The sequence below is a fragment of the Tubulanus polymorphus genome, chromosome 12 (assembly GCF_964204645.1).
Source record: "Tubulanus polymorphus chromosome 12, tnTubPoly1.2, whole genome shotgun sequence".
Taxonomy (NCBI): domain Eukaryota; kingdom Metazoa; phylum Nemertea; class Palaeonemertea; order Tubulaniformes; family Tubulanidae; genus Tubulanus; species Tubulanus polymorphus.
In genome coordinates this window covers 9,559,628-9,631,716 of record NC_134036.1, presented here as the reverse complement: position 1 = coordinate 9,631,716, position 72,089 = coordinate 9,559,628, and the positions used below count along the sequence as shown (strand labels likewise).

The window sequence follows — 72,089 nt, the reverse complement described above, 5'->3', positions numbered from 1 at the left end:
CACTGGAGAATTAGAAAAAAATTTCTAATTATCTCAACCACTTTTGGAGCGTGTTAATTATTCAGCACTGAACGGGTTAAACGAGGTCCCACTATTTGTGCATTTGGACGTTTTTAAAGGGGAACTGCAGTGAAAAGTTTTTGATATCTATATGCATTTGAAACCTCTATAAATACACTTTCGCGAAAACAGAAAAACATTCTATCTAATAGTTTTGCAAAAAAAAAGTTTTTCGTAGAGTTCCTGGCCGCCGCCATTTTCTCTGCGTAGCAGACGCTTTCTCTCAGCTGTGACGTATTCCGGCCCAACTGCGATATGTGTTACTGCTGCTATTCATAGTGTTTTCATCATTTGAAGTCAAACAACAGTTCTAAAATGCAGCATAATGCTGCATCAGCAATTATTTGGATATGTCTCACACAGTGGGTAGATAAATAAAATCAGAGACGACACTGAAAGCCCAACAGGAGTGTTTAAATCGGGATTTTCAACTGAGTTCTTCTCAGTTGTATCTATGAGTGTATGTATTTGTGTACACACTCCCGCATGTGATGGGCCGGGATACGTCATCTATGTTTACAAGCCTCGCTTTGGAGGTTAAATATGGCGGCTCTCTCTGCCTTAAATTCTGCCGATAACAGTATTAAAATTGTTGTGTATGGGTTAATTAGGGAGAATTGGAAATTTTAACTAGCATTATGCTAAACAACAACAAGAGTAGAAATGAATAGCAAATTATAGTTTTGGCACTGCAGTTCCCCTTTAACTCAGATCGTTTTTCAACAATTTCTATCCTTTTAATGCTTAACTATAATTCAGATTCTCACAACACAGACAGGTTGTAATTCGTGAATGGTCGCTTAGAGAAAAGCACTACACACTGCACTTCACTCACCAAATCTACCTTTATGATTACTCTAATCCATGTAATAATGGAACAATCACATAACCTCCATCAGGTACTGGTAGGCATACTGCCTTGGATTTCAAATCTTTTTTTTCGATGAGACCTCTCCTAATCCCCTGCTCCAAATTAGCTATGAAGTAAATATTCACAATTCTTGAATCGCACGGCTGATCAAAGAAACTTTCCATCTGTCTAATCTTAATAACATTACACATACAAGTATCATGGCGAATCTCCTTGACAATAGCAAACTCAGAACTATTCAACAAAAATACACTATCTTTGTCATCATCAGATATCCTGGGCGATTGTCTTTTTTTCGTTCTGTATAAACATGCATTGTTCATTTCACTTTCCCGAAGCCTTTTTACAACTTGAACTAGTGGGGACTGGGATTTGCGTACAAGCCCTTTCAAAATCTGCAGAAAATTCTCGAAAGGGAATGCAGATATAGCATTCAGGGAGCAGCCAAAGTGTTCCACGTCTTCATGTAAATGAATTAATGTGTGAACGTTGTACGTACAGAAAGTGGTGCCATAAAACATTGGGCATTTTTTTACAAAATAATCCAGAAGCTGTTTAGCATATGGTAATAACTCATTCCTTTGAGCATCGTCAGGATTCAACATGATAAAAAGAGGAACTGTTAAACAGAGAAAATGTTTATAATGGCCAGGTCTTAGCACGCCACGTAATGAGATTGGACCAGAATATAGGACAAACTGACGCAACTCTGTGGCTTTCCATCGATCTAGCTCAGTTAGTCCACGTGGTTGTCTGGCAAAATCACTGGGAAATTTATTTTTGAATGATTCCAAAACTAGAGAAACTTGTTCCACTTGTAAATTGGATAGTTTGCATATTCTGGGACCAGACTTTAAAAATGACAATATCCGCTTAACTACACCCTGACATATAAGATGCATGTAATCAAGACAGAATGTAGAGATACAACTGATACCATAATCAATTAATGGTGACCGCGCAGTTTGGTGAACATTATAATTATAGTCACTAAATTTCTCATCGGTTCTTAATGTGTGTAAGCGCAAGCTAAGATATACAACACGTCCATTCCAATGACCACGTATTTTACATCTTTCGCATCCATAGTAACCGTTGTGGCCAATTATACATTTCAAGAAAGATCGTGCTGGTGCATCACAAACTATGGCTTTTATATTGAATCTGAAGTTTTTTCCCGAGTACAGGATACCAGATATTTTCAGGTTATTGAATTCTTCAAGAAAGTCATATAGGTATTCATGCACATCATTAGGTTTCGAATTCCCTAAGAACAATGCAATAATGAAAGGATTAAATTCTGCAAAATATCCAAGAATAGGCCAAAACTGGCTCTTGCTCGATTTGAACAGCGGTAGACCATCAACATTCACTTTTAATTCAATAATCTCATTTTCATTGACAAACTGTATATTATCAGCCAAACACTTGGTAACATTGGTTTCTATGCCTAAATACACATACTGTCCACCACACTTATGAAAAGATTCAACATTTCTAGGTCTTTTTAGTATTGTACGGCAATCTTTCGGCAATCAATTCGTTAAATAAACATCCATTGGTAGTGAGCCACTGAGCAGCTTTTCTGACAAGTTCAGGTCTAACATTTTCTGTTGCAACTGCATGAGCATATTGCAGTTTACGTTTTAAATTCACCTTAATTGTAGCATCATCATGCTGCATTCTTGGTAATAATGAAACAGTTTGGACAACATCAGAAGGAACATTGACTATGTTACCTCTCATTTTAAATTGCTTTCCAAAAGACGCTTGTAGAATACGCATGAATGGCAATCTTGGTGAAAGCAATCTCAATTCTAAAGGTGTTAAGTTTTTGAGGATGGCAGGGAGCTCACTAAATGAGACGCCATTCACTGATGAGCAAGGAGCAATTTCATGCTTCTTTAAATACTTGGCACAGGTTAGGCAAATCCATTCACGATTGTTGACACTAGGTATATTTTTGCAATTCTGTTTGATGTGATCCAAGTTGTGGTCACTATAGAGGCTTTGCATAGTAACTGTACTATGTCTATAAAAAAGCTGTTCACATGAACAACAAATATAAAGAGGTCCTTTAGAAATGATATCATGGAATTTAGTAATAAGGTATTCGTCAGTATGTTCTTTTTCTAGGTGTTTCTGTTGCAGTCTTTCTTTTTCTCTATATTCTTCATCAGTACGTTTATTTTTCCTTTGTTCTTTGTCATTCAGTCTTTCTTTATCTCTATATTCTTCATTGGTACGTTTTCCTTTTCTTTGTTGTTTGTCATTCAGTCTCTCTTTATCTCTATATTCTTCATTGGTACGTTTTCCTTTTCTTTGTCGTTTGTCATTCAGTCTCTCTTTATCTCTATATTCTTCATTGGTACGTTTTCTCTTTCTTTGTCGTTTGTCATTCAGTCTCTCTTTATCTCTATATTCTTCATTGCTACGTTTTCCTTTTCTTTGTTGTTTGTCATTCAGTCTCTCTTTATCTCTATATTCTTCATTGGTACGTTTTCTCTTTCTTTGTCGTTTGTCATTCAGTCTCTCTTTATCTGTATATTCTTCATTGCTACGTTTTCTCTTTCTTTGTTGGTTGTTACTCAGTCTTTCTTTATTCCTATATTCTTCATCAGAACGCTTATTTTTCTTTTGAGCACAGTCGCTAACTTTTTCAATATCTCTATATTGTTTGATTAGAACGTAGCTTTTGCTGTGATATCCTTTTGGCATGTCTTTGTTCCATTTGGTTGTTAAGGTATGAAGAGAAAGCATTCAAGAGTGATTGTTCATTACAGTCATTCAGAGAAGAGTCATCCTTAGATGAGGGTGTCTGATAATTTCTAAGAAAATTGACTGGAGTTATTTCAAAGAAACCCAAAAATAAACCAAGGGAGTCAACCAATCTTCTGAGATAGGTGATCACAGCCATGATATTAGGCAGGTAAAAAATAACAGCTTTACCAAAAGGATCCGGGGTACCTTGCTTGCTTCTTGCATGAGAATCAAATATGTAAAAACCATTAGCCGTTGAAACTAATGCTGAGGTGTAACTCGCAATATTACTCCAATTGGCTAACTCGTTGCTGGAAAAATTAGGACCTATTGTGAAGAAAGCAAATTCGTTTTCTTCAAAACATACGTGAACAGCATTTTCTAATGTCATGCAGGGAAATACATTTTCACTACCTGGAGACCCAAAAAATGGATCTTTGAGAACTCTTTCAAATACAATGTTTTGAAATTTGTATACCAATGGCAAGTCATTACACAGAAGATATTCATGAGATAATGGCACCTTCTGTAAATCATTATATAATTCTGAAGCTTCATATAGTATAGTATCTATACATACAGACGTTAAACTGCTAGGATTGACTATAGATGCCTTAACCAAAAAAACAAATGATACACAAACACATTGTTTGCCAGCTGCATACATAAAAACTTCAGAACTTTGCTTCATTGATCCAAAGACATGAATTGGGTGATCAGCTCGGTATGACTCTATTCTTTGTCTTCTTTTCTGTGCATAACTTTTCTTTTTCTTTTTGAATACCATTTTGAAAGAAAATGTGTCAGTACTTTAATGAGTATAATCAGTATTTTCAGTGTACTTAGTGTCAGTATTTTCAGTGGACTTAGTGTCAATATTTTCAGTGTATTTGGTGTCAGTATTTTCAGTGTATCTAGTGTCAGTAATTTCAGTGTCAGTATATAATATCGTATTCAGTTTCAGTATTTTCAGTATCAGTACTTTCAGTTCATTTCATTTTTTTCAGTTCATTCAGTATCAATATTTTCAGTGTCAGTTCTTCTTCAGTATATTGTATGAAATATATTCAGTTCTGTAAATACTTACCACGCAGTTTATCCGTATACACTACAACACTTGATCTATCTTACAATAAATGTTACTACAATGTTTAACCTGAAAAGAAAAGAGACAAGGAGTCATTCATTGAGCCTATAGTACCAATGAAACTAGAATGTGGTAACCCCATGTATGTCTTCCGAGGGAAGAAAAAATAAGGGGGCAAGAAATTGTAGACTTTATCTTGTAAACTAGATGACCAACAGTCCTGCGGTTCGAAATATAAAAGCTTGTTGAAAAATTAGGCACTGTATGGATTGAGATTGGATACGATTAGAAGGAATGATAATTTTGAGAAATGAAAGTACCAATATCATTTTAACCAGGTGCCTTTTCAATCCACACTATCAAGGTAAAACATCAGTACGTAAGTTCTCATTAAGAGTAAATGGATGTCAGCTTCTAATTGTATCTAGTTTATAACTCTTTGAAGCGGAAAAACTGACTTAACATATGATATGTTCAAGTGAAGCAGAAAACATCTTATTAAGGACCATGGGTCCAGTCAACTGCATTTTACTTCTGAGCACTAGAATTGATTTGTCCTGGGATGAAACCTTGCACTGTGTAAAAGGGTTTCCGTGAGGAAGTTTTTTTAACCGTTAAACGGACATTTTCCCCAAGCCAAAAGGGGTCCTAGTTTTCCTAGAACTTGAAAAATTCCTGAGGAATTGTGAAATGAAATTTATTATTCATTTTCTGAAGATGTTATAGCATTCTTATTTTAGTTAATTTGAATGTAACCATCTGTTTTAATAAGAAAATGTGTGGCTGACGATGTATTGTAGTAGTAAAAGTAATGTAGTAGGTAGCATAAGCCATATCTACCTTCCCTACAAACCATAGTGTAATCACCCAGAAAGTAAGTCAATGATACTCCTACCCACGATATTTTCCATAATGGTATAGTCCATACACATTAGCCAATGAAACTGTGTATAGGCAGTGTTTTCTCTGTGTGTGACGCTTCAATGAATGAATGAAGTTCACTCTGTGGTAGTTTTAATTACAGTATAGACCACATGATAACATTAAAATGCACTAAAAATGGCTCCAAAAATCCACAAAACTCCCCCTTTGGTCTTCATGCCTGTAGTGTTCATTTGGCATAGATACACGCTTGTATAATTTTGTCCCCAATAATGACGAATGGACATTTTTAACCATTACCGAAACCCTGAAGCGTGTTCAACTTTGATGATATGCATGGTAATGGGTTTTCCCAATGATTGACTCGCACATGGACGCACAATCAATACTATATACATGTACGTTCTTGATAATGACCTGACTGCAAATTCATTTTTCACAAGTGACTGACGTATGCAAGATTCAAGGCAAAACGGGGCTGTTGGCATCCCTGCAAGTTTGAAAACTAGAGGACCAAAGGTCATGAGGCTTAAAATATGTAAGCTCAATCAACAAAATCGTTGTTGGTATGTTAGATACGATTAGAGGGGTTGAGAAACAAGGGTATCATTTTAGCCATAATAATCCATACCCAGCTAGCACACAACGTTCATACAACATTCGGAAACGTTCGTGAAAGTTGTGTGATAGTTTATAATGTAACGTTCAGGCGATAACGTTTTCTGAAGGTTTTTCTAAACGTTATCATCCAAGAGCCTGCAGCAAATTATTAGTTAAGTCAGAACTCATCAATATAGTCCGTTTTTAGCAAATCCCGACGTGGATTCCTACATTTTAATACCATTTGAAAGCAAGATTCAAACTTTCGGGAGTAAAGAAAAATATGGGATTCGAAACCGATGGATATCGTGACATATCAAAGCAGGAAGTGTTCGCCATTGTTCATCAATCAGCTTTAAGCGGCGTGTTTAAGGGATTTAAAAATCGTTTATTTACTAAGGTACGTTATTCAATCCACAAATTTTGATACTTTCAATATATGGAAAAATACCGATAGAATGTTTTTGAAACAATCTTTTATGTAGAAACCCACGTTAGAGACCTTTTCGTCGGGTTTTAGCCTATATCGATGAAATGACCTAACTGTTGTTCTCCAATAACAAGCATAACAATCCCTGTGTGTATGGATGAAATGAACTTCAAGGCTTAACACAACCATGAAAATAAAAGTTTCTGTATCATTTCCTTTTTATTTTAGGAATCACAAAGGCTGCCAGCTACGCTGTAACGACGACGACTGGTGCACTGGAGAACTAACTTACGAGTGAATAATTTCGATATTATACATGTATATATACGTAGTTACAAAATAAAAGTTAGGTAAATAATTCCAATATTAGTTAGTTGAAAGGGATTTATTCGAGCTCGTGAAAGAGGACATCATGGTTATAATGTAACGTCATACGAACGTTATTGGAACGTTTTTATCAAGCTCAATGGTTGCAGAGAGGTTGTGAAGTAACGTTCAGTCAACGTTATCAAAAACGTTCTGTGAACCTTAAAATACATTTACAAAAAAACGTTCTACAAACGTTGCACGAACGTTCAACATTAACGTTAAAACGTTAGTGAAAAACTTTTAGAAAACGTTCTTTGAACGTTTTTTTGTTTGCGGGGTACTATCAAGGTTATCAAGTACTTACCATGACCACCGGATACAGTCTGCTCTCGGCACAATCGCCAATAACCCATGACATAGGCCAATGACCATGCAGTCCATGGGATACAAGCTTCACATCCATGTGTCAACATGGTTGTTTTGAAGCTATTCACAGACTGAACCTAAGGCCAACCGCTAGCTGTACCCTTAGGGCCTACAGCTAGTCTAACGATCGGCCAAGTGGAACAGAATGAATATTTACCAGCAGTCTCATTATAATTCTTGAATGATATCTTCAAAAGATTGGTTATGGGAATCTTTGACTTGACAAGTGTTTGATAGATCCAGAGAGAATCATACAACACAACAACGATGAGTGCATTACAGGCCGGCTGCTGACACAACCCGCCCCGCCACGTGTCACTTATTCACGGACGCGCGGATTGTATCATTTGTAATAGGCCTACCCATGAAAGAGTCCATGGCCTACCGTAGAATAGTACCGATCACGCTATGTGCGATGAAAGTAGTGTTTGAATAAAACAAATTTTTAATGAAATAAACTATATTTATCATAATTAATCAATAGATCAGGTGCCGCCTAAATAATTGTTTGTTTCGTGAAATTTGTACAAAACTTCGCGACTTCGTCATGTCTTGTGACCCTGCAAATACTAGAAGAATCATTGGTAAGCTTATAATACGGCGAGGTCAACATTGTAACAACAACTTCGGGGATTGAAAAAAAAACTCGAAAGAATTATTTCTTATACTGATGAGTTATACTGATCGGGAGTAGCGACCGTCATTGACACCGGTTATTTATCCATTCACTATCAAATGTGACGAGCCCAATAAATGATTGCGCATAGATTCGGCCTCTCAGCATTTAGCACAGCAGTTCCGAGAAGTGTTAAGACCGATCAGCGCGCGCGCTATCTAAAACCGGTGCTAGTACGATCAATATCTACAGGTATATACGTGTTCAGTATTACACAGCGAGTACCACACTCTAAAAACAGGGAACATATTTCGAACTTAATGAACATGCTTACACTAAAAGAACGTGTTCACATCTTGTAAATGTGTTCTGAGCGCTTCCATATACCGACCCATGAATGAGCCGTGTTCTCAAAATGTCCGATCAGTTACAGAACATCGCTTGAACATTTTTCAAAAGTCACGTGATTGTAGGACGCCATTGTGCAGTCGGGAGAACTTTTGCTTTCGTCAGCGAGAATATTTTGGTTAGGGCGGTAAGTTTTGTCTCTCTGTCATCTTCTCCCCTTGCCTTACGTTTAGGCCTATGCTGTGACTTATTTTTTCGCCGGCACGGCAGTAAATGATCATCGAATCGAGTGAGAATGACAGGGACTCGACGCTAAAAAATTCCCCCCCGGCGGCCTACTAGCGTTCAGTTATAGTATAATACTATTATAGGCTATAGGCTGGAGTCTAGAGGGCCCTAGACTTAAAGAGACAAAGATAATGTTTTATCTTAGGCCTATGGAATTAAGGTATCAGTTTACCGTCACCGCCCACGTAGATGGCCGGGTCCCGCATGGAAATTTTCATTATTTTTCATCTTTTATGTTCTAATATCCAGAAAATGAACACAATGCACCAAACACATAAAAGTCATTGATAAAAAGTTTTTTAAAGCAATATTTAATATGTAGATTGGCTTTAGAAGTTTGGATTGCGATGTTTATATCTTGAAATTTAGAGATTATTATTGGAATATGAATGCCTTGTCATCTATTTTATTTTGACAGCTGAGCTACCACTAGCGCCATCTATCAAACATAAATTGAAGCTGTCATTTTTAAAATTCTAGGTAATTAAAGATGTTATTAAGTATCAACTTTTGACTTATGGGGTGACGGTAAACTGATACCTTACTTCTATAGGCCTTACATTGATTTTTGGGAATATTTATTATAATATTTATTAATACTTATGAACACATAGTCATAGGCCTACCACCTCCTCAGTCTTTTTAATACAACCACAGTTAAACTGTGCAGTCTAAAAAACCCATCTATTTTCCTAGGCCTAGGCCTAAACCGAAACAATTTGAGTTTAACAAACTGATTTTAAACAAATGCGCCTACCTACATGAAATGGCAAGTTGGGTAATGTTGAAACATGAACTGTTGGTAATGGTAAATATCAAAATCGGATTCGAACCTAAAGGATATAATATCTAAGAAATGGCATACGCTGCTCTGAACCATCGTGGCCAGCTGAGAACCCTTGTGAAATGTAATTGAATCATATTTTGAACCAACCCTAACCCCATTTCTTCACGTTTACAGTATAATAGGTCTATAGCAGATTGAATAAAGTATTCAACATTGCCTAAATTGCCATGAAATGAGCTTTGCAGTTGTTTGTTTTAAGATTTGAAAGTGGTTTTTAGGATACTTGTATGCTCAAAATCCATTCGTTTAGACGGTGGACTCCAAATTTCTTGTATCAAGCATGCTCAAAGTGAGAATTCAGTGTCAAAATTTAATAATCATCATTGATATTTCAGGTCTTAGGGCTTTGCTCTTATGTTTAAAAACAATAAACTTCTACGTAGTTACCAATGGGTGCAGAAATTCACTTCAGACGCTCAAACGATTTTATAAAAGCCTTAGAGTTTTGTGCATATTTATCTCTTGATGTAACTGACTATTTGTGTCCTAATAGCCATAATGTGATACGTGTGTGGTCATATACAGATCTATGTGTTTTGATAAACTTTATTACACACTTGAGATGTGAATATCAGATTAGAAACAAAGCCTAAAGTGGTAAGTTTAACATTCCATAAAATGCTGTGGCATTGTAGCATCTGCAATTACTTTAACAGGGATCCTTATAAATTCCAAAAACATTTGTTGGCGAAACACAAAAATGCTCCAAAGTTTAGAATAAACTGTCAATTCTGTGGGGCCACATATGCTAATTTTTCATCCTATCGTACTCATGTAAGCAGGCACCATAGAGTAGAACAAGATAATGTGAATGAACTGGAATCTGTTAATGATGCTGGTATGCACAATGAAGATGAGGGGATGGAAATAGACAATTATAATGCTGACGTTGAGCAGGATGCTAATTTCAAAAAGCGTATTGGGCAGTTTTTGCTCAGTTTACGTGAAGGTGCTCAATTGAGCCATCAAGCTACCCTAAGGGTTATTGAAAATGTGGAAGAATTATTGCAGGATATGAATTTCATTATAAAAGAAAACCTTTTTAATCAACTTCCTAATTTGACTGATGAGGAAAAAGATATTGTCAGTGGATGTTTTGCTGATAGAGAAAACATTTTTGAAGGTTTAAGATCGATTCATAACCAGGATAAATACTTTTCTGAGGTTTTCGATATAGTAAAACCAATTGGAATTGTTTTAGGTTATCAATTAAGAAAAATTAAATTCAAAGGGAAGTTTCGGTATAAGAGAGTACCTGCAATAGGATATTATATACCATTACTCGAGACCCTTACAAATTTACTCAATCAGTCAGATGTAAAGCAATGTGTAGATTCTGGTCCGTATGATAGTGCAAATGAATATTTACATGATATGTGTGATGGAAAATTTGTGAAAAATCATCCTGTTTTTATTGCAAATCGAAAGACATTGTCTTTTCTTGCATACGATGATGACATAGAAATTGTTAATCCCATTGGGACTAAATAGCACAAAATCGTTCTTTTTTATCTAATGCTGTGCAATATTCCCCCAAAGATGCGTTCCAAATTACCAAATATAATGTTAATTGCAGCGGCAAAGAGGAAAGACATAAACAAATTTGACAAAACTTTTAAGAAACTTCTAGCCAATTTTGTGCGTGATATAAATGTATTATATAATGGGCACACATTACTTCTAAAAACTGGACCATACCGAACTAATGGGGCTTTAATTTGCTTTTCAGCAGACACTCCAGCCTCAAATGAGATAGGAGGTTTTAAAGAGGGTGTGGGTGGTGCCAAAAAGCCTTGTAGAATATGTGAAATCAAAAGTGAAAATCTAAATACTTGTTTCCATGCTGATGATTCAGAAAAAAGAGATGAAGAAGAACACCTAGCAAGGTGTGATTATCTTGAGGAACTTGATGGGCAGGAAAGGAAAGCAATGAGTATAGAGTATGGTATAAACTCTAGATCTACTCTTTTAGATGTTAAAGGGTTCAGAGTCACGGAATGCTTGGTAATGGATGTGATGCATCTATTAGAGGGTGTTTGCCCAATGGAAACGAAATTGCTTCTTTCAAGGCTTATAGATGATAACCTTATTTCCCTAAGTGCATTAAACAGTGCTATTGAAAACTTTGAATATAGCTTTTTAGATCAAAAAGACAAGCCTCAAGCAATTGACAAGAAGCTCCTTAACAATCAAACTAGTGGAAAGCTTGGTCAAAGTGCACAGGAAATGAAAATTCTTATGTTTATTTTACCTTTTATTAGTGACATACCTAGTCACAATGAGTACTGGAAAAATTGGCTGCGGTTACAGAAGATTACAATTCTTTGTTTATCTCCAGTAATATCGGAGGATACCATGACATTTTTGGAGATTCTTGTTACTCAGCATAATCAAAGATTTCGAGACTCATACCCAGCTATTAACATTACTCCTAAAATGCACTATTTGCTGCATTTGCCATCACAAATGGCTATGTTTGGTCCCTTACGAAACCATTGGTGTATGCGGTTCGAGGCTAAACATGCCTACTTCAAGCAACTTCGATGGAAAAACTTCAAAAATATCCCCAAATCAATGGCTGTCAAACATCAGCGGTGGCTCACTTACAGCTTTAGTAGCAATTTTCTCAAATCACACGATACTGTCTGCATGGGTTCTATGTTAGATATCAATGTACATAATCATGTAGATATTATGAGAACATACCTTATGGCAAAGGATCCAGATTTCACAATAAATAGGGCCATGGTGAGCCCAAGGGTTCTAGCAAATGGACATTGTTACATGCCAAATGAAATTCTCCTTTTTGGCTTTGAAGAAGAATTACCGTGTTTTGTCAGAATCGTCCATGTGTTAGTTTACAAAGATACCAAGTATCTTTGTGTTTGTAAGATGGATATTCAACATTACAGTCTATCTCGCAATGCATACGAAGTTCGTCCTGGCGAACATATACTTATGTTATGCGCAGATGAGCTGAAATTCCCTTGGCCACTACCCAAGGTTATCATTGATGAATCATGCTATGTGTTGCTGTATTCGCCGCTTGTTAATTTAGCATGAAAAGGTGTAGTATATGGTGGCTGATTAAAAAATTTTTTTAAGATGACACTTGGTCCCCACCAATTTTTTGGTGGTGAGCTAGTTTCATTTTTATTTTATTTTTCATGTGGCCCGAATCAGCCACCATAGTAGTAGGATCAAGCACTGGTTAATTTGAAATTTTAACCCATTAGCACTCAAGCCACCCGAATCCGTCCTGACACTTTTTTCGTCTGCTACACAAAAACGTTTATAGTGGTATATATTACTACAAAATAACACGAACTTGAAATACATGAAAATAAACTGGGAATGAGCTATTCTGTATCGTAATAAATTTGAATTTTCCCTTGAATTTTCTGTGGAGTAATAGACACTACATAGTGAAATTCCTGAGTGCTAATGGGTTGAATCAAAAATTCATGAATTTTTGGTTGAATGGATATATTTTTGGCCGATTGCAATGGCTGGACAAATATTCTAATACTAATACATGAAAACATTTTTACTCAGATTGATGGGATCAGTGGAATTAACTGAATTTAGCAGCACATTTAGCTACATAATTGAACAGTTTGTGTCAGTGATATATGTGATCATATTACCTGATTAGGACTTGATCATATTACTTGTATGTATAATGAAAACCATAAACAACAATGAATTTTGCAGTTACATCAAGGTTAATGTTGCACATAATTATCTTTCACCCCAGCTTATAATGGAGAATAGATTAGTAAAATGTATCGAGCAAGCCACTAAAAGAAAGGTCTGGATCTTCTGTACAACCTTCAATGATTTGCGCAAGAAAGGTATGAGCTTATTTTTAGGTATTTTCCTTGGTTGGATCCTCTGTGGATTTATTGCATCTCTAGTTAGCCATTCAATATTAATTTCTTTACTTACAATGATTATTTTACAGCAAATCATTCATCATTATTGAAAACTCAACTAAAAAATGTCATTTTAATTTTTACAGCTATGACTAAGTTTGGATATCTGCACTTGCCGATGGTTGTCACCAGTGATGGAGCAGAGATATTAGATGAGGAGGTGTTCAGCGCCTTGAAAGTTGACGCATATTATATTTGCAATGAAGATCCAATCACAATGGCAGGTGGGCCTACATTGTTCTTTATAATTGACAGGCATCTTTTTTATTCCTATCAATCATCGTAAGAAATTTTAAGTGTTTAGATTTGTACCCTTTTCTATAGGCCAATACGTAGTTATATTTTTGGAAACAAATATATTGGTTAGTTGCCATACTTATTATTGTATATGATTTTTAACCAATATTGGAATTGGTGATATGAGTAATCTTACCAAAATGTCTATTGAAAATTGTTGATAAGAAAAGGTTGGATACCCATGCAAGTTAGCATACCTGATATACACCAAACCACCACTTTGCAAGGTAGGGTACAAAATAAAACTTCCTGGTCCTGAAAAATTTTGTATTTCTGCCACTATATCTAGGTTCATCTTGTTCATTCAACAAACTAAACATCACCAGCAAAATTGACTCGTTTTTGGATGACTCGTCATCACAAAGTTTGGATGAAGCATCGTCATCGGATACAGCTTCGCTTCATGATGATTCCTCTGATACTGGAGAATCTAATTTTCAGGTAATATATATAATGCTCGTTTGAAAATGTGATTTACTGAACTTTTAAACTCCCTAGAAAAGAAGCTGTTTTGTTTTGAACACTCCTAGCTTCTCTATACAAAAGGTATGACACAATTGTATAGGTACCAAACTTCGACCCTCCCTAGCTATGCTGATTGTAAGTATGTAATCATATGTATGATGCTTAGTGTTATTCCCTTAGTTATTCAGTAAATGAGATAATTTTTGAAAAGTGTCCTTTTTGCAAATGTTGTTACATCTTATAGAACCGCCCTTTTTCGGTTATATCTGCCCCCTTCCCCAAATTAAAATGCTAGTACGGCCCTGATGTCATTATGTCAATGTGCCAGTAAATAAATGTAAAATTTCTATAAGGACTAATGAACAAAGTATATGAGCTAACCTCCACCCTCTATCATTTTTTATTCTTAAAAAATATGAGAAAATCTGGATTTCATTCTCATTTTAATTCACCCACTCCCTGATAATTAGAAACAAGGTAGTTTTTGTGCTGAGGCGTCCTTATGCTTATTTTATTTTTCGTTTTTCAGATTCCTATAATTAGTAATACGTTATCTGAAAGTTAATTAAAGTCACGCAGTTCTGCCATAGCTGTTTGGGATAATGTAGTAGCAGAAGTTGCCTACGGTGTTTTAGCTCAGATAGACATACGGAGGAAATCTGAATATGATCTGATTTGCAAAGAGATTGTTAAGAAATATCCAAATCTGAAGAGAGATGATGTGAAACAGGATGAAAATAAAAGACAGAAGGCAGAAAAACCATGGGTATAAAACTTACAATAAGTTCATCTGTTCACATACAATAAGTTCATCTGTTTGGCATGTTTTGATAATGCTAATACATAACTGGGATATTCACAATAGAAAACCCAAGTGAAATTTTACCAGCGTAACCTATGTAATTGCACCATTAGTAATTGAGCCAAATTTCACTCTCTAAATATTTTGTTCATATAATGATGAAAAGAATGGCCTCAATGGAAAACTTGGTAAATTAGATAAAATAATTACAGGCTTTTGAATTAAGCATTTTGTATCTTTATATTTTCATTAAGCAGTTATTCGCTTGTTTATATTTTAGAATTTCAATTTGCATTTCTAGGCGGCTTTTAAAAAAAGTCTATCACAGAAAATCCGACATATCAGATATGATTGCAAAACACCGAATGCTGTGAAGGATTCTTCCTTTGTAGTTACAGGTAGGTGCATCTCTCAATCAATCTCCTAGGAATATCTTGTTTTCTAATACACAGATTTCTTGAAGTTTTCAGAAAATAATCTAATAGCTTGATATCTTGAGTCAAAATATATTGTTTGATAGAAAAAGATTTGTGAGAATGAATTACAAATTGTAAAAGTATTGTTACATTCCCAAATCAATCTTTCTAATCGTTTCTCTTTGCTTTTAAGCTGAAATAGTTTACCTAATTTTGCTTTATCTTGCACAACAGTTGAACCACAAGACCCTTCTGATGAAAATTGTGTTCAAGCAGGTACTAGTAATGCTACATCAACGTCACAAAATCATTCAGTAGAGCATAAAAATGACAAGGGAAACAGCCAAGACCCAGCAATCTGTTGGGACAATGTCGTGGATTCAGATTCTACCAAAAATGCTGACGTTAAAGACGGTAATTTACCTGGCTCTAGAAATACAATTGTAATTGCTTAAACATATTTGATATTTGGTGCTCGTCTATGGCAAATTCTGCCCACTCAGTAAAAAAGTGCCAAAGTCATTGGTATTTCGCCCACTTGGTCTTCGCCAAATTGGAAAGTTGTCTCTCATAGTGTCATGAGTGTATTACCACATTTCGATCGAACTTTGGCTTTTCCTGTAATAAAGATACTTGTAGATTCTGTGACTTGAAGAACATGCTTATATGGTCAATCATGAAATATAATGCATTTACAAGCCTGCTTCATATGTATTTTAGTTGCATTTTCCATGAAACTCCTTGAAAAACTTGGTGAAAGTATGCCGTTAGATCGACCACGAATAAACAAATTGATGGAGAAGACATTTGAGGCGAGAAAGAAAGAAATGATGAAATCTGGTGACAAAGACGCTGTAATTGGAAAATACAAATTTTTCGACTTCATGCAATATGTAAGTCATTAAGAAACCTAATCTCTAACCAATCATCTTCATCTTATGCTCATGATTCCAACCCTGATTCCACAATTGTAGTATCCCTTTTAGCCCACTTGGGACTTAAGTCCCAGCAGGCTGTTGCGTTCACTTTTCGTCCGTCGTCCGTCCAGTTATTTTGAGAAGTTTTGAAGACGCTTCAATGGATTTTCTTGATCTTTAGGTTATACATGTATCTACCCTAGATACATCTTTGAAAACGCTTTAAACAATTATCTTGATCTTTCACATATGTTTGTTTCCCCCTATGATGCATCAGTATGAGAAAAATTGGGTCGATCGGACCCAAGATGGCCGTCGTGTGATCTTTTTTGTGCTCAAAAGGTCATTTTTGCCCTCAATTCCAAGACCTGTAGCTTCCAAATAGTTAGTCTTGATATTTAATAAATAGTATCACTGTTGTAGTATTCATCTCACGTGGAATTGGTGTTACCCAGGTTTTCGCCACCAGGGGGAGTTGAAGTTTGAATTATATGCAATTTGCCTATTTCACGCTTGTTCCACAGTCAAGGTTAAATCTTTCTTGGCCCTCTAAAATCAGCAAAAAATAACTTTCAAATACGCAGCAAATACGTACACACGGTTGGCCATTAAAAAAAAACTTTGAAACAAATACTATTTCCCAAGTGGGCACTGTGACCCTGGACACCTGGTTAAGCATTCGTCTATTAGTTTGGTATCCTGTAAATTTTTGCCTTCAGATTATGCATGACTTCAAAATGCTAAATTTAACAGAAAGAGAATGCTTTCATAAGCGTTTCTTAGAGATGACTACGCAGTGTTCCTTGATGTTTAACATCGAACAGCAATTAACGGTATTTAGCAATACAGTATTTTTGTATACTTTGTTACATTTATATTAGATTTTGTTTATTAGCTCCAATATGGCCTGAAAGCTTAAGGGGTGAAATAAATCCTTTCCCTTCCTTAAGTTTTAATGGCAGTGTTAGTAAAAATTTTCTATAAGTTTTCATTAAATTAATTTCATTTCATTTAAGATATCGATAATGGTTATATCGAATAAAGCGGCAGAGCTTCCAACCATTACTGACTACCACTAATCACTGAAAACATCTTGAGTAACCAAAAACTTATGTTCTCAGTATCTGATTTGATATTTTTTCAGAACATCGAAACCATCAGTCTGATACAGCGAATAGAAGATCAGCTTGGTTATGGTAGTACTAGTTCTTCTATTTACAGTCAGATAAAGCTTAGCTATCCATATATCTGAATGCATGTAAGAATAACTGGAGAATCCAGTGAAAATAGCAAATTCAGTTAAATACATGCCATTGGAAAGACATTTAAGAGTTTACCCAATTCAAATGAGATACATTGAAAGGCTTTTTCATTGTGCAACTGAGCATATATTCATACAATTCATGCATTCAAGCATTATCCGTTCTCCAATTTCTACGAAGCCGAATATTGAAAAAGGGCCTCATTATGTTGAGCGGGAAGTGTATTTTGACAAATATAACCCACAGATTGCATTATTTATGAAAAAGCGACAGGCTGGCCATAGTGCCCCATGGGGCTCTTGTTTCTATCTTTTCTCTGATCAAATGATACATGTCATCACTTTGTAATCCAGACTTTTAATCTTTCATTCCTAGGCTGCTGATGTAAAGAATCCTTTGAAGTTCCCAAGGATTGTGTACAACCACAATTTGGAGTTCTTCATTCAAACCGCGGAACGTATGATTGAGTGCATAGAACAAAACACTAGTGGCGCTTTGCATGATCTCTTCGGATGTTATTATGTATTTGACATTAACTATCCGCGACAGTTCGCACGAATTTTGAATTTTCTACAAGTTGCATTGTTGAATGCGAAGATTGAAACGAAGAAGCAGCCAAAACTTGTGAAATTTCTTGCTGCATACTTTTCCAAAAATTGAAATTGGCGTGATAGACTATCAATCTATAGAAATCGTGTAAGAATATAAAATATTTTGTAACAGGTTATATAGGTTGGCGTATGTATAAATATCAGGTAAATTTTAATTCAGGTGAATTCAATACAGATGTAGTCTTAACTTATTTTAGACTGAAAGTTTCTACAAGCTCCTTATACTGGGACAACTAACAGAAATTAATTTTTTCCTGGTTTTATTGTGATTTAGCTATTTTTTCATTATGTTTTGACAACAGAAGTCAGATAGATTGCCCATTTGTATACCTGATACTTGTATATATACATAATATGTAGCCATTTTAAAGAGAAATTTTAAAGAGATTTCAGGGTGAGTTTCTCAGTATAGCAATTAAAAAGATTTTTTTTTTAAATTCAATATTTACTCTCTTTATTATTATCTCTTTTGATACCTTGAACTGGAATCATTTTGAAAAACATTCAAAAAATTGAATTTTTTCAATTTATGATGATTGCTTTTTATGTTTGAGTTTAAGGGGCTTTTTTCTGTTCGAGTTTAAGGGGCTTTTTATGATACATGTTTGAGTTTGAGGGGCTGTCACAAAATGTACAGAGGTAGTACCACTCTAAAAGTGTTACTAGCAATTGCCTATTACAGCTCTACAACTTTTGGAGTACAGCGATATTTGTTTGGTATCTTGCAAGTTTTCAGATTTGGTATGTGTCCGGTATGAACATTGTCAAATGCAGTAACCGTGAAAAAGTTGGTACCATCTGGCATCTTTTACTAAATGGACCTTGATCACTTGTTGAGCTGATATTAGCTTTACACTTTCTAATGTAATTCTAAGTAACATTTATTTTATGATATTTCACTTCTAAGTATTGAAGTGAACTAAGTAAGAATTTTCTCATTTTGGTTATTTCGTCAGGCACATTTCTTGGACTATCATGATTTATCCTGATAGATTTAGTTTATACAGTTATATACTAACGTGGTATTTCGTTAATTACAGTATTTGAATACAGAGAGGTATTAAAAAGTATTAAATCTTTTCGATCTCCACGAGAGATACACGTATAACCGGTCTCGGTTTAATGTTTTTGTTACGATAAAGCAATTGTTATATTGTTTTAATCAAACACAATGTGTTTAAAATTTAATAACGTGTTTGTATCTTTTCTGATATCTTGTATTATGTGTATGGTTGATTCTTTTCTGCTTTGGAGGAAAATTATTTGATCCAGGAAAAGTCTAGATTTGTTCTTCATGTGTTCTGAAAGTGGTCGATTCCTGTTCTGGATTTGTTCAGACCTAGAAGTGTTCCCGAAATATGTTCTGAAAAATCTGTTCAATAGAAGTGTTCTTGATGTCATACAAATGTTCTATCGTGTTCTAAATCTGGTGTTCTGGAGAAAAAGTGTTCTAAAATGTGTCCCATTTTATGTGTTCTATTTTCGCGTTCTACGCGTTCCAAATATGTTTTTGTTTTTAGAGTGCTCCGTCGAGCAGTTGGTCGCCCGGCGCCCGTATCTCCAGGACCCCAAATTTAACTGTGACTCATGGGAGGAAAACCTCACGTAGGAAACAGCGACCCGTCACACTAACTGATAGATTTAAAACCTAGTTGATAAGCCCATAAAGTGCTGCCAACTTCTATTTGCGATTCCCGTAATGTTGCTTGAACCACCCCTCCTCCGAAATAAGTGTGGATTTTATAGTAAAATGATAACTTTAATAGAAATTAGTACAAATTGCTGTTTTAAAGTGACCATTAATTTCGTTTATGGAACTATAGATCAGCAATTAAATCAAATTGATGTATTTTATTGACTAAACGCAGACACAGATGCAACTTCACCCTAATTCTCGTTCAGACCAATTCCTAACCCATCTAAAGACAGAGACATTGACAGAATGAAGACTCTCAAGTTAGAACTTCGGAATTCCACTCATGGTGAAAGTATTTGATTCTGAATAATGCATTGAATGATTTAAATCATTTATTACGAATTTATCGCGAATAGAAAAGCAAACAATGTAAAGTATGTTATAACTCTCTATGCCATTAATATTCAAACCCTAACGCTACAACGGACGGCTGTACCAGGAGACTTAAGTGGTGATCAACTACACCATGTGGGCATACGTACATGTACAATATAATCGACGGTCATAGCAAACAGTCGTGCTAGTGTACATGCAGAATTGGATTCATTGTTATTATGGGATAATAATTCACGAGCATCAAGAGTCCTACGATATACCCTTGATATGAAGCTTTTAAAAGTTTAACAGAGACTTGTTTTGGAGTAAACCGAATAGCCCTTAAAATACCAATTCCACATGGCTTAACGGTGGGTGTCTATGCTCTGCGAGACAGTAGTAATAGATGTTTCACGACAAACGCACGATTTAAATATCTATTATACTTTCTTTCAATCCTCTATTATATTACATAACTGAGTAATTGTTACATTAGATTGCTTAATTACAGGTGGAAAGAGGTCAGATGGCATGAAAATCGACTGTGGCCGACTAATTGACGCGTGCAGATAAAGCGTTGAGGTTTCAAAAGATGTCGCGAAAATGCCTGTATCATCAGTGGTAGACAAATTATCCGAAGATAAATGAAAACTCCACCTTGTTTATCGTCAGTTGATTTAGCTGTAATTATTTCATCTGGATCAATCGACACATAATTCATTTCAAAATCAGTTTTCAGTAGAATTTCCTACAATAAAATAAGAATCTATTTGACTAATTTTCTTTAGGTGATGCAGATAACAAGTACAAGGATAAGAAGTTGAATCTTTAAACTGGCGATTTTACTTGAATGGACGATTGACGTTCGTCGCCGGTGATGGAACGGTGCATCCTATTTGTAACTTTAGAAATCGTCACCGACGAATTATAAACAGTAAACAACCCGATAATTCATTTATTTACTCGCAGCTTTATTTAATCTAATTATAACACGATATTTGACGACTGAGTTACAAATATGAATTCAATTCAGTCAGTCAGTTACCTGAATGCGGTTCAGTTTCATAATCGGATATTTCAAAAATCGCCAAAAGTATATCCAATAGGAAACCAAATTGCCACCGACGATTAGCAACATTCATTTATGATAGTGCAGGACCGGCTGCAACACTCAGTGAAATCACTACACGCAGAACCCGATGACTTGCAACCTATACTTAAAAAGAAGATGACATTTAATGTGTGATGAGTCAATTGTTTTAACTTAAACTTAATTGAATGAGTAATTGAACCTTCGCCCAGACGTAGGGCCGGCGCTGATCCTGAAGATGAGGACGAACGATTAGCCTCGTTTATGTCGACCATTCGGACAAACAAATCGATTCGTCGATTAATGTCACTTCGATATATGTTAATATTGAAAACCTACGAATATATGCATTATTTCCCCAGTCGTTACTCACCCTCTGCAAATGACGCGCCACTGGCCACGACCACAACAACAGCCCATACACGAGTCATTAAGTAAGCAAGCATTTTCAACGCCTAACAGTTGAATAAGAAATATAAGAATTGGTAAGTGGTAAAAGCACCTTGGTAAAAGTCCCCAATTCTTCGAAGCAGGTAAAAATACCTCGCCTTCCTTTACGAATTGAATTGAATGTAAGGAGACACGATCTCAAGGTCAAATAATTCATATTATTGATACATATATCCAATTAATTCATACGTTACTGCGGAACAACATCGACGATATCAGGCCCATACAACCGATAGATATACTATTTGAATTAAAACATTTAAACAGTTTGCTTTGAGAGCAATAAGTGGGGATTTTTACCTCCTTTGAATATTTGGGGATTTTTACCTAGGGGATTTTCACCTATAGCCATATAATTTGACAATTTCGAAAATCCCAAATTCTGATTAACCAACAGTTTTCAATGAGGTCTCAGTAAACCAATCGCATGTTACATAATGTAGCAGATTTAAAATAATGCTTCTTCAGAAAAAATGGTATAAGATATTTTGTAATGCAGCGATAACGGGTTTTCTGCATTGTTGATTTGAATGTCGTACTTTGAAGCGAGAGTTTGGTCACAATTAGCCTCATCAGTTCGAAACGGTGAGAATAAAACCCGCCGATTTAATGGTTAATTCAGTAATTATTTGTTTGAAATATTAGATTAAATGAAGTCAGTTTAATGACATACGCTGTATATTTTGTAGCCTGGCCCTAAGTGCGGACGGGCATCAAAGAAACACGAAAACTAGTTTCTGTCACATATTTTTGGTTGAATAGGCGTTATATGTAATAAAGGTAATCATCGTTAATTCGTATCTTATCATTAAAACACGAGATTGTGTAATCTAATGTCTTCATTTGGTTAAATGTAGAAATACTCAGAATATGTTACTTAGAAGGTATGATCAGTGACACGACAATGAATGATCCTCATAAATATGCTTTAACACTACGTATGTTATTTACTTAGGGTCTGGCCGAAGGTTCGGCTGCTGTATTCAATATAGGAAAGTTTATGTAGAAAATTCGCTCATCCATTTTACACTTAATACGTTTTATACATTATTCACATTTCAATTCAATTCTCTTAACATGACAGCTGTTAATATTTGTACTTGAATCAAGAGTGAGAACGGTTGGAATATGAAACTATTTCGTCCGATATATTTTACTGAAAATTCAGGCCCTAATATAATCCAGTTAACTAATGAACATATTCGCCCATGTCAAATTAAAACTATGGGACAGGATCAAGAGTAGAAAAGCCACAGAACCATCATCTTCACCGGTCAATGGATTCGAACCCACTATACGCTCAAGCTGTGTTCCACACCCCTTGACCAAAATTTTGGAATTGGGACCAAAATATAACCGAAACCCTTCCGAGTGTGGATCGTGATTCCAATTAACGGAGCCCCGGCGAAAAGTAAATATTTCTGTAAGGAAATGATCTCTTCGGAACGAAACCACTCGCCCACACCGCTCGCTCTTCCCTTTCTAACTCTATACAATTCGTGGACTTGTCTTCGATAGGCCGTCGTGGAACGTATTTTAATTACGACGCATAAAATCCATAATCAAAATTTTCTCATGATACTTTGATTCTGCATACATTGACAACGAACGTTCGATTAGGAAATAATTGAATAATATTTCATCGCCGGGCTTACCTTCTTCTAACCTGTTCAACTTTCGAAATGAAAATATCTCGTCGCTAGAGAGCAGGAACATTCAGCAAAAGAATAAAACACGCTGTGCGAAATAGTTCATAAATTAAACCAATGATTGCACAGCTTGATATTGCGTGAAATCTATATCGGTGTTTTGTCGAGCCGAATCGATGCGCACCCGGCATTTCAAAATCGACCCACGCGCACATCACTATTTACTCGCGCAAAGTGTTTTTCTAGTTTGGTCACTCAAGGACAGTCGTTTTATTTATTGAGCTGTCCCCTTTTAGAATTTCTGAACATCAATTTTTCATACGGTATATTTCAATATTTTCGCTGATCTACGGTGCCTGTATGTGGAATACATCATTCTGATGAGTGACCAACCGTTTTTCTGTTCTTACATCTGCGATCATAAAGTGAACTTGTGCGTATTCCTGTCGACCACTGGGCGCGGTCCTGACTGGCGAATAAATACCGTAGACCATAGTTATACAGACATCACGCACAGTCGCAATTATAGTCGCGTGATCTAGACCGTCACCCGGGTCATAAACTTAATTTTTGCCCAGCCTGGTATGTGGATGAAGTGAAAAATCCCCAGGGTAGAAATCCCCGAGGTAAAAATCCCAAAATCTTCAAAGTAGATAAAAGAAATGGTTAAAGATATGCGGCGGATGAATAGCATAGTAATGATGAACTTTAACTATCAACTGTTCACTGGCTGACTGTTACCAAATTTTGAGCGACCGGTCCTTGAATGGAGACTAGCAAGACCGAGGAATAAGGTTTTCCCTCCTAGAAATGAAACTATATCTCTCTCAATACAACATGGATAATCGATTATAATCCAAAACATATTTTCAAATTCTTATTCCAAGGAGACAATCGTTGCTGCCTATAACCATACAAGATTCCCACGCTAGGAACAAAGCGTGACCACCTTCTAAGACATTTTCCAATCTACTAATAAATGTTTTCGTACATTACATGATATCAACATTAGGTTTAGAATGATATCGTGATTTATATGCATTAACAATTTGCTTTTTTTCAAAAGACTGTGGCGCGCAAAACCCTCGTGAGTAAATCTGATATGGAAGCATGCATGAAACATATGTTCTGAACGACGTGAGGCATTTAACATATACACCTTGCTGTAAAATCTATTCAGTATCTTTTCAGTGACAGTCGATTCTAAAAAAACGCTGAAATATGCAGGATATTTCAAATAGGAATGGATGTGCTAGATCCTTATAACCAAAGTAGTTTGAATCCAACGCAATCTTCAGATTCTGTCGATGATAAATCTTGATTTTCAAACAAATATTTTTTTTCTCTAAATCACAAAATAAGGCATACAGATTGTCTAAAAACACGACACTACGCGATACTTTGCACGAATCACTACCTATGCATTATATAATATATCATGCATTATATATAATATGATTTACCTTAGAATTGAACATCCAAATCTCTGGTGAATGGCTCTGCAAGGAGGCTGAGGAATATATCAGATAGGCGTATCTATGTTCAATTGAATTTGATTTAAGTTTCATTTTCTGAATATAAAATAAATAAATTGCGGTTTCAATTTTAATTTAATGACTTTCAGCATGGGACCTGCGTAATTATAGTAGCGTGAAATACAATTTCGGAAGCGCGTCCAGTATAGTTAGGTGGTAGTAAAAATGCAAATATCAAAAACTTTATTGTGATCAAATTATTTTATTAACACGTTTCATAACAACGCTCCTTTCTACGCAGCTATGGATTCAAAATTGATTAGAATCCAACGTTTCAAAAATCCCCGAACACTTAACAATGTTATATGGGTGTTTGGAATCTTTGATCATAAAGTATATTGGCGATCATATACAGAAAAAAATACATGTTTGACGATGAATATTCATTAAATTGGAAATTTGGATTTGAATATTTCCGCGCGTATTTAACTCGCTTTTGTCGAGTGTATGAGCTTCGATGGTAAGATGACCTCATAACATATATAGCAATCAGTGAACAAACTTAAACGAGGATAACTGCAAACACGTGAATTTCGGTTGCTTAATCATTTTTTCTTGAGTTGATTTACGCACGTATTTTTACTGCAAGATATTTGAAGTATTTTCGACTCGCTGAAATGTGTAGCAGAAGCGGCGGTAGCGGAGACGTAGATAGAGAGAGAGGCATTTTTACGGTCCAGCGGTTCCAATAGAGACATTGCTAATAACGTTATTCAAAAACCTGTTCAGGAAAGGGACCATAAGCCCTGCAAGGCATCTTCCCAGGGCAGGGAGGGGTCGCAGCCTTGGATAATGGCAGCCTTCCTAGGTGACGGAAAACACTGATTTCAAACCTGGGCAGGAAGGATAATGGCAGCCTTCCTAAGTGAAGGACATCACCGACCTCAAAACCAGGATAGATCAAATCCTTAAGCGCTACAAGGCAATTGATCTGCATCTGCTCCAGCCTCCAGCTTGTGGTCCCAGTGGCACCAGATGGACCATGACTGCTGCAGACGTGAGAGTGGGTCTTGCTCTGCACAAACAACACCCACTTACAATACGTGCAGGTCAACAGCTTCTCAAAGCTTTTTTTCACAAGTCCTTCGGCGATGGAGAAATACTGACGGTAGCAGGTGGGAATACTGCTGGAAGCTACAAGGCAAGACTCTACACGAAAGGCGATCTGGATAGGATGGTCGCTCAGCCAAGAATCGTGACAGATTCGTATCCTGTCCAGATGTCAGAGCAGGCCTCTTTAGGATTAACGCTGCTCTCCTTGAATGAGGAAGAGACTAGAAAACATGTCTCAAACATCGCCTGTCACACCTAAACTTATCAGGCAGCCGCGCCTGGTTAGTTATCCAATCATGCGGTAGAAACGGTCAGAAGAAACTATATTTCGCATCTTGGAATGTCAGAACACTACTCGAAAATGATCGTCAGTTAGAACGCAGAACAGCGATCATTGCTAAAACACTAGAAAAGTATAGTATCGACATCGCAGCACTAAGTGAAACGAGATTTAGTGGGGAAGGCAAGCTGTCAGATTCTGGCTACACTTTCTACTGGAAAGGTCTACCAGGGGGTACCCCAAGGCATGCTGGAGTTGGCTTTGCCATCAGAACCGACTTGATGAAAGACCTAGAGATAGCCCCAGAAGGGATATCTGAACGTCTATTGGTACTACGCATAAAGTCGGGCTCGCATAACATGACCGTTCTGAGCGCATATGCACCCACAATGATGCACAGCGAGGACACCAAAGAGGAGTTCTACGATGGGCTAAACAGAATAATTACGGTAACCCCTGAAAACCACAGATTATTTCTCATGGGCGACTTCAATGCATGAGTTGGACGTGATCATGCCACATGACCTAAGGTACTGGGCCATCATGGAATCGGCCACTCGAACACCAATGGTACACTCCTACTCTCCACCTGCTCTCAGCATAGTCTTGCAATGACGAATACTTACTTTGAGCTCCCTGAAAAAAAAACACAAAGCGTCCTGAATGCACCAAAGGTCTAAACACTGGCACCTGATTGACCACATCATCACACGCCAAAAAGACCTAAAGGATGTTTGCATAACCCGAGCGCTGCGCGGCAGTGGTTGTTGGTCCGATCACCTTCTCATTAGAAGCAATGTCAAACTCCCACGGACAGAGAAACCCAAGCGTCACCAGGGTAAAACTGCAGCAAGAAAGTTAGGTATAGAGGTCCTGAAGGATGAAGAAAAGCGCACAGCCCTTCAGAACAATATCGCATCCCTTGAAGACATAGAAGCATCTAACACAATTGAAGATGCCTGGAAAACCTTCCGTGACTCAACCAATAAGAAACGGTACCAAACAGGGCTGTGTCCTAGCCCCAACCCTGTTTGGGATTGTCTTCTCACTGATGTTACACCATGCCTTTAAAGACCTGGACACGGGTGTCTTCCTGCAAGTTCGAACCGATGGCAAACTGTTTAATCTCCGTCGGTTCTCTGCTAAACGAAAGGTGTTCGAGATGATCATTCGCGATCTACTGTTCGTTGATGACTGCGCTTTGTCAGCTCACACCCCGGAAGAAATCCAGCTTCAGGTTCACTGCAGCAGCAAAAGCATTTGGACTGACTACAAGCCTCACCAAGACTGAAGCGATGTTCCAGCACGACCGTACGCGAACACGCGAAAACGAGTAACGCTCGGCGACCCGCAACAATTGTATTGATTGGCGGGATTCGACCTCTCGCTAAAAATAGCTGAGCCGCTATCACGTGATCGAGCTAATGGTTAAAGGATAGCACGGAGGTTGTGGACGGGTTTCCTTATTGCTGGTTCAATGATGACGTATATCATCCCCTCGTGCCTTGGAAATAAATTTAGTTCCCATCTCAACTTCGTCAAGTTTTTACTTTTTCGCTGAGTGATCTAGTTTTCGCGCTATACAGGCGCAAAAACTTGGGATATTCTGGATTTTTCCACGCATGCGGAAGCCGCTGGTAATAAACTAATTTCTTCTCAGTGATCAAATATACAAAATAAAACGAAACATCTCGAAGAAGAAAATTTTCCCACGTTTAATTTGATATACGATACGTCTATATTACGATAAATTTTGACTGACCACTTTTGCAATCCGCGTCCGGGATTTTCTACAAAAAGATGCCACTCGGATTAGGCCTCAGCCCACATGCTAAAAAGCGATGTTATCGTTTCAGAATATCCGGATAGTTATTATTTGAACTATCATATGACATGAAATTTGAGTCCATTAGGCCTAATAATGTAAATTTCAATACCAAAACAAAGTAGGTCCTGATGTGGATCGAGTAGGCCTAATACGCCCTTAGGCCTACCCCCGGCCCGGTACCAAATTAGCCGGTTCCTGAACTTCGCTGAAAAAGCTGAATCACTGAAACGCTGAAACGCTGAAATAAAAACGCTGAAATTTCAGGGAATTTCCGAAAAACGCCGAAATTTCAGGGAATTCCCGAAAAACGCTGAAATCGTGCTAGGTACCAACAATACACGTTCTGAAATATTTTCCGGGCCGGTGTCCGCTGCCGAGTCCTGAACCGTGTTTTAGTCTCTACCTTCGGTTACAGAGACACGCATGGACAGTATGTGTGGAGTATACTTTTAGAGGGCCACTTGTTGGACAAATTAATTCGCTTGAAATCCGGATTTTTAATGCATACAGGCAGCATAATGAGGAAAACCCATTCACAAACCGTGCAAGCCAACTTAAACACTAAGCTCAATATTCCCTGCAAGACGCAAAATATCTTATTTGAACGTTCATGTATAAAACATGGAGCAACTTTTCTTTTGTCAACACGTTGATGGGCGACGGACTATGTCACTATGGTATTCTCTGAAGGAGGTAAATTAAATTTGACAGCTAGTTATATAAATGATGCAGCTTTTAGACAAAAGGGATCTAACTAAATTTCTTTTTAATTCACTGTGGAATGGAATGGAATGGATTGACGCCAATGGCATGCAGTAGGCCCCTACGTATGGGTCATACTGATTAGCGTCAACCAATTAATCTAAATCGGGCTAACCATTCAACAACTGTGAATAATTTATTTGCTGTGGCGTGATAATAATTAGTTTTTTTGAAGAAATGACATACCAACTGTTAGAAAAATGTACCGATTCTTATTTTTAGACTACTACTGAATCTATAAAAGGAGGAGTCATAGACAAAGTTGATTTGCTTAGCTGGTGACACTTCTTGTCAAGTACATCATCTCAAGTACTGGGTGTTTTGTAAGTTTAATTTCAGTATTTATTTACTAAGTGCTGTTCTCTCGGACCTCAGTGCTTTCAAACTAGGCCCACCCCATAGGCTATATAGTCCAGGGTGTATTAGCCACTATTCTTTTATATCCGACTAAAATGCACCTTTTTTTATTTTTAGATTCAGGCTTAGAATGTGCAAATTTTTTGAGATACTGAGAAATCAGATGGCACCAGTAAACTTCAACTGCGAAATTTGCAGCAGGATAGCTGAACGACACAATTTTTAAAAATAAAATGGCTATTCGAATGCTATTTCAATTATAACTTGATTCAACCAGAGAGAAATAAGTCAATTGCGGATGGAAAGTACACCCACTTTTCTTCCCTGTTTCCTGGTACCAAATTTTTAGTCTTAAGCTAAGCGATATTCTAAGGTATACTAGTGGATTTCATTAGAATATGAAGCAATGGAACCAGAATTCTAGTTAAGCGAACTATTGATTCTGATATAATGTAAGAACTGATTTCCTTTGTATACTCTTGCAGAATGTGTTATGTATTATTTCAAGCTGTTAAATAATATAGTTAGACAAATGTCCAATTATTGGATCTTTCTTGTTGACTCGTTTAATTTTGTGAGTTAAGAGTTCCAGTCAATCCACAATGTGCAGTGCCTAGCCTTCATCTACACTAAAGCCATGCCTGTGTATGGGAAGAAAATATCGTTCGACTCCTATAGGCCAGACACATCAAAGCATGCAATACATTGCAGATAGTAGTCTCCGGCAAGTCGAAAGAGAAAGTAAACCAGGTTTTACCCCGTACCCTACCCGGGAACAAAGACACTTAAAGATTCCTTCCTCCTTGTAGAAATTGTAGAAATATGGCACCCAATTGTAGCAATGCTAAGTACAGTATACTATGACGGTTGAACCTTTATTAACGAATTTCAATGACACCGAAAATAGAATCAAAATAATCATTAGTTCCATGCTAGCACTTAATTTGGGTTATCAGGTTCAGCCTGATAACCCAACTGTACTTTCAACTGTACTTTCATTCAGCTACTACTTGTATGAGACTTGGCAATGATAAATTGCAAGAAATCACCAAACATAAGAAAAAATATTGTGAATTAATATTACTGTGATTAAGAATTTATTCAGATGCAGTGATAACTTCATTGTTAGATCGTACCGGTATATGCACATAAAACTATGGCAAAAAACACATCTAACAATCCACGCAATCCGCAATCGATCAAGTCGATCATGACGACGACCTTAGGGCATGTCTCTGTTACCGAAGGTAGAGCATAAAACACGGTTCAGGACTCGTCAGCGGACACCGGCCCGGAAAACATTTCAAAACGTGTATTGTCGGTACCTAGCACGATTTCAGCGTTTTTCGGGAATTCCCTGAAATTTCGGCGTTTTTCGGAAATTCCCTGAAATTTCAGCGTTTTTATTTCAGCGTTTCAGGTTTTCAGTGTTTCAGCTTTTTCAGCGAAGTTCAGGAACCGCAAATTAGCTGTTTAAATACTAATTATCATAGGCCTTCCTAATCCAGCAGGCCGTAGGGTGGGTGGAATTAGGGGGGGGGTTGCTGATTTCATTTTAGTGGAACTTTTAACAAATGGGGGGGGGGTCTAGAAAACCCGCATACTGGTACTAGGAAGATCAGACTGCATTTAAAAATCAGATATTCTCAGTTTGCAGTACATCTAATTCTTAGGTTGTTTTTTATACTGATGTTTAATTATATTCTAGATCGGAACGCACAGTGGTCCAGGTATCCCAAGTTGTTTTGATCGGCGACGTGAGCTGCTGAACCAGTGTAGGCCTATAAAATCTTACGGGTAATGTAAGTGTAAGTTAAACCTTTATCTCTAAACCAAATAATTGAAATTATCTACTTTGCTTTATAACGGCTGATGATACTTCCAGGAACGGAAATCAGCAGTATTGATCTAAATTATCTATGTTCACGATGGCGGATAAAAATGTAAACAGGAGTCTCGAGTCAAAGGGTGTGAGAGGAAAAAGAAAACTTTATTTTGGAGGGAATAAAAAGGGAAAGAAAAACAAAATCAAAAAGATGATAGAATCAAGTAAGTATTCTATGATCCTATTTTCATATGAATTTACTGTTAATGTTAGTGTTCTTATTTCAATTAAGTGTTATCAATAAAAGCTCTAATGTATTATTACGTGATTCTTTTTTCCATTTTCATCAGTTTTAAAATCAATCGTGTATAGTTAACTCATATTTAAGTCTTCCTTTGATTATCTCCAACCAAAAAGTATACTCTCTCAAAAATAAATTGTGAAGTTCTTTAATAAAATAAACAGGCCCGATAATCAAAGGAAGACTTAAATACATGTAAGACTGTAAATTCCAAAAAGCATTTTTCCAATGACGTTACAATGGATTTTCCCATGACGTGACTATTGCGGACTGCCGAGAGGATTTTTTTGTGTTAGACCGAGTTCCAGTTCTGTGATTTTCTCAGAATATTGCCACCTTGTGTTGATAAACCACCAAAAATTGAAGTCACACTGGAGGGTAAGTTTTATAGTAGTAAATTATATAATTTATTCTCTCACCGACATGAAATGAAGTCATTTATTATATTAAAACAATTTTGCCAACATATCAAGTATCAGTTTGTGTCATCAATAAATATATTAATGGCAATACATTTCGTGAAGTTCAAAAGTTCTGAAAAGTTAATTTGTTACACTAACAATGGTTGTTTCATGTACTAATAAAAATCTAAACAGTGAAACTCTCTTAAGTCAGGATGATCATGATGTAATCCAGATGAAGACTTACTAAATTTTAGTCCTATAGAAATTGGGACTAAAATATAGATAACATTTGTTATGTGACATATATGATGATGACTGAAGCGAGTTTAACTGTATATTAAAGATTAAATGATCACATATTTTGTGTAAATTCAAAGCTGGATTCACACTACCACTAGTTCGACCGGTTTAGTTTGGATTGGATCAAATCACTGAGTGTGCGTTCACATACGCGTTGCTAAATTGGTTCCAGATTGTAATGACTTGCAGTTTTATATTTGAACAATTGTGATGATTGCAGTTTATTATATTATATAATATACTGCAATCATCAAAATTGTTCAATTCAATAGTTTTAAACTCATCACGCTTTGGTCCAGTCCAAGTTGGACCGGGCCAAATTTAGACCAGTCTAAATAACTTTGTGTGATCACGCTTTAATGAACTTCAATACATTGCTTTATTAATATGCGAGATGCAAAATGCACTTTATTTCATTTCTTAATACTTGCAAGTAGCAATACCTTTTTTATTTAAATGTTTTATTTATGTTTTCATTTTGATTTGATTAAGGAAACATGAAAGCAACTAACATGAACAGTAGTGAAGATCTCCAAAATTCTGCCGCCCACTCGTACTCGAATACATCATCAGATGCAGAAAGTTTATCATCATTTTCATCAGATTCATCACATATTCTACATCTGGCAACATCAAGTCCTATCCATCCCACTGTTCCATTGAATTCATTTAAAACACCCCTTCAATTTACCCCATTAGTTCAGAAAGTTCATCAGGAATCTCAAACAGACGTAGAAGAAGGAAAAGTTAATCTACACATATCCCTATTACAGAAAGAACTAAAACAAAGAGATGGTCAGCTAGTTAAAATGGAATTAGAAATTGAACAGTTGAACAATACAATCGTTCAATTGAACCAACAATTGATGGAAAAAAACAACATATTACTCGAAAAAGACAAGAAAATCGAAATTGTTCAGGCCGAAAACAAAAGTCTTAATAGCATAAAGTCGCACATGGATTCTGTTTTTGGCGCAACCAATATTGTTCAGCTTCCTGATAGCTATACCATCAATGATCCAATCTTTAAAGGTCGACTTATATCATCCGCGCACACATCCACTTTCACTAAATTAGACGAACCAATTGTACCATCACTTTCAGCCAGTCAACAAACAGTAGAGAAGAGGGCAGCAAAATTGAAAACCATTTTAGATTATACATCAGCGAAAAAACCTACAATAGAAAATAGTTCATTTACTTTAGCTAAATTTCTGAATCAATATCAAAATCTCGCTAACAATGCATTGAAAATTGCTCGATTCAATGCTGTTTCAAAAACCCTCACACCAGAAGAAGCGGTCGAACTAAAATTAAGATTACGCTTGACGATGACTCGTTTGCTTCAGTTAATACAGGTTCTAAGATACTACAAAATTAATATATTTCCTGCAATAGCCAAAATTAGAGCCGAGATTGAGATGCGTGGCAGGAAATTGGCTCCTTACATATCGGTCGGAGAGAAACCACTAGAGGTGAATAGTCGCACCCACGAGATAAAAATTTCCCCATATGCAACAATATCCAATGTTAAACATCAGCTTGAAAGGACTGTGTCACGGTTAATAAGATCTGGCAAATTGATTGATTCAGAAGCATTTCACGGGGAAATCTGGGTTAAGATTGGAATTGACAAAGGGGGTGGGAGTACAAAGATGATTTATTCTATCGTTAACAGCAGGGTGGGTAATAATCCCGACGAAGCTGAAATGTTAGGATATTTCGAAGGAACTGACTCTACCGTAAATATGGAGAGCATATTTGGGTATTTCAGACATGAAATGTCCGCAACAAATTACATCGATGTAGAGATTGAAAATGAAGAAAAGAAAGTAATAGTTCGATTTTTCATTATCGGCGACTATCATTTTCTATGTCAGTGCCTAGGTCACCAAGGATCTACTGCTACGTATCCTTGTGTGTGGTGCCTTGTCAAACTAGAGGACATCAGGAAAAAGAATAGTTTGCCACATAACTTGGAATCCTGCAAGTTCACAGAGAGAACAATTGCACAGTACAAAGACAATCTAGGCAGGCTGAATGAAATTCAGCCTGGACCAGAAACTGAAAATGTATGCGCACCAATGCTTATAATGCCTGATGACTTGGATCATGTTGTCCCCCCTCCACTACATATATCCCTAGGCCTCGGTCTTTTCTTTTTCAACATGTTGGAAGACAAATGTAAAGACATAGATAGAGTTTCGTTAGGAGATCGAGATCCTGATCTCAACGCCGAATGGCAGGATCTCTCAAAAAATCTTTCAAGATTAACCGCTGAATTAGAGTCATTGAAATTAGAAATCAACAGTAGTAATGATGTATTAGACATGTTAAAGACTGCCAAGAAGAAAAAAAGAACACCAATTAGCTGCACGGCACCTATATGTATTATTCGAACCATTGAACAGGCAAAGCCTCATCAGTATACTTACTGTAAAGAATGTGAGGCTCCATATCACAGTCAGTGTATCGATAATGTAGATAATTTCATTTGTGTCGAATGTGTCACTGGTAAGAAACCATCAGCAGATTCTATAATCAAACAAAGTGTGAAATACATCAATGATTTAAAAACTCTACAAAATAGCACAAAATCACAAATAGGTGAAGCCCAAACTCTACTCAACAAAGTATTTGTGGGCTATGATTGCCACATTAAATGGTCCAGGTTTGAGTAAAATAAGCAAGACCGCCGGAGAGGTGAACAACGACCAATATGTTTGGTGTCTAAGTAAACTCTGATTTATTTATCTACTCGCTACAGCATAAGTTCATGCGGGGCTTACATAGGCGGGGTTACATGAACTGAGGGGAGTGCGTTACTGGTAACTGACATATAACAATTCCCGACATTCTCCCGGGCGACAGAAAATTACTAGATAGATGTAATTAAGAAAAATGTTACTACAACTAAATAATATCGATATTCGAATAAATGATGCATGTATATTGTTATAAATTTATGATAGTCAGATAAGGAACTACTGACAACTAAAAAAGATGTGTATAATTGAAATTAATTCTAAAACTAAGATTATAAAGTCTACTACATTGCGTTGTGTTTGTTGTTTAGGTCCGAGTGACCTAGCGTTGACCTGAGCGGTTATCAATTAATTAACTACGACATGTATCAGACAGCACGTTAGCCCATCTACTGATGTTATTTCTAGCCTCGGCAGCTGCCTTTCTCGTCGAATGACGTGTGACAGGTGCAGAATTTACGTTTGAGTCCGGTTTGCACGTGTTCGAGGGATCTGCGGCGCGCACTTCAAGAGGGTAGAGTTTGCTAATTGGTCGATTAGTTCTGCCATTCGAAATTTTGATCTTAGCGGTTCTAACTAAGCCGTCGTTCCCCGGAACGAGTTCCTCGACCAGTGCTAGTTTCCATTTCAGACGCGAATTATGATTGTCGTCGTGTACTAACACGACATCACCCTTTCTGATGGTATTTCCAGTTAATCCGCGACTTTTAAATTGGATGTGTCTTTCGCGTAGGGCTGTTACGTATTCCTCAGCCCAACGTTTCCACAGATGTTGTTTTAATGAACCGATTCGCACCGAACGTTTTTCAAATTCTGACGGTATATTTCCAAGCGTCGGGTCGGTCAGTTCATCGTAACTTACGAACAGATGCGGTAAACTCGTGAGAACGCGACCGTGAAGGAAATGTGACGGGGTTAAAGGTTCTGGGTCGTCCACATCAGATGAACAGTACGATATCGGGCGATTATTTACAGCTTGTTCAGTCTCTGATACGATCGTAATCAATTCCAGCAGGGATATTCGCGCACGCCCCAGAACTTTTTTGATCGCGGTTTTTGTTATTCCAACTAGCCTTTCGTAAAATCCACCAAACCAGGGGGCTCGACGAGTTATCATGACCCACTCTGATCGGTGTAGGCTGAAGTACTTTCGGGTTTCGATCGATTCGTATATCTTTTTGATAGCATTGTTACTCGCAATAAAGGTTGATTGGTTGTCCGATATTATTTTCTGCGGTAACGAACGTCTGGCAGCCATTCTCCTCAACGCGTGTAGGAATGTTGACGTAGTCATGTCCGTTACCACTTCCAGATGGATGGCACGCGTGTTCGCGCAAGTAAACAAGCATATATACGCGAGTGACTCCTCCCCGGATTTCGACCGAAGATGTAGTGCACCGGTGAAATCTAAACCACAGACGGTGAAGGGTGGAGCCTCTTTCAAACGCGAAGATTGTAACGGAGCGCAGTTTGGTAACGAGTACGGTTTACCGGTGATATATTTGCATATGACGCATTTTCTCAACAACTTCCGAGCCACTTGACGAACACGAGTAATCCAATACTTTTGTCGGACTACGGTTATAGTAGATTCTGTACCGAGGTGTTTGACCTTATTATGGGAATCCAGTACGATTAATTCACTATATCTACAATGAGGTAACAATATCGGAAACTTTGCATCGTATCCGATGGGCGCGTTATGGAGACGGCCTCCAACACGAATGATATCATCTTCTAAAAACAAACGAAGTTTCTTTACAAGTGATGGCCTTTTCTTAGATTTATGTTCTAAACTAACTTTCACGTCATTGAAGTAACTCGATTGAACACCTTTGTTCCATAGATCTTCGCATTCTGCTATTTCGTTAGCAGTTATTTCATCCGATTCATGGTTTTCGCGTCTTAACTTTTTAATAAATCGTCGAACTAGCGCGGTTACGCGTAATAGCCTTGTTAACGAAGTGAAATCGTTCTGATCTATTACGTTACATATTCCGAATTCGTTGTTTTCGCAGATTTTTTCGTCAGGCTGTTTGTCCTCGTCCATTTCGGTTATGAGCAAAACTGCTCGATCGATCGTGTCGCAGGTGGGATAATTACCGTTGCTAAGCCAGCTAGGGCCATTCCACCAGAGCGTGCATCGCGTAATTTGTTCGCACGATATTCCTCTGCTTAACATATCAGCCGGATTGTCACTCGTCGGACAATATTTATAGCGACCGATAGTTGTCACCGATTTAATTTGACGCACGCGATTAGCTACGAAGACGGGAAGCTTTTTCTCGGAGTTGATCCAGTGTAACATAATCTGGCTATCTGACCAGAGCACGCACTTTGTTATGACTATTTCAGTAATCAGACTGTTTCGAACGTAATCTGTTAATTTAGCACCAATCAACGCGGCCATTAATTCTAACTGCGGTATCGTATGTTTTTTAACAGGTGCCACACGCGATTTAGACATGACGAGTACCATCTCCACGTTTTAGATAGACGCAAGCGCCGTATGCCAATTGGCTCGCATCGCAGAAAGTGTGCAATTCGTACTTAGCTTCCGATTTCGCTTCCGATTTCGAGTAGCGTCGATCAACGCGTATTTCGCTAATTTCACGCAATTCCGTTATCAACGAGATCCACGATTCGACTACGCGCTCGGGTAGGGTTTCGTCCCACTCATAACCTTCCGTCCACAACTGCTGTACGAACATCTTCGACTTAATATGGACAGGCGAGACGTATCCTAACGGGTCATAAAGGCTCGAGACAGCCTTAACGATTTCGCGTTTGGTAATCAAGTCAGGATTGGCGAACGCTTGTTTGTTTTTGAATGACAGCGTATCATTCACCGTATCCCATTGGAGTCCGAGCGTAGAAACAATAGTTTTCTCGTCCGATAAATTATCGGAATCTGCTTTGGCCTTTAGTAACGAAGAGTTAGAAGCATAAGACTGAAGTTTAAATCCGCCGTTTTTCATTATGCTATTGATATTCGTATAGTATTTCATGAGATCGCTCTCAGATTCACATCCACTAATCGCGTTGTCGACATATATATTTTTAACTAAGTCACGTGATACATGGTTATTATAATTATTTAGATGAAAACGAACAGTAGCATTCAATATAAAGGGTGAACTCACCACGCCGAACAATATAACCTTGAAGCGATAGGTTTTGAGTTCACTTTCTGGATTCTTAGGATCAGTCAACCATAGAAATTTCGTATACTCGCGATCATCATCGTGCAGACCAACTTGAAGAAACGCCTTTTCGATATCCGCCGACAATCCGAATTTATGCAACCTGAATCTGATCAGGATTGAACCGAGGTCATTCAGCAGCGTCGGACCGGTCTCCAAACAATCATTTAAACTAGGGTTTCCCGCGGTCGATAAAGACGCGTTATAGACGATACGGATAGGGGTTGTTGACGATTCCTTCTTGACCGCGCGATGCGGTAAATAATGACCTATGTTTCGGTCATCATCTGTGACTTCTTCGATGAAGTCTCGCGATAATTGATCCATGATAATGTTGTGGTAAACATTTCGAATTTGCGGCGATAGCCGACGAATCATCGATTGTGTTATGTTTCGAGTAACATAGTAATTTGTCGGAAGGGGGGCGTGTCCACTCTTCCACGGCAACTTCGCAGTATACCGTCCCGTGTCGGATGTCGTCAGGCTTGATTGACAGTAGTCGAGTAGATTGAATTCTTTTGAAGCCGCATCTGTTGCATCAGTTACGCCTATGGATTCGAGATCCCAGAATTTTTGGAGGTTGACTTCCTCCGAACGATGTGACGTAACATCCACGTTGTAAACTCGTGCAGTATTTATTGGATCGCAATCACTAAACGGTCCAGAGAGAAGATACCCTAATTTCGAAGATACTGCCGTGGGTCCATTTCCGCGGATTGTGTGGTTACCGACCACTGACCAATAGAAATCGGCACCGATTAAAATGTCGATTTCGAAGTGTGATTCGGTAGAAAACGGATGCGCTAATTTCAAACCTGTCAGATACGGTAAATCTTTGATAGATCTGCCGGTTTGGTTTCGCATTGTCGACGCAATTTGTGGAACAATTAACGCCGTTATCGGTATGTCGGTTTCATCAGAACATAGTGTAAAGTTCGCAACAATCAGTGACCGCGCACTTGATTGTTTCGCGCCAAATGTGTTGATCGATATAGTTTCGGTTTCTTCACTGTTTATATATAATCTTTCGGCTGTTCATTGAGTAATAAAACTCCGCTGAGCGCCCTCGTCGAACAAGATGTTTACGTTAGTCGTTACGCCTTCGCGACTTTTTGCGTTCGCGATAGCTGTTTTTAATAACACTGTTCCATCGGCGGCGCCCAGATACTGATGTCAATCCCTGTCAGCTTTCTCATCGGTTGATTTTGCGGCCACAGGTGTGGTTGAATTTGCATCTAAATGAACTGATGTGTGATGCTTTTTGCCACAGTTTGTAACTCTGCATCTGTTTTTCGATAAGCATTTCGTCGATTTGTGACCGCTCGAGAGACAATTAAAGCATAAATTATCCCTAGCAACAATTTCTCTGCGTTTTTCAGCATCTGGAAACGTTTTACAGTCCACCGCAACGTGATTGATCTTTTTGCAGAACGCACATTTTCGATCGTTTTCCCGTGAAAAATTATGTCTGTTTTTCGCCGTAACTGCGAACGCTCCCACGGTCGGCGAGTTGGTGGGAAAATCATCCTCTATCGTAAGGCTTTCGATACTAGCCTCGAAGGCCTCAATTTCTTTAAGGAGTGACTTTCTTAGATCAGTCAGGCTCCAAGCATTGTTACCGTGGTCTCTGGTAATCTGTTGTTTAGTTCCGCTCGGTAGTTTTTCCATTATGATGGGTACTAACAGATCTCCGTACGATTCTTCGGATTTTCCGAGTGAATTTAATCCACGAATATAAGATTCCAGAGAGTCATAGAAATTCCGTAGTGAGTTGTCGCGATCACTCGGTGGTGAAAGCTCCCACAACGCTTTCATGTATGCGGCCACAATTTTGTGTGGTGTCCCGTACCGGTTTAACAAAAGTTCCAAAGCTTGATTATAATTTTCGTTTGTTAAACTCAGGTTTTCGATCGTTTTTGCTGCGTCGCCCTTTAGCTGTGCGGACAGATATTGGAACTTTTGGATATTCGTTAAGTTCTCATCACTATCAACTGCCGAGAAAAACCCATCGAAGAACGTTTGCCATTTCAGAATATCGCCATCGAATGTTGGCAAAGATAACTTCGGCAACTGGATCGGTCTTTTCGCAGTTTTTTGTTGCTCGGATTTCATGCGCGTTGTCGGTTCGATTTGATTCTTTTTCCGTTCGAGGTATCCGATGAAGGTTGATAGTTCGATGTTTATTTCGTTCATATAATCATCGGTTTCACATACGAGGTCTTCGAGTTTCCCTAACTCTGCGTTCGCAATCAGTTCCGAATCATATCCTGCGATAACTTCCAATTTTGTACGTATTCTAGTTATGACGCCAGACAATTTGTCTAGGCTTTCGTCACTTTCCGAATGAAGTAAATCCCTCGCCTGATCAAAAAGTTTCGTCATCTGTCGAATTTGCGCATTTCGCATTATATCTCTTCTTTCGACGGCATCTTGGCTGAGTTTCTGAATTTACTGCTTGTATATCCTGGTCACGGCACCAAAATGTGGGCTATGATTGCCACATTAAATGGTCCAGGTTTGAGTAAAATAAGCAAGACCGCCGGAGAGGTGAACAACGACCAATATGTTTGGTGTCTAAGTAAACTCTGATTTATTTATCTACTCGCTACAGCATAAGTTCATGCGGGGCTTACATAGGCGGGGTTACATGAACTGAGGGGAGTGCGTTACTGGTAACTGACATATAACAATTCCCGACAGTATTCGAAAGAGTCAACGCTAAGATGGGTCCACTGCAGAAACGCCTGAATGAAATACTTAAAGAAATAGGAATCGATAAACAGGCATATCATTCGAATTCCTTTGTAGGAAATCATATCCACAAATTACTGTATATAGATCAAAGGTCGGATGTAAACAACCCTCAGAAATTATGCAAAGTTCTTGCCGGGCACCCAGAGGAGGAACATAAATTCTATTCTCTGTTTGAGAAATTCCATCATTTATACAGCTTATATACAGCCAACCGGATGCTTACCCCTCAGGAAATTGATCAGTTAGATTATCTTTGCAATACATTTGGATCATGGTTCCCTAAAACCTTCCCCCAAACTAACATCACACCCAAGCTCCACATACTTCTGTTTCATGTACCTAGATTTGTTAGATTATGGGGCTCTCTAGGCCTGTTTAGCGAACAGGGCCTAGAGTGCAAACATGCAAGTGTAAACAGAGATGCACGGATTTATTGCACAATACGAAACAACATCTTCAGAACCAAACTACTATTCATCAATCAAGGATTGTATACAACTAAAACCCTGAAGATCGATGCTATAAAAAGAAAATGTCAATGCGGAGGTTTCTATAAAAAAACCAATGAAGCTAGAGTTTGTAAAATCTGCAAGAAAATTGCAAAATTATAGATTTACCAAAATACAACAATTAAAAACCAATTTTCATACAGTAAATGAAAATGGTATATGAATTGAAATCCTTGATTAGTATATAGATAGTAGTTATGAAACCGTGAATACGCAATTAAGCAACTTGAATATCAATAGTCAGTGTAGAGGTGGAAGCGAAATGGGCCAGCATTCCTTCTGTTTAAATCTCTCCCGCCCGCTACACTGGCCAGGGGATAATTTCAGTTGCTTATTTTGGAATATTGGTTTAAGGCAGGTGTGCATCAAACACTCACCGTTAAGAAAATCCTGTAAAGATAATTCCACATTGACTGATTAAAAACTTGTATTGTAGTAAATCTGTAAATATAGTAAAATCAAAATGTTATTATCTATGAATTTCACCATAAATCCAAATTAAGCAACTTGAATATCAATAGTCAGTGTAGAGGTGGAAGCGAAATGGGCCAGCATTCCTTCTGTTTAAATCTCTCCCGCCCGCTACACTGGCCAGGGGATAATTTCAGTTGCTTATTTTGGAATATTGGTTTAAGGCAGGTGTGCATCAAACACTCACCGTTATGAAAATCCTGTACAGATAATTCCAAATTGAATGATTAAAAATTATTACTACTATATTTGATTATATGCTTACAAACAGCGAATTAAACATTTTACGTTAAATTTATGACAATGCGTTCGGCTTACCTTCCTTTTTGTGATCATAAAACTGCAATGACCAGATAATTTGCATTACTCTTTCCAGGCTGAAAGACAAAAATTTGAAATTTTCAGTTGACTTTTTGATCCAGACAGCGTAGCATGAAATAACAAAAATGGTATCGTGCTAACCTTAATAATATGCTCTTCCATAGTCCATCATGTACGCTATATCACACTAGGCCCATGTGGTGTTTGAGTCAAGTCGTTTGGGCAGCAAAAATTAGGCAGATAAAACTTCCAATAGATAACATTCACACGGACCTTATCGCTGTAAAAAGTAGCCTATCCTACGGCACGCACCCCCGCCTCTCACCCTTAAAGTGCACTGCTGAACTGACCTTTTTGTGCGAACCAAGACAATGCACAATGAAAAATCCTTTATCTGATTCAATTTGTGAGTTAAAAAGCCCTGAACGTGGCTACGTAGGTCTGATTTTAAAAAATATCCCAAGGGAGGCTCCATTTAAATTCCCCAGGCCGGAAAGCATATAACCGCTGCTTCGGGTATGTCTCAGCTACCTAGTCGATACATGAGGATGGCTTGGCTGAGGCCTTTTAATTGTTTGATAAGGACTAGGCCTACTAATCTTATGTAGACTAGGCCTACGGACCCATTTCCCCCCATCGATCATCATCATGGTGAGTTAAGTAGCCTACCTGGCATTTAGCTTCGTGTAAATATTGCATCACCTTTACTCATGTCTCAATTCGACATCTACTGACTAATTTACCAGGTGTTATGAGTCTAAATCGAGAGTGACTAACTAAGTAACTGAACGCGGAAGTAGAAGTTTTTGTCGTAATTTTAGATTTCGACCTGCCGGGTACACTACCCCTATCACCCCAGGCCCAGCTAAATACATCTATTGCAATCCTCATAGCGTTTAATTCTAATTTATGAAATTTTGATAACAAAAAACAAATCAGTAAACGGTTTCTGCCTTCAAATACACGACGAATTTCACATCGGCAAAACAAAACAACCGTCCGCCATTTTGTTAAAATAATCCGCTGTCACATGACTACGAGTATCAGAATATATATATTAATATGTTATTTCAATGGATCATACAAGTTATTCTTAATATTAGAGGGATAATGGATATTTAAGATAAATTGCGTTAAAATCAAATTGATTTCGATGAATGTAATATGTGTTCGTATTCAACGTCGGAGACTGCCGAGCTTGGGTGAGCGTGAAGCCACGAAGCTTAGCTCCGCCCACTATAAGTTCAGAGTTCACGCTGCGATAGACCGCTGTACGGTCGTGCCAGCCAGCCCCAGGGCAGCCCTATGTACCACCAGCCATTACCGTCGATGGTCACACCCTGAATGCAGTAGATTGTCTTGATTGTCTTGCTACTTGGGCAGCATTATGAGTCATGATGCAAGCCTTGATGCAGATATTGCCCTACGCATTGCCAAAGCCAGCACTGCATTCGGCAGACTCAATAAGAGACTCTGGAATGATCTAACAAGATCCATGTGTACCAAGCGACAGTACTCTCATCTGTGCTATTTGGCTGCGAGACCTGGGCAATCTACAAGCGCCACATTAAGCAGCTTGATAGCTTCCACATGCGTTGCTTAAGGCGCATCTGTGGAATAAAAAGGCAGGACTATGTACCGATCACAACCGTGCTTGAGAGATGTGGCTGTACTGGCGTAGAGGCAAATATCATGAAAGCTCAACTCCGCTGGTGCGGTCACCTTGTACGGATGGATGATAGCAGGATACCCAAGGCCCTTCTATACAGCCAACTGCGTCATGGCCGCCGTAACACTGGCCGCCCACGCCTCCGCTTCAAGGACTCACTCAAGCGTCAACTCAAAGCCAGTGGTATGGACACTTGAGACATGGGAACGTTCTGCCCTGGACAGATTGCTCTGACGCACCCACTGTCATAATGCTGTCGTATCCTTCGAAGCCGAACGCATCAACAAGCTCAAGGACAAAGGCAAAGCTAGAAAGGCTGCTGCTCATTCATCATAGTGATGAGAGATTCCAATAATAACGAATATGCAGTTAGTTTTTTTGATTTGATATTACGATTCGATATTCTGGATTTCGTGTTTTGACCCGCTAATTTTCGTCACAAATTTTGATCAAAATGATTTTGATCAGATATAATTGTTAACCTAATGTTGCCAAATACTCTATTTTACATAGAAATTGATGCTCTTACTAAATCCCCATATTACAATTCCCGCAACACAATTACAGGCTGCTGCAAATAACTCAATTTACAATTCAGAATTTTGAAATTCAGCAAACACTTAGGTTTTAATAGATAACTGCTTGCTCATGATTGATTTTTTTTTAAAGTCCAAAAGAAATTCTACTCACACACGTCTCCTGTCTTGTCTCGGAGTTAAAGATTCACCAAATTCCACAAATACACACACTGAGTTCCCAACCTTCAAAGAGTCCACCGCTGACCATTTTTGCGAGTATCAATTAACGAAGTTTGGTAAGTTGACTATTAGTGATCACAAGATCAAGATCGCATAATTCGGCTATTCCACTAGTGCAGTTAGTTCACGTGTAGTCCGGTTAGTTCACTAATAGTCCGGTAAATTGACCGATATGTAGAACTGATATCAATCCACATGAATTTCACTTGAACACCTGCACGTCCAGGATTCACGATGACGTTTACAAGAGAGTCCTAGAAGAAAACATGAAATCTTTAGAATCCCACTGGTGAATACGTTCATATGCAGAGTGGATGAGCAGTTTAGGGCGGATGGGTGATTAAGGGAGCAAATGATTACGGTTATGTGGCTTTTTTACATAAATTGTAGAATTGGATCCAGGGAAAAAAACGAAAGAAGTATGGTTCGTATTTCCGATGACCAGTAGCAGGTTTAACGGAGACCCGGTGAAAATTGATATTGGTTTAAGGAAAAGATCTCTTCGTGGGAACGAAACCACTCGCGCACACCACTTGCTATTCCATCTTAATATTCTCGCTCTACCTCTATACATTTCGTGGACTTGTCTTGGAAAGCCCGTCGCGGAACCTACTTTACTCGTTGTCATGGAAACTCACCAACCTGTCCATGGTTGTGTTGCTATGGCTACAAACATGTCGTCTGCATCTGCAGGTGTAAAGACGGGTGACTGCTTTCACATAATATGAATGTAAACGCCTGACATGCGGCTTCGCTTTCAGTTGATGAAAAAACTGGGTTTTTCGGTTACTTGGAAACCTAGCATTACAGGATGCTTTGCAACATAATCTAAGAAACAATGTTAAAGGTCAAGTGCCCTCTAATTCCTACTTTAGAGTATAATATGTTGATTGATAAAACATTGAAAAATGTTTAGGAACTCTGAAAAGTTCTGTTTAAAGGAAGAGACAAGTTTAGCTTCTTCCATAGTATTTTAAGTTTATTCAGTTAAGGTTGAGAAATTGTGTACATGAGAATTTCAAGTGGTTATTAGTATTATGTCTATTTATCAGAAGGTATTGCTGTGGTTTCTAAGAAGTTGCAGCCTCGTGTTTGCGAAATAATCGCCACGCAGTACAGTTAGTTCATTTGACGTTTACATGACTTTTTTGTACTTTTGGCTTTTGTGCAAATCTAACTTGAAAAAACTGTGCTTGTTTGCAGTAACAGACGTAAACCCAAATATTGCGTCGGCACTTGCCAGGCTCGAGGAGCAATATACTAATGGAGACGAGGATCGTAAGTAACATCATATTCCATTGTAGGAACTTACTTTATTGTATTGCGCTTGAACATAATAACTGGCACTTATTTTCAGTGATGGAGCGAATGCGCGATAAAATGCTGCAAAACGACTTGATCGGTACGCGAATTGAATGCGATTCTAACACTTTCTCGTTTCATTTTCTGATCTAATAACTATTTGAAGTTTTATGCTTGAAGATTAGTTTGTTTAGTGTTTGCAGCTTGTATTCGTGAATAACCGTTACCTAATATTGCATTATAGAAATCAATTAAGATTATGTAAATACGTTTATAGCCGGACTTTCAAAAATGGTAATAGTGACATCCACGCCGAAAAAGCCAGGCGAAAACGAGTCAACAGGGTCGACCGAGAATACGATACAAACCGAAAAAAGGATCAAAAGGCATAAAAGTGCGTAGATATATTATTGTTATCCATGGACTGGCCCTCTAATCGTTGAACGTTGTGCACCTCCTAACCCGAACTCCCTACCCAAACTTTGTGCACCTTCTACTTACTGAAACTACTTACCCTAACCTTGTGCACACTCAGTGGACCTTGCGTACCTTTTAATCCAAAACCCCCTACCCCTGTGCACCGTTCACTGATATTAGCCCCCGGCGTTTGTGCACCTTATACTTACATTACCTCACAAACCCCGACCTTGTGCACCGTTTTACCCTAACTCGCTACCCTTGTGCACCGTATACTGATATTAGCTCCCGGCGTTTGTGCACCGTTTACTCCCTAGCCTTATGCACATTCTTTTTGAAACTTGAACTACTAACCCTAACCTTGTGGACACTCAGTGGACTTTGCGCACCGTTTGACCCTAACCTTGTGCACCATCTACTTAGAAATCTTCACTAACCCTAACTTTGTGCACCCTCTACTTAGAAATCTTCACTAACCCTAACTTTGTGCACCCTCTGTTTATTTTTCATACATTTTCACGTTCTTTATTTCTACAGCGGCGCAAACATGCTTGCCCCGTTTGCACGCGGCCAAAGACACACATGCCGCAGCACCTCAGAGTCGGCCACAAGTGGGGGCGTGTTCGATCCAGAAACTGGAATCGGAGAATAGAGGAAGACGTCACAAAGACGCAATACAAGACCATAGCCCCATATAACAAGCGGAGATAAATGGTTCAGTGTAGAAAATGCGGAATTACTTCAAGCCATTCTAAATGTCTATCGCGAGGTAACATCAGATGCTATTGACTTTGCGAATGAAAAAGTTATCGAATTACCATGTCTTTCGTTTTTATCTTTAGATCAGAGCAGTGATTCCGTGAAAGATTCAGATTCGGAAGTGAAATATTCTGATTCAGAAGTGGAAGAAACTAGTCCCAAAGATAGAGATCAAAGCAATGAAGAAGAGAAGGCAGATGAAAGTAATGTGGAGGAGGGTGAGGTGACTGAGGAAGGGGTGAAGAGGAGGAAGAAGAGAAAGAGGAAGACAATGTTAAACGAATGAAGAAAGTCCATCCGATGAAAAGGGTAAGTCCTACATATTTTACTCTTGTGTTTGTTCGTGATGACCTAATTCTTATTTGTCTGATAGATTTTGATGAGGAATTCCTACATTGGCTTCGCCCAATGGCTGAGGAGAAGAAAACTTCAGAGGCTTATGTGCGCGATAGTTGCCAGTTGCTAAATTTTTGCAATGGCAAACTAAAGCCTCAAAACGTAGTCGACTTGTTGGAAGCGGAAAAAGACAGCGGTAACACCCCGGGGTCACTGAAGGCCTATGTTCATACCATAAAGAATTGATTAATCCAATTCATTCTCGATGTGAGTATTAATGCATGGACCTCCCTCTACTCCCTCCAGGATGTTGCACCTAAAACCCTTCCCTTGTGCACCGTCTATTTCCCTTCCCTTGTGCGCCGTCTACTTCCCATCCCTTGTGCACCGTCTTCTTGGAAAACTTTTTACCCTAGCCTTTCCCTTGTGCACCGTCTACTTTCCTTCCCATGTGCACTGTCTACTTCCCTTCACGTGTGCACCGTCAAGTAAGAAATCCGGCACACCCGACATAACATGCTACATATTGATGAAACTTTTGATTTCCAGCGTGGACACAAGGTATCGGGTATTCGACAACACACATTGAATCGTGTCGAAATGCGTCTAGCTACGTACGCCCAGAAGTTACGAAAGGATTCAAAAGCTAGGCAGCACGAAGTCCATGACAAGCAGCAAAGTGGGCATACATACATGCATACATACATAAATACATACATACATACATACATACATACATTGCATGCAAGGACTAAGGATGAATTTTTCCTGTTAACACATGTTTAACCTTTTTTGTAGAACTACTGCTTGACGGTGACGATGTGAAGAAAATACTGCAATCTGAAACATCGAAAGCGGCAGTAGAACTTTTGCAGAAAGGGACGGCTTCACTGAATGCAGAGGAATACTACACAGTACGGAACTTTCTCTTGTTCGTGGTTACAGCACTAGGAGCGAGCCGCCCTTCGCTTGCCATAGGCATAACATCTAGCACAATAAACGATGCAAAGGAAGATGCTGACAGTACATATACGATCAAAGTATAGCCCATTCATTGTTCAAAGTATCTGAACTATTCAGGGATTATTATCTATTTTCTTTTTCAGGTTTTACCGCACAAGACAACGGCAAAGTACGGAGCCGGTTTGATTCATCTTGAATCCGTACCATTTGCATTTCTTAGATCATTCGCCAAGCGATACGCCAAAGAACCGGACAAAAAGATTTGTCGAAACTACGAGGGAGGTCTTCTACCATCCCATTACCTCAATCGGTCAGTAATTTAATCAATCATTTTAGAAAATGAAATTCAGCAATTAATTATTCATGATATGTTCAGACCATTACAACAGTACGTGAAGTCAACGTTTGGCAAGAGACAGGTGACTCCTGCGATCATCCGAAAGTCTATCATGACTGCTATGGCGGACAAGAATCCGGAGTTGCGAAAACAATTGGCCCACTATATGCTGCACAGCGAAAAGACCGCATATAGCTTTTACAACCTGAAGGATGGCCACAAGGGGACCATCGATGTAAGAAAGGCAGTTAAACGGACATTCGGGGTAGGCATATTGGCTGTAGTAGACACAATTTTGTTTCACCAAGCATAACCAGTTCTTTCTTTTTGTCAGCTCGAAACAGGTAAAGAAAAAGGCTAGAATCGAATCGGAGGCTGGAACGAGTGCCCCCGGAAGACACAGGCACAGATGTCCGCACCAAAGATGTCGAAGTCAACCAACCGAAGATGTCTAACGAGATCATCCAACCGAATATGTCGAACGAGGTCAACCAACCGAAGATGTCGAACATGACAGTTCTGATGGAGAACAGAATGTGACCGCCTCATCAAGTACAACCGATGTATCGGTGGTAAGTTCATTTTTATTTGTTTTCGCCAACCAAGAAAGTTCCAGGATCATTCTTATCCATTTTATTTTGCAGTGCGTAAGAAAGCGAACCAGATACACGACCGATGAGGTGAAGGCGATTCGCGCCACATTTAAAACGTACTTACGGGCCTGGAAAATAATGCTAGTCGCTGAGAAAATCAAAGACATACAAAGAATCGTGAAAAAGTATCGTGTTGAAAAATTGAGGCAGTACCTCAGAAATGTTTAAATGAATGAAATAGACATATCGAATTTCACAATTGTTATCACTTTTCGGTCACGAAAGGAGGATTTCTAGCAAAAACCAGGAGACATCTGAAAAATGAGGAATTATAAAGATTTTGATCCTAAAAAGAAAATCACTAATCCGGGATTCGAACCGGATTGAATAGGGATACTTCTAATGGGATGGACTTTAGACACATTCTACTTAGAGGCTGTCAGTATAGGGATCCCTCAAACCGGATTGCTTTTCTGCACACTCTATATCAAAAGCCTTTTTCGAGTACTCGGTCCCGGGGCCGACCCCTGGGGTCTAACGCGTCGTGCTACGCATGCGCGGACTCCTAACGAACTCGAGCGGCGTCTAGAGGCCTCGTCCGCCACTAACGTGAGCTGGGTCTCATGAATAGGCCGGGTACCGTTTGGGAGGGTTAAAAAATTTTCAGTGCTGTAAAATAAACGAAATATCTCCGGAAGCATACGTCCAACGACGCCCATTTCTCGTGTGTAGATTCCCTGTGGGGTCCTTAATGCGTGACCGGTAGTTCAAATCTCCAAACCCGACACTTCCGGCCGGAGAGCTGTTTCGAGAAATCGATTTGGCCCTTTCGCACATCGACCCCCCACCTTTTACTTATCCCTATTAGCCTGCAAGCCGGTGTTGCCAGTAGGCAGTCCGAACGGTTCCATCTTGCATCGACATTATATCACACACCGTTTCCGATGTGTAATTCCTCGACTTAGTGGTCAGCCAAGCAAAGGTGGCGTTGCCCCTCTCCGCCTACCAGAACTTCCCGTGGATCGTCTTTGCCCTAATTTCGGCTCGGACTTCCCCGGTGATTCTGGCATTGATTTCGTTCTTGGTTGGCAAGATGTCTGCATCCTTCCTGTCTCCCGACCAGTGGGTGCGCTCAGCGCCAGCTCGCTTAAACACTACACGGACCACATTGTCATTGTCTTTATTGTACTTAGCCAGGTAGCAGAACACATCCGCCAGATTCCTGGCGAACGGGTACTCGGTCTGTAGTACGTACTTAGAAAAACCCACAGCGGTTTGCGTCAGCACGTACCAAGTTGACTGGAGCCCCAGTCCGCCCCTTCCTTGGGTAGATATAGTCTATCAATCGACTGGTGATTGGACAGTGCCCCGTTCTGACTCGTCACTTTCCGTAGCGAGCTATGGATTTCATCAGCATCTGTGCGGTGCAACGACCCTATCGTGCAGTATTACCTTAAGGCACCCATACACGCGGCATTGTGCGAGGTTACTTTCTGGTTGGAACTGAGCGTGGATCCCCAGATTGCCTTCGCCTTGGCGCATAAGTGGTCTTTGATTTTCGTCTTCAGGTCACCCATGCAGGTTTCTAGCAACTGGAGCGCTCTCAGATGTACGTGCTCCCTCTTCCCTACACTGGCAGTGGCGCATTGTCTGCCTCCTCCGTCGTCACTCCGCCCTTACGATCCATGTGGGCTTCCCCGCATTTCTCGTAGCCTAGTTCCTTCCCACAAGCTTCCGCAGCATCTCCGCAAACTCTGGCCGCCACATGCAGCGTGAGTTCGTTGGACTGTATGTACTTGATGTCGTACTTGATTTTCACGTGGATGCGTCCCGAGAAAATCAACTACAAATAAAATCAAAATTGCGTTTGGCGTCGCGAGTTTTTATCTCAACATTAATTCGTTTATGCTAAAGGAGGTGTTTACGTAATCACTGTCTGATTTCATGAATTTAACGCAGCTTTGGAAGACGTCCTTTTTAGCGAAAAATTTATTATTTTTTCAAATGAAATCAGGTGATTCATCTATATCATTCTTTTTCTGTAATCCTTAGGTCGAAACAGTACGCGCACATACACCCGGGACATACACATTTACTAAAACTATAAAAGCATGATATACGACATGAAAAGTTGTCCATTTTATCCTTTTAGGTGTTTTTGATTGAGAGATCATCAGTTAAAGAAAAGGTATTATGATATTTGCTGATATATGAACAAAAACTATTCAAAATTCATCTATTATAAGTATAATACTACACTGAATTGTTATTTCAAATGTCTTCCTGCCATTTCATACGGTGTTGTCATATCGCGGAAAGACGGAATCGCGGAATTTTCCAAAAACGCGGAATTTCTTCATTTTTACTATGAATAATAAACGGGGTTTTCCCACGGGGATACCCACTGTCGGACAGGGCACCGGACCCAGGTTTTCAACACCCGGAATTAGTATTTGATAATTTATCATATCGCTAGTCAACAACTTAACGATACTGTTCCAAATAATGGAGAACCTAGGCAATACGTGCTTTGCGAATTCAGTGATACAGAGTATCGCTGCAGTAACTGAAGGAATACAAATCGATGGTACGTAAACGTAGGATTTGTGATGACATCATGGGTCATTCTCCAGGACTCATTTCCGAGTTAAGATTTGACTCTGGTCTCTGGATTTAAAACATTGGAAATGAATTGATTCTAAGTAACTGAGAGTTAACTCACGACTGTGGAACTGGATCGATGTCAGACGAAAATAAATAGACATTATGTATATTTCATTCATTCGCATGTATATTTCATTTCATGCGTGTTGTGTGTCTACATTGTTGTTATAAGCGAATGTGGTTTATCTTTTAGAATTAAATGATATGAAAGATTATAAAATGGTTTCGTTTTTTTTAATGTTTACTTTGTGACTGCTATAACATATATGTCCCTATGCTGATTATTTGGATCAAAAGAATCTTATTGGTACCGGTACTGGACGGCCGTAAAATTATAATAATTTCAAAGGAATTTGAACCGGTACTTGTTTGGTCGTAGGATTTCATGTTTGCAACCATCTACAACTACGGTCCTACACCGCGAACGTGCTCAATATTTATCTGATAATATTCGTTTCTGAAGTTCTCAAAAAGTCGATGAACTTCGATAACCGAAGTTTGCCTAGTAGAAATAGACATTAGGTGCCTGGTCTCTTTCACCCCACTTGATTCTGACTTCTTCTACAGGTGGCAGCCAGTCAACGGTATCGTAATATAATATTCCATATAAAATTGCCTGCAAATAATGGGATTCGAACCTAACTCGTTGCATCGATCGGTCCGGTGCGCTGTCCGACAGTGGGTATCCCCGTGGGAAAACTCGCATTATGAGTTTTCCGGTTTGCTCGGCTACCCGTACTGGCGGGGTAGTCTAGAGAGGCCAATGAGAACTCCGGTTTGCTGAACCACCCCTCTTTGCGGGGATGCGGTATGATGTTTGATCTGACAGTTGCAAGTGGTTAATGGCTGTTTCAAGTGCTTACAACGATGCTTATTGCTTCGTGGTACATGGTGGTTTAAAAAAAGATTTCATAATGATACGCTCACCGCGTGGGCTTCGTAGAAAGACCACTACCTGTGACCTTCCCAAATTTTAATTGTCCTGTCCGATTTGGTTTCATCCAATTGAGAGACTGCCTTTTCCAGTTAGGGCATTTTTGGATCACGTCACTCCAGGAAATGACTTAACGCTTTTGGGCCCCTTCGTCGGTTCCACATGTTTCATTTGAGCTATAGACCACAATGGTGACACCATGATGGTCAGTAACTGACCAATTGAGATATCCCCGAGTCTGAACACTTGACTTCGAATTTCGGAAATTTATCATGTAATGTTTGTTTTCAAACCTCTAAGGAATCATCATTGCAAATTCATCACTGACCATCACTGACCACCACTGACCAATTCAAACTTCTCGAATATGAAAACGATATACCGCGTTATGGTGTCAAACTAGAAACGATTCGCCATTGAAAATTCATAAATTGACCATCACTGACCACCACTGACCAATTGAAACTTCTCGAATATGAAAACGATATACCGCGTTATGGTGTCAAACTAGAAACGATTCGCCATTGAAAATTCATAAATTGACCATCACTGACCACCAATGACCAATTCAAACTTCTCGAATATGAAAACGATATACCGCGTTATGGTGTCAAACTAGAAACGATTCGCCATTGAAAATTCATAAATTGACCATCACTGACCACCACTGACCAATTGAAACTTCTTGAAAGAACGATATACCGGTACCGCTTTTGGTGTGAAACTAGAAAGGATTCGCCATTAAAATTCATAAATTGACCATCACTGACCACCAGTGAAACTTCTCAAATATCGTGGTCGAATTCGAAAGTGCTTGTCGTCGTATTGCTATTTCTAGAAACCAACAGAAAGATTCGCTACTGTTTTTGAATGGCGTTGACATGATGGAAATTTATTACCCATAAATGGGTTACACATCTGGATCACAGCACCTCACTTGCCGCAGTGCGTTATTTTCACTGCATAGTAATGCTAATACATAAACTTTTTTACTACTTGACTCGAATCATCTGAACAGTACTGCGTTTGAAAACTCAACGAATAGAAAATGTTTGCGGGATGCGCCTACAAATAAGTTATAATAAGAATAATTAATCGATGCATGAAAAACAATAAAATCACAAGGTGACTAACACCCGTCTTTCAACCAATCTGCGCGATACCAATTAATTAAATCATTAAACGCATTGGGTTCCTAATTTTTGAAATCATGTGATACAAAAGTTGTTCTTTAGACTTGGCCACTTTCATTTCAGAAAACCGCGTACTAGACCAGTGGTCACCGAGGCATTAAACATTCCTTCAAGTTTTGAAAATTCGATGGTAACGCGGATTCTTCGCCTCTAAAAACTGTTTCGTTAATAGTTTTCTTTATATTAAAAGTGTTCATAGGAATTGAAATTTGGAGCGATATCAGTCACAGCTGTAACCCTTGTTCATTGTCAGTTCTTTTTTGGAATTCAAGTAGATTAGTGAAAATATCAATGATGAAGTTCACTTATTATATCAAGTACCGTTTTTACTGTCGCATGCGAGTCGAAACAAAAAGATCTATCCAACTGCATATCTTTGGGTATAAACTGTGATATCCTTCAGTATGTTATGAATATCTTTAAAAATTTGTGTTCTATTATAATACCCGGAGGTTTAACTATCGGACACATAAAAGATTCGCCATAATCAAAGTTTTTAAGAAAATCTTTCTTCGAGAAAGAAAGATCTTTAAAAGAACGATTGGCGTCAAACTAATCCATAATGGACTGTTGTGAATTTATTGAATAATCCACCTGAGAAATTTAAAGATTTCGAAGCGAAATTTATTCATATAAATCAAAAATGCATAAATAACTTGACGTTATTTGCGGGTCTCATGAAACACTTTCGTGCGCTCTTTTTAAATCTAAAATAGCATAAATACATGCGTGTTTCGTTATAAACAAGGTTAAATTCCAAACGCACATGAAATATGGAGCCTGTATCTCACACGATATACACATCTTGAATTTTCTCTTACTACGTAGGCCCTTTCCAAATGGGAATTGTTCAGTTTTTTAACGGCCGACATTCAGAGGCACCTAAAAAACCGGTTGTATAGCACTTGAGATTTTCAGTGTAGGGCACATCTCACATCGACTCGGCTCGCGGTCGGTGGTTTAATGGGAACACATCTGGTTGTTACTAGTTTAACAGTTGACGAATTCAGAAAACTTTTTTCAAATGTCTTTGATAACTTTTTAAACATAGTATTATAGTGTTTTGCTTTTTTTCAAAATTCTTCTTTATTGAAATAGTGTCACAATAGATATAGAAATATTCTGCAAAATCTAAAGATTACAAATATCATATTCATTCTCAAATCAAATTCATTTTTTTAGTCTCCAAATTTAGTTTTATTCCAAATTCTATTAATATCTTTATGCAATATGGCAGACACGCCTTTGTTATGGGTTTAGTGTCAGGATGTTTACATGCCATTCGTCTCTAAAATCTAAAGATTAACCAAGCCTGACTTTGAAGACAATCAATAATTAAATCCCTCGCTCCCTGTTTGTTTAGTGTTGTTTACCGAGGTCAGCTGTCAGATTTGTGAGTCTGGTGGCTAATCAGCCAATGATATGTGCCCCCGACCCCGAGCTTGTTTGGGGTGGAGCTTGAGTCAAGGATGTCCAGCTCAGGCCTGGCTTGGTCATTCCTGCTCATGCTCTCGTTGAATAAAGATATCAACTACATATTCATTGGTTTGTCTTCAATCAAATTTCAGGTAAGCCATACTCAGATTCTGCTATATTTTTAGACTCTTTAGGCCTTTTCTTAATAATAATTATTCTAGGATTTATATTAGATTTTAAATTCTAATCTCAGACTTTCAATTAGCTTTTAGCTAGTTTCCATTAGATTTGAGAAACAATTATTTTCACACAATATCCTTCCCGATCTTCTGTCAAAGCTAGCTATCTAAATTAGCTTAATCTTTATTAGCGTAATCTATATAAAATAACAAGATTATCTACTATCTAGAATAATGAATATAGATATATAGAAATTTATAGAATTAATTGAAAAGGGAAATATAAATGATTAAAGCGCATATCTATAGTACCAATCTAAACACTAGTGTCATGTAAATATTTATAATCGTACTAGAATAATAATAATAATAATGATAATGATAATGATAATGATAATGATAATGATAATGATAATGATAATGATAATGATAATGATAATGATAATGATAATGATAATGATAATGATAATGATAATGATAATGATAATGATAATGATAATGATAATGATAATGATAATGATAATGATAATGATAATGATAATGATAATGATAATGATAATGATAATGATAATGATAATGATAATGATAATGATAATGATAATGATAATGATAATGATAATGATAATGATAATGATAATGATAATGATAATGATAATGATAATGATAATGATAATGATAATGATAATGATAATGATAATGATAATGATAATGATAATGATAATGATAATGATAATGATAATGATAATGATAATGATAATGATAATGATAATGATAATGATAATGATAATGATAATGATAATGATAATGATAATGATAATGATAATGATAATGATAATGATAATGATAATGATAATCATCATCATCATCATCATCATCATCATCATCATCATCATCATCATCATCATCATCATCATCATCATCATCATCATCATCATCATCATCATCATCATCATCATCATCATCATCATCATCATCATCATCATCATCATCATCATCATCATCATCATCATCATCATCATCATCATCATCATCATCATCATCATCATCATCATCATCATCATCATCATCATCATCATCATCATCATCATCATCATCATCATCATCATCATCATCATCATCATCATCATCATCATCATCATCATCATCATCATCATCATCATCATCATCATCATCATCATCATCATCATCATCATCATCATCATCATCATCATCATCATCATCATCATCATCATCATCATCATCATCATCATCATCATCATCATCATCATTATTATTATCATATTCTTTTTCACACTGGATCGTACTGAAAGGATATAAACTGCAATTTATTTTCACTGTCGGTGAAACCATAAAAACTGCAATTTACTTTCACTGTCGGTGAAACCATTCTGTATCACAAGTACTACGCTGCATTGACATATACTGTATATGATATTAATTAGAATTGCACTGTTTACTCACTGTGAGCCTCTAAACATCGAAATTTAAGCCCGATTCAAACAGTATCCATATACGTATGTGTATTGCCTACGTGTCATTCCCACAGCACGTCCTAAATACGTGTGTTTGTGTCTGTGTCCTTATATCGATAGAGCTGTATTGTTCTGAATCTGTAGTAAACACGTAAGCAGTAGTGATATTTTTATCTCTTACTTCTACGAATCGATCGTTGAATTAGGACATTGCTCGACTGAACGCAACTGTGGAATTTTTAATAGCCTTGTTTGTGTTTGTGCCGTATACAAGTTAGAGAGCTGGCAACACTAGTAGTGAGCATCATAGGCTTTGATACTTCGAATTCGGCTAGTAACAAGAATATTGCTCAACGGTTTTACTTGAAACTTACGTGAGATGTACGGAACACAGGTACCTTGAGGTAAGTCTAATGGCTTTTTGATTGGGGACCCCGTTCACCCACCAGGGGGCGTTTTACTTTTGAAAATTCTGACATGGAAAAGTTACTGTGTGAGAAAATTTTTGTCTTTGAGTTTTCAGCTTCGGCCGGGCACGAAAGTTGTTCATGACAGCCTGGAGGCTAAAAAAGTCAGTGGCACGCCCTATCTGCGATTAACCGTTTGGGCTCTACGGGCTCGAAAATGGGACACCAAATTTTTCAAAGCGATTTTTGCTCCTAGCTCCTTAACCGGTGGAGATAGAATTGTGGTTGCAGCGAGTGATCAGTAGCCCTTGACAAGACGCTTGTATTGATGTATGGTATAACTATGTAACTCATATGGTTCTCCAGTAGCGCCACCTATAAGAGGCTGGAAAACACATTTTCATCTATATCGACTAAGGGTATCAATGGATTTCTATGAGAATTGATACACATGTACCTGGTTACTAAATGCAACGAACCTCCCACATGATTAGTTCCTATTTTAACCACTAGGGGGCGTACATTTTGAAAAATCGATTTCGGCATCCATTTTTTCGTATGTAATGCGGTCTGTTTATTATGAAAATCACAAAACTTAGTATAAGTACAAAGACACGTGTGTAATATGCCAACCTGCATGATTAGTTCATACAACTGCCACCAGGGGACTGTGAAAACAAAGATCTTTGCTCCTAAACCGTTGGTCATAGAATCGAGGTTGAAATGTGTGGTTAGTAGCCCTTTACAAGACACTTGTATTGGTGTATGGTTTAAGTAGGTAACTCATATGGTGCTCCAGTAGCGCCACCTACAAATTGTTGGAAATGCATTTTCATTGATATCTACTTATCGGATGGAGGAATTTCTATGAAAATTGATACACAGGTACTTTGCTACGAGGGAATGGTAGAACACTGTATCACCAAGTTATTTTCGCTAAACTCGGTACATCATTACTTTGCACTTAAGAGCCATGGGTCAACATATCCATGATATGGGCTGACCCACAGGATAACCCCTAGGTGGCGCTTCTTCACAGATAGTGGTACGTAATGAACTGATTTCAGTGAAATCTTTTGCAACCTTCCTGGTACGGTGTCTAACCCGGCAAGGCAGAAACCCGTTATCGCTGCTTTGCAGCTATATTTTCTTTTATATTCTAGTCTCCGCGAAATAAGCAGGTTGACTGTATTACCGTTGACTAATGGTTCGTTGAAAACCCCGTCAGTGGACATAGATTCAGCCATGTCAAATGCGGGAAAAAATATCCCGAGCCTATCGTCAATTGATATCAGTGACATTAGACGCACGTGCAGCCGCTGGGCCGAAGCTACGGGCATCGAAGACCCCAGAATTGCAAAAAAATTATGGTTGCTTGTTCGCCCTAACAGAGTTGGTAAGTTATGCCTTCTTAACTAATCGTAAGCATCTGTATGTGTGAGCAGAATGACCTTTAAAAGCTTGTCACATTTTTTTTTAGTTTCTTACACAATTAAATCTTACGGATTTGTGTTGCTCTGAAGGGTTGGAATCTTTCCTACGTGAGTCTGTCGTGCCAAGAGGTTATCAAGCCCATCAGGTGTTTGGGGTCGACATTAGGTATGAAAACACCTTACTCAGCACCTTAGCGGATGCCCCAGCACATTTCAGCAAACAAGAGGTAAACTTGTGTGTATTTATGTCTAAATCTAATGACAACATTACTCAAAACACAGTATATTCATCACATATTGTATATTCTTTCGGACGTTTTCAGCTTCATAGAATCATAGCTATCACTCATCATTCACTTAACGGCAAACAAGAGCGCTGTCTTGCCGTTGGAATAAGAGCACTGAGCGCCGAAATGCGGGCAAGGCAATCGACTATAACGATAAGCGAGAAAAAACTGAAGGATGGGGTTTTGGAGATGGGGGACGTTGTGGGCGACATTCGAGAATCGGGGGAAGTAATGTATCGTCGGCAGTAATTCCGCTTTCTCAAATACCAACCGAACTAGTCGACCGATTATTCGCTGGTATGTATGTTGTTCGAAATGAGCGGAAATTCTATCACCGTTCAATCGTAAACGAAGAAATATTTTTTTTCCAGAAAATTCTGAGCCACGACTTCGGGACGTCCAAGATCCAAAGAAGACGATGGAATCGATGGAATTGGCTAGACAGAGAGCAGGTTAGAAAATGCCGAACTATCAAAATATATAAATATATAAAATATTTGTTAACGTAACGACCAAAAAAACAGAGAATTATATTGAATAATTATTATTTCAGAGTCTCCTGAACAAATGTCATTTGAAGCACCGAGTGGTGCAAGTAAAACACCCGTGTCTCCTGAACAAATGTCATTTGAAGCACCGAGCGCAGGTAAAATACCTTAACAATTCAATAAAAAAGAAATAACCATCAAGTTGATTAAATATAAAGAAATCAAAAACTGAGAATCATATCTAATAGTTTTTCATTTCAGAGTCTACCAAGAAAGTAATTGCAGAATCAATTGTAGAGCCGAATGCCGGTAAGAGAAAACATAAGATTCATATTGAAAATGACTTTTGAAAATTTAAGAACGAGTATATATGGTTGTATAGCTATCATTTCAGACACGATGGAAGTCACCGTAAACTTTGGACCACGGCTTCGGGCACGTCGGGTTATGTCGGCAAGACCAAATGAGCAGAGATCAGGTACCTAATTAACAATACGAGTAGTTTCTTTGGTAAAAATAATGCGTGATGAAAGAACTGTCATTTCCAGAATCAATTTGCAATGTACACGTAGATGACATACAAGAATCGCTGCAAGGCCGTTCATCGAGTATTTCAATGGGTAAGACAATGAGATTTAAACGTAATAATGTACATGCACATAGTTTACTAGGGTTGTATCAAATAGTTACACGTACATCATAATACATTTCTTAAAACAATTGCAGAAGACCTCGCAAGAACATTGGAGCAAGTCGGCAAGACGAAAAGGAACGAAAAATAAGAAAGAAGATGTATGCGTGGTCCGTGGATCTTACCACGTTGAGAACAAAAAAAAAACAACTAACTTGATTCAGTGCGATTCTTGCTGCCGATGGTTCCATTGTGAATGCGTAGGAATCAAAAGCGCCCAATTAAAACTCTACAGATCGGGAAAAATCGTACAAATGTCAATTGTGTACTACCTGAATCATACTACATTCACAGATGATATATATAACGTTCGATATTACTAGATGAACATTCATTGTAAATACTAAGGAAATATCATTTATTCCAGAAAATCGTACAAGTGTAAATTGTGTAAATTGTCTAGATCATATCATTACATTCATAAATGCTGAAATTATATTACATATATTTTATATATATATTATATTACATATATTCTATTTTATGAACATTCGTCGTAAATACTAAAAAATGTCATTTATTTCAGGAAATCGTACCAGTGTAAATTGTGTCCTACATGTACCTAAATCATATAATTACATTCAAAGACATTATATTAGATAATTGAAATTATATTAGATAATCTTGCCAACTTCAATTATTGATCGTATTAATCGATATCGCGCACTGAGCTTCGCGCCATTTTGTGCTAATGCTGTGAGATATAGACTTGGAGTGACTCGGGAGTGCTCCGAATACATCGTCAGTAAATGTGGGATTCGAACCTAATATGATAAGATTTTTAGTAAACATCCGCCACTAGTTCGTAGAATTTTCGGAATTTCTATTAACATTCTCGTTTTTTTGAACATTTTCTGAATTTCGTAACCCGGAAATAAAATTTTCGACATTTTCCGCTACAAATGTGCGATTTCTATCCATACAATGGGCCTAACTTAAAAAAACAAAATGTGACGAACTAGATATTAGTATGTAGTTTATATAACTATGTAATTTTATGGGTCTCTGTCATTGTATAATGTCAAAAAAGTGACACTCGTCTGTAAATTTGCACAATTATTAAAATTTTTTTTGGCGCCCATAATAATCGTTTTACGTTTCGTCTTTTTACATTGCACATAGTCACTAAACTGCTTATTTCTACTGTTAAGTTTTTTAAACAGTTGATTGAGATCAATTAGATTTCATTCTATTCAAGTGAAATTGTGTCCTTGTTAAAAAAGAAGTGAAAATTAAGATGGTATTCAAAATCAAGCAAAATTAAATTTTATTCGACAGAGTTATGTTTAACGCAGGAGCTTTTATGTGTTAATAGTGATATGTCTTCAACTTCAAAACAACCCATTCTCATAGACAGCAAAAATGACACTTATATAGGCCTAAACTAGAAATTGTTGCAGTCTAGGTGGGCGAGTGATAGGCCTCTATCGTCTACTATAGTTTCTCGAGCCTTGGCGCTTATCAAGTCTGTCTATTTCATATAGTATAAGCCTTTTACGGCTTTTCGACCTTGTAAAATTACCGAATCAAATACATGTAGTTTGATTAATGTATAGGCCTAGGTCCTTTGCATTTGAGGTCTCTCGGGCCTCCAAATGGTAATAACTATTGGTACATTTTTTGTAATTGTAGATGTATTTGTCATAGTCGGAATAGATTTGTCATTCAACATAGTCGGGTTCGTCATAAAGGATTGAGCAGAGTCGTAATCGATGAAGGGATTCAGTAATCGTTGAACACAGGAGTAAGTTTCGGAGTCGTAATCGGTTAACGGAGTCGCAATCGTTAAACGGAGTCGTAGTCGCTGAACGGAAGCGTAATCATTGAACGGAGTCGTAGTCGCTGAACGGAAGCGTAATCGTTGAACGGTGTCGTAGTCGCTGAATGGAGTCGTAATCGTTTAACGGAGTCGCAATCGTTAAATGGAGTGTAGTCGCTGAATGGAAGCGTAATCGTTGAACGGAGTCGTAGTCGCTGAATGGAGTCATAATCGTTTAACGGAGTCGCAATCGTTAAACGGAGTCGTAATTGTTAAACGAGTCGTAATCGTTAAACGAGTCGTAGTTGCTGAACGGAGTCGTAATCGTTAAACGAGTCGTAGTCGCTGAACGGAGTCGTAATCGTTGAACGGAGTCGTAATCGTTAAAAGAGTCGTAGTCGGTGAACGGAGTCGTAATCGTTAAACGAGTCGTAGTCGCTGAACGGAGTCGTAATCGTTGAACGGAGTCGTAATCGTTAAAAGAGTCGTAATCGCTGAACGGAGTCGTAATCGTTAAACTAGTCGTAGTCGCTGAACGGAGTCGTAATCGTTGAACGGAGTCGTAATCGTTAAACGAGTCGTAGTCGCTGAACGGAGTCGTAATCGTTGAACAGAGTCGTAGTCGCTGAACGGAGTCGTAATCGTTTAACGTAGTCGCTGAACGGAGTCATACTCGCTGAACGGAGTCATAGTCGCTGAACGGAGTCGTAATCGTTGAACGGAGTCGTAGTCGCTGAACGGAGTCGCAGTCGCTGAACGGAGTCATAATCGTTGAACGGAGTCGTAGTCGCTGAACGGAGTCGTAATCGTTTAACGTAGTCGCTGAACGGAGTCGTAATCGCTGAACGGAGTCGTAATCGTTGAACGGAGTCGTAATCGTTGAACGGAGTCGTAGTCGCTGAACGGAGTCATAATCGTTGAACGGAGTCGTAGTCGCTGAACGGAGTCGTAATCGTTGAACGGAGTCGTAGTCGCTGAATGGAGTCGTAATCGTTTAACGAAGTTGTAATTGTCAAACCTAGTCGTAATCATTGAAGGGATTCAGTAATTGTTGAACACAGGGGTAAGTCAATGGATTTAAAGAAATTTTTAGGCCTATAGTTAGAACATACATTGATATATTGTTTAATTGATTTTTGTAGGTCAGAAAGCAGTAGACCGCGAGCCCTGGGGCAGGGTAGCTGGGAAGGTTACCAGCATGTTGGGTTCTGCAAGAAAGATCTACTATGGTACAGCGAGGAAAAAGATATCATTTAAAGAAAAAATGGCTAAGCTTCATAGTAAGTGATTATGCAGCATTTTGTATTAGATGTTTATTATTTATTTCTATTGTTCATTACATTATGACTCTACCCTGATTATTATTTTGGAAAGTTGCTCTGATAATTAAAAATGACTTATGGCAAAGATTGGCAATGATTTCTTAATTCCGCAATTGGTGGTAACCTTGTGAAATAATGCCAAAAATCAAGTCAATTGTATTTGAAAGATTGTAAATTCAATGGAACTGTTGTTCTAACAAACTCCGGTATATAATAGTTTGTGAAAAATATAATTCGCAATAATAGGAATACTGCTCGTTATAGCAGACAGTCAATTTACCGATCAATTTTGTTAATTGCTGTGAAGTTTATTTTGACAATGTCCATTGAATGTTTGTTAAAGACTAGTTGATAAAAATTCAAGTTGATCAATTCTCTAATTTTACATATGTTGACTGTTTTTTTCTTTTATACATCCATACTAACTTGAGTCTGTCCTTGAGTGAAATTGAAGTTTGTTACAGGACAATTGTTAGTCAAAATAGTGTTCCAAAAGTGGTAGCATTTGACATGGTGAAATATCAAATTATCACTAACAATTTCTATCTGATGACAGACTGGTTAATTTTTCTTTTGCCTAATTAATCATTTAATTTCCTCTGCATGCAACATACCAACAAATTTAAAACTATTCCATTTTCAGCAAGTGGTAGACATAGAATTTATTGAAATCATTGTTTCACAATAGACAAATTGCGTCGAACTAAATACATGTATTACCTTATATATAATTAATTAAAAGCAAAAAATGCTGATACCTTTATGTTTTAAATTGTAATATTACAAAATGTTAGTTGCATTAACAGTTTTTAAGGTACACTCGTGCAAGCTGCACCATATAAATTTGATTTACAATAATTACTGGGTTGTACCTTAAGTTTTTATCTAATGAGTTGAATGTTCTTTCAATCAATCTAACAGGCTCTAGGAGAAAATCAGCGAAAAGTGACATGCAGTTGGCAGATGAAAGCAATGAAACACTTTTAACCGCAACCCCTTCTTCGATACCAAAAAATATCGATTTCCTAAAAGGTCACGATGAGTGCGCGAAGCTTATTCTTAGTATTGCTCTAGAGATGTTCGATCGATTAAACTTACTTGAATAGCTTTGTCTGTCCCCTTTGAAAAACATTTGCTGTCTTAAAAAAACCTGTAATATATAATATGATAGGGCTTACGAAATGTACTGGAGGCTTTAGGCCTAGATTGACTATAATCGCACGGCGTCGATTGCCACAGATTATCAGATTATCGCCCACTCTCTAGGCCTACCTGACAATATTACAACTCTTACTACAATTCATTGTGGTCACAACCCATCCCTGCTTCGACTGCCCCGAAAAAACAAATAACTGAGGGAATTTACTAGCCTGGGACGGGTCAAATTATCTGACAGTTTGCACTTCAATACATGAAATAGGCCCATCGATGAGCTAGGCCTGAAGGTGAATGCGGTTAACTGTTGATACGAATCTTTTTTTCATTATGGGTTGACATTTTAACAGAATTACTTCAATATAGGCCGCGGTCTGAGTTAAGAATTTGAAGTGGAAATATTTCCGGGTTTCAGCGAACCCGGAAGTAAGTAAACAAATTCAGTCGTATTTTTACATTTATTGGGTCAACATGCAGCAAACATACACTATTAACGGCCACAAACGTAATTCTTTACTTACATTAACAAATGACACCCATTAAAGCAACTGGAATCGTTTCAAAGGCAACCAATTCATGATACACTCCGATATTTTAACTATCGTGTCTAGCGAGGATGACTCCACGTCTTGCTGAAGATCGTGATCGCGCGCAATAGATTTGTTCGCGGCCACCGAATAATATTGATTTCCTTAAAGGTCACAACAATTACGCGAAACTTCAAGGTCTCTTATTCTTAGCATTGTCTGTACGTACGTGGATTGCCCAATTTGCTCGCGGCCGAAGACTCATATGCCGCAACACCTAAGAGTCGTCCATAAGTGGGGGCGCGTGCGATCGAGAAATTGGAATCGCAGGACGGAGGAAGACATCGGAAAATCTCAATACAAGACGCTAGCCCCGTACAATAAGCGCAGATCAATGGTTAAATGTAGTAAATGTGGTTTTTACTTCAGACGGCTATCAAGCCACACTAAATGCCTATCACGAGGTAACATCAGGTGCTAGTGACTTTGCGAATGAAATAGTTAATGAATGACCATGTCTTTCATTTTTATCTTTAGATCAGAGCAGTGATTCGGATAAAAGTTCAGATTCTGAAGTCGAAGAAACCAGCCCCGAAGACAGAGATAGCAGTGAAGAAGAGAATGCGGATGAAAGTGATGTGGAGGAGGTGACTGGGGAAAGTGATGAAGAGTAGGAAGAGGAGAGAAAGGAAGTTAAAAGAGTGAAGAAAGTCCATCCCATGATGAAGAAGGGTAAGTCCTACATATTTAACTCATGTGTTTGTTCGTGATGACCTAATTCTTATTTTTCCGATAGAATTTGATGAGGAATTCATGTCATGGCTTCGGCCAATGGCTGAAGAGGAGAAAACGTCGGAGGCGTATGTGCGCGACAGTCGACACTTGCTTGATTTTTGTAATGGCAAGATAACACCTACAAACGTAGTCGAGTGGTTGGAGGTGGAGAAAGAGAGTGGCAAAACGCCTGGGTCGCTAAAGTCCTATGTACATTCAATAAAGAATCGATTAATCAGGTTCATTCGCGACGTGAGTATAAATGCATGGACCTCCCTCCACTCGGTGGATGTTGTACCTTAAACCCTTCCCTTGTGCACCGTCTACTTCCCTTCCCTTGTGCACCGTCTACTTCCCTTCCCTTGTGCACCGCGTACTTCCCTTCCCTTGTGCACCGCGTACTTCCCTTCCCTTGTGCACCATCTACTTGGAAAACTTTTCACCCTAGCCCTTCCCTTGTGCACCGTCTACTTCCCTTTCCATGTACACCGTCAAGTAAGAAATCCGGCATACCCGACATAACATGCTACATATTGATGAAACTTTTGATTTCCAGCGTGGACACAAGGAATCGGGTATTAGACGCCACATGTTGGATCGGGTGGAAACGCGCCTAGCAACATATGCTCAAAAGCTGCGCAAAGAATCAAAAGCAAGGCAGCATGAAGTGCATGATAAGCAGCAAAGTGGGCATACATACATACATACATACATACATACATACATACAAGTAGTGATGGTGGGTTACTATAGGCCCGTGGTTAAATTGTGGTTGTGGTTAAATCCAAGATGGCGGCTGTCATGTGATCCAAGATGGCGTCCGTCCAAGATGGCGGCTGTGGTCACGTGATCAAAGATGGCGCCCCGATCCAAGATGGCGACTGCGGTCACGTGATCAAAGATGGCGCCCCGATCCAAGATGGCGGTTGTGGTCACGTGATCAAAGATGGCGGATTTTGAAATTTCGATGGATGCTCACACCAGCTGTTACCCGATTACTCATGCGATAATCCGCGTTCGAATAGATTAAACAATACCAAATAACGACAGTTATATATTTCAAACAATGTTATTTATTTCAAACCAAGATATATATATGTAATATAGGAATAGCGTTCTATTTTTTACATTTTATACATTTTTCACGATTATTGCTGAACGCCTTGGCACACACATCGTGAATAACGCATCCACAATATCTCTCAGTTTTGCAATGTTCCATACATATCGCGCACAATTTAATGCTGCAAACACGCGATGATGTTTCGAGGTCATCTTTGCATTTTCTACAAAATGTTCCGGCAATACAGGACTGATAAACGTCAGGTGACTTCCAATCTTTACAGCGGCGACACATTGTTGTTCGGATCCTACGCGTCAAGTTATGAATAGCTGAACAATCTTCCATCGGGCAGTTGAAATTCTTTGAGTTAGGTTCACACCTTTTCACCGTTATCTCCCAACATACCGAACAAATACCTTTCTTACAGCATTTCGTCAGTTTTAAGTACGAAATATGTACGATCATTCTACAATAACCGTGACAAAATACATAACCTGGTTCACAGTCGAAACTAATCATCATTATTTCGCTTAATTCAATTTCGCTGCACTCGAAAAATGCCTTTTCTACGGTGATCAAGGAATCCATTTTTTTTTGTTTTTGTTGTTCTTTTCGCAAGTATTAAAATGATGTTATGAAACAAATCAAGCACATTCACGTCAGGATATTTGATTGTTGTTAGTTACGAGTTAGTAAAGTTTATGATGACATATGGTAACCAAAATATGAGGGGGTTTAAAAGTACTCCCCGTTGTGATATTCATTAGTGTTCGATTCAAAGAGAATGATATATTTACTATTGACGTGTCATCGGTGACATGCCATTGTTTATTTACATCGTATTGAATTATCGACTTGTATTGTACTATATATGTTTATATGTTTTCTACTATGATAATATTCATGTTCAGTCATATATTTTCGACTTGCATTATATAAATACTTTTATACATCCTGACGATATTATTCATTCTTACTCGACACTCTCTACGAAATTCTTACTCAACACTCTCTACGAAAAATGGCGTATTCTCCAGTATTTTGGAAAAATGAAGAAGAAGTGGAAATTCATACCGTTCCGGTATTTTGTTCAGAGCGGGGCGTCATAAAATGTCACTCCTGTATGGAGATTTTACGCTATGGCGTAAACCCATACGAGTTTGTAACTAGATGTTGCAATAAAATAATTTGCGATACCTGCTTCGACAACGCGGCTGAGGACCAAGGGGACCAGTCAAGGATCATGTGCCCAATGATGCGAATCATTGGGTTCGAAGAACATCTAGACCCCATTTTCCGCAATGGGTGTACTGGTTCGGTTCCTGCCCTAAGGAATGATGAAGTATGCAGAGGGTGTGCGCTCCACTTCACAACCAATCAGATACCGTGTTGTCGTACGCCGATATGTGATGATTGCTGCGACAAAATCGATCACTCACAACACCACCGATGTGAATTTTGCAGCACGACTCTGGACCTAACGTGCTGTGTGTGTTTGGAAGTGTGTATGGATACACCGACAACGTGCTGCGGAAAGCAGATCCACGTTAAGTGTATTAAACGCTTAAAGAACATACGACATTACGAATGTCCGTACTGCCGAAGAGATGACAGCGATCCACTGCCATCGGAACAATGTCGGTCAATTCCGATGTATAACATTCAGAACGCGTATATATTTTAATATACACGTATCTGATGTATACGAAAAAAAAAAAGGTCTTTTTCAAGACCAACCTAAAATTCCAAAAAGAGCTGGTTACGTTTGCCTCTCCTCGCTTTGCTTTTGCTTTAAAACATTATATGAAAATATTATTTTTCATTTCTATTTCCAAGTTTATAATTAATATCATGAATCATTAACCCGGTATTCGTGGGGGGGTACCATGTGTGACCAACCAAATAACACTAGGGGACAACCGTAATCCATATTTTTCCCAATATTATATAATATCTATATAATAATACTATCGCCGTGAAATCCTCCCCTTACCCCACTGTTGAGTTTGAAGCTATCCTACGTAAGTATTTAACTAGGTACGAATACCGTCAATTTCACTTCAAATTTAGTCCTCGAAATAGATAGTCGTTTTGTCGTCGATATTCCCGAGAGCAGAAAACAAGTTCCGACCGAGACGCTTCATTTAGACCATATCCAACCAAGGCTACAATCAAGTCCGGGGTAAGTGTAAAAAAACTCTTTAAAGTATATGATATGTTTTATTCCATTATATCAAATTGAAATAATTTACAATATAGTCTGTAACAATCTCATCATTTTCCTTGCTATTATTCGAAAAATACTTTTCAATTTCATTCATATCCAGTCCGTGACATAATAATATTTGTACAAACATCGCGTAATAACCACAAGTACTAGACATGACATTTTGATATTGAACAGAGTTATAATACCATTCCTTACAATTTTCGTGCATATAATCAGTTAATATTTCACCGTAAAAATTCGGTGCTTTGCCGAAAGAGTCAAAGAAAAATCCGATTTTAGATCCGTTTATAAATATGCTTAACCAATGCGTACCAGGCTCATACGAATTATCAGTATTTACAATAAAACCATAAGGTTTCAAAATATTTACTGTCGGCATCATATCACACGGAAAAACACCTTTAAATCAAGGTTTTATACATTCGTCATGTTTCATTAATTCTATAATCTGATTAGTGTATAACATTATTTTTAAAAATCAATGGTAATGTCTCTGTTTTCAGCGACTAGCAAAACTTCGTCAAACACGGCGAGTAAAACTAAATTTACATTGGTCGGTAAATCTTTATCAAATCGTAACTGAATTTTTAACGATCCGCGTTGAATAAGAGACAAATGGTCGTCGCCCAATACAGGAGATATATTGAAAATACACATGAAATTTCCCGCTATAAATTCGTCTCTTTTAATACCGAAATTCTCGTTTTTGTATAACATACCTCTCGAAAGTAAAGCGTTGAAATATGCCTCCACCCCATCCCCCTCGGAATCTAAAACCAATGGGCTATTTTGGATGTGAACATTATTTACCGTAACAGACATTTCTGCTAAATTGTAATCTAAAAAATTGTAAGGGCATTTTCTATAATTACCAGACATTGCTTCGTCTTCTACAAAACAAGCTATTATAGCTCTTGGAATTTCACCTAAAAACAACGAATCTTTAGTAATAGTTCTATGTCCTTTAGGGATATTAATCGTATGCATTTCAGATCGTGTAAAGAAATATTTCGCCATTTTCTTTCCCAAAGTATTAGCGTGAGCCATTAAAATAGAACTATCCAATTCACACGTTCTGACATGCAGCTGAGCGCTCTCTATTTTCAATCTATAGTCCGCGTGCTGGTCACCAGACATTAAAACAAAACTATCTTTTGATCTGAGTAGTTTCACTTGTATATCAACGTTATTCAATAGCACTTTGTCCATTCTAAACACGTCGGCGTGTAATCTAGTGTACGCGGTCACTAACTTGCTGTTTGTCACATAATCATGTCGTTTCATTAATCCGCTATTCACACCTTCCTTCTTCACATCGAAATCAGATTTTTTTCCGCTTTCATCTTTTGCGTAAATGTCGCAGTTTAACCAAGAATAGTTTTTCGTTTCGTGGCTATAATTTATTAAATTTTCAATTTCACACCTGAGCGGGTAAAGTCCATTGTCGTGCGTTACTATTTTATCGTTAAACGATACTTGGACGTCGCTGAAAAAACTGTTGCAACTGTTGATCATAGAAACTGCGTTTCCTTCATCGAGATTGTTTCCGTCGGCCCTTACAACTCGGAATTTCAATTTCAAATAAGTTAAATTCAAATCTATGTATTTATCCGTTTTTGGAATTCTAAATACTATCGGCCCGTTGTCGCTAATTGAAGTTGATGATTCGTAAGCGACATAATCGCAGTGTTTGTAGCTAAACACTGATCCGGGCACTGTAAACAAATCCAGTTCACTGCTCGCGCACAGAGGCGAATCGGGGTCCACTAACAGCGACATTTCCAATGAGTTAATTTTTCTAGTAGGCTTCTGTTTCTGTTAAAGAATCGTTGTGTCTCCTACCACGTGCTACTAAACGTCCGCGGCTGATGCGACGCCGTTTCTTGCTTTTTAAAACCTGTTCCTTTCTAACGTTGAAAGTTGAATTCAGAGCTTCGCTCGCGGTCTCCGATGCACGGTTTTTAATAGAGACCCCTAACGGCCATCCTCTTAAATAATCACCGAAAACCTTGACGCCTGTTTTTATTACGTAAGGTGTAACTGTGGACGCGATATTCTTCAAAAACGGTATCGCCTTACGAGTCAAACCACTCACCGCGGATCCTAGTCCGCGGCCACCCTGTACGGGGTGTGAGGTGTATATATCTATCCCTGATCCACCTTGACTCGAGTAATATCTACAACACGCGGCGTGATCTATTTGGCAAACAGTCCTCATTATAACAGTAGATGTTTTCGTTTGAAATGTAAAACGCAGTTAAATTTCCCTCTACGGAAATAAGGTATTTTACCGGATTCACGCCTTATAAAGATTTCTATCGTTTGAAAATTATTCTTCTGTACAGGAAAATACTGAGCCTTAGTAAATTCGATACCGACTATTTTTCCGACATGTCCAGATTTCAAAGCTACCATTCTTAACAAATTCGCGCTTTGACCACCGACCATCTGATGTTCTATTATGTCGGTATAAATCATTAAATTGTGATAATCAGTTTCGATATCGACACAGCGCGAGGCGCTCACGTCTATATACTCGTACGAATCAAAATCAGCTCTTCTGACGGTCAACTTGGGTCCAGGCTCCTTGTCCCCTTGCCTTACATCCAGTAACGCGTTCGTGATCGGTATATGTTCTTTGAACCCCAAAATCCATGCAATATCTTCGGTAAAAACCAACGCGCAGTTGTCGTAAAATCTCATCTTTACTTTTTGTTCTATTTCGTTGAATGTAATTTTAATCTTATCTTTAAAAACCTCGTCTATTTTTTCTTGAATCGCCGCGATTAATTTTTCAATGCTCGAATAACGACCCTCTGGAATTCTTAGTTCTTTTTCGCCAGTTTTGGGTGTCACGCATTTAA

At 38.2% G+C, this 72,089-nt stretch overlaps 2 protein-coding genes and 1 long non-coding RNA gene across 5 annotated transcripts; 1 reads left to right on the top strand and 2 right to left on the bottom strand.

Moving 5' to 3' along the window:
- The first annotated feature begins 11,063 nt into the window (after positions 1-11,063).
- On the top strand, positions 11,064-12,587 carry LOC141913843 (uncharacterized). The gene has a single exon (XM_074805008.1). It carries the CDS (start codon positions 11,064-11,066, stop codon positions 12,585-12,587), a length of 1,524 nt encoding a protein of 507 aa, XP_074661109.1.
- A 19,218-nt stretch (positions 12,588-31,805) lies between these two features.
- Positions 31,806-43,107, bottom strand: LOC141914137 (uncharacterized). 3 transcript variants are annotated; one of them, XR_012620732.1, is made up of 6 exons: positions 43,051-43,107; positions 42,239-42,447; positions 42,095-42,153; positions 41,683-41,746; positions 34,510-34,609; positions 31,806-33,250 (listed from the first exon to the last, which is right to left on the bottom strand). It is a non-coding gene; the product is annotated as an uncharacterized LOC141914137 (long non-coding RNA). The 3 variants fall into 3 exon arrangements; XR_012620733.1 differs by having other exon boundaries at positions 43,061-43,099; XR_012620731.1 differs by lacking the exon at positions 43,051-43,107 and having other exon boundaries at positions 42,239-43,044.
- On the bottom strand, positions 37,299-38,420 carry LOC141914150 (uncharacterized). The gene has a single exon (XM_074805416.1). The coding sequence runs from the start codon at positions 38,418-38,420 to the stop codon at positions 37,299-37,301; it is 1,122 nt and encodes a 373-aa protein (XP_074661517.1).
- Positions 43,108-72,089: the final 28,982 nt, after the last annotated feature.

Coding starts and splice junctions, on each gene's coding strand:
- LOC141913843 (XM_074805008.1), top strand. CDS start 11,064: ATGCGTTCCAAATTACCAAATATAATGTTAATTGCAGCGGCAAAGAGG.
- LOC141914150 (XM_074805416.1), bottom strand. CDS start 38,420: ATGATTCGTCGGCTATCGCCGCAAATTCGAAATGTTTACCACAACATT.